Genomic DNA, 67,368 nt, shown 5'->3' on the forward strand with positions numbered 1-67,368 from the left:
TTAGCATACACACATGCGAGTTGCTCATAGCTGTCTGTAGAAACAAGCTGGGAGCCATACAGGATATGAAAGCTTTTCTAGTAGCCACATTCAAAAGTAGGAAGAAGCAGGTGAAATTAATTTTAAGAATAGATCTTTGGGTACCATATCCAAGCTATTATTTCAACATGGTGATAATCACTCTAAAATTATTAATGAGATATTTTTACTTTCTTTTCCCAAACTAAACCTCTGAAATCTAGGATGTGTTTTATACTCAGAGCACATCCCAAAGGGAACCACCCACAGTTTAAGTATTTAATAGCCACGTGTAGAGAGAAGCCATCTATTAATCAGCACAGTTCTCTACTTTTCTGTATCTGCCAATGTTTCAGTATAAACCCATGTTAAAACAATCTGTGGCTGTTTTTGACTAAGGAAAAAAAAATGCTTAAATAGCTTCCTCTTGAATGTTCCATATCTCTAAGAAAGCTCTGAACACTAATCAGATGGTGGAGAACCTGGAATTAACCAGATGGTGGTGAACTACTCTTTTGTAAAACACCACAATATTTTAAAACCTAAAATAACAGGATCACCTTTTCATCACATTTGGAATTTGGGGTCTTAGAGGGAGGGCTTTTGTCTGTGTGGCCAATATCTTGAAAACAGGGCCTGGCACACAGTAGGTGCCCAAGACATGTTTGTGGAATGAATGAAAGAACCCTTGGACTTCAGCCTGAAGGTTTGCTTAGGACAAATGAACAGCATGGGGCCAACTCCACCTTTGATTCTGTTCACTGCTCCTTGGAATAAATCTTCAAGGACCAGAAGGTGGTGTCTCAGACCAGACTGGTCTCACTTTGGAGGAAGATCGTGGTGGGTGGGAGCAGCAAGAACAGAGGGTGGGAAAAGAGGGATGAAAGGGGGGTCTCCCTCAGCCCCATCTCACTCTCATTACAACCACTCCCACCAGAAGCAAGGCCCAAAGCCCAGCCCAACGGGGTGCAGTGTCACTACTGTTCCAGGAATGAGTCGGCCCCGTGTGACTCCCTTTCGGTCATGAACTGCACTGGAAACCAGACCGTGTGTTTCACCCTCAATGGGACATGGCATGGAGGTAAGGGTTCCCTTCAGGAGGTCAGTTGCATGGCTGGCCTCCACACTATCTGCACAAATCAGGGTTGAGTTTCATTTGCATGTGTGTTCTGGTTATTTATGGCTACTTAAATGTGTCTCACCTGTAGCGCCTTAAAAACCACAACAATCATTTTACTAACTCTTACGGTTTCTGTAGGTTGGGAATTCAGGAAAAGCTCATCTGGAAAGTTCTGGTCTCTCATTCAGATGCAGTTAGAGGGTTCCTGGAGCTGACACTGAAGGGCAACTAGGGGCTTAATGAGCATCTCGTACGTGTAGAATCTGGGCCTTTCCATGTGTTCTCTCCACATTGGTTACATTGGCTTTCTTATAGCATGGCTGCCTTTATATAGTGGCTGGAGCTCCAATACATTGATTCATGCAGCAAACAAGGCAGCACTTGGGGGAGTTGGCCCACCTCTCTCTCCGTGTAATCTCAAAGCTTCTCTTCATTGGGCTTCCTCACATCATGGCTGCCCCATCTTTACACGGCAGCTGAAGAGCTCAAGAGCAAGTATTCTGGCAAACAGTGGGGCAGCTGCATGCCCTTTTATCACCTAGCCTTGGAATTCACACCCTGTCATGTCTTCTACGTTTTATTGATCGAAATCATCACAAAAGACCATCTGGTTTCATTGGAGGGGAGGTATAGACCCTCACCTATTGGTCTTAAAGAATTTGCACATGTAGTTTTATTTTATTTTTTAAGTTTTAAAAAAATAAGTTTATTATTATTAAGCCTTAGATATGCGTGCTGTCGCTTTAGTCGTGTTTGACTCTTTGCAACCCTATGGACTGTGTAGCCTGCCAAGCTCCTCTGTCCATGGGATTCTCCAAGCAAGAATACTGGAGTGGGTTGCCATTTCCTACCCCAGGGAAGATTTTTTTTTTTAAATATGGACCTTTTTTTTTTTTACGTCTTTATTGAATTTGTTACAATATTTCTTCTGTTTTATGTTTTGATCTTTTGGCCATGAGGCTTATGGAATCTTAGCTCCTTGATCGGAGATTGAAACGGCATCCTCTGAGTTGGAAGGTGGAGGCTTAACCAACGGACTGCCAGGGAAGTCCCTGCAGGTGTATTTTTAAATCATCACGTGTTTGCAAATGGTTGGAGCAGAGGCTTTTTTAACAAAAGGCTTGGAACACAACCACACTGATCAGAGACTAGATTACCTGTGAAGAGTCAAAGAGAGAAGTGGTCTGGGCTTCTGCTCCTAGCAGTCTGGTGGACTAGATTCTCTGCAGGGTCTTTCTGTTACAAGCAGTGGCATGCTCGGAGGGTGGGCATGAGAGGAACAAGAATGGTAGGAGTGGTCTACTCTGGTGGAGAGAGGTATTTATCACCACCACCATTTAGAAATGCTGGTGTATGATGATAATAAAAAGCAGACTGACTTTCAGTTGATTTTATTGTTTTTAACTGCTCCGCAGGCAATACACTCTAATTTTTTAGTCTACTTCCAGGATGGATTGCTCCCACCACCCATCCCCCTTGGTATGCCACTGTTTACAGATGAACTAGATGCTGTACAAAAGTTTCCCCATGATTCTGGGAGCTTGAAGGAAATTTCCAAGGGTCCCCAAAGGAAACTAAAATGTGAGCAGAAATCAGAAGGAGATCAGTGAGTGAACATGTAAGGCAAAGTGGCCCTGAGAGCAAATACTTATAACAGCCTGCTTTAAGGGACTTCCTTGGTGGTCCTATGTTTAAGACCTCACCTTCCAGCGCAGGAGGTGTGGGTTCGATCCCTGGTTGGGGAAACTAAGATCCCACATGCTTCTCAGTGTGGGCAAAAAAAAAAAAAAAGAAAAAAGCCTGCTTTAAGTGAGATCTTGGGTCCACAGCATGGTTGGAGAGCTGACTCTTTAACCCTTATGTAAGTCAGGGATCTTGGAAGGAAACTGAAATGATCCCAGGTTGGTAGACCCCCTGGCTCTCAATATTTTGTTGTTCAGTCGATAAGCCCTGTCTGACTCGTTGCGACCCCATGGACTGCAGCACACCAGGCTTCCCTGTCCTTCGCTATCTCCCATGTTTGCTCGAATTCATGTCCATTGAGTTGATGATGCCATCCAACCATCTCATCCCCTGTCTCCCTCTTCTCCTCCTGCCCTCAAACTTTCCCAGCATCAAGGTCTTTTCCAGTGAGTCAGCTGATCTGACTTATCTGACAAAGTATAGGCCACATGATCTCAGTATAAGCAAAGGCAAATCCTCTCCAGGGAAAAGCTCCCAGGACTCCCACAGATGGACATCAACCCCATGTGAGCTCCCAATCCAGAGCCCATGAAACGCGCAAGGAAAGAAGCCACCATGAGTGATAGCAGCGACAACAAGCAACAGATATAGGTCCACAAGGAACTCAGCTATTACAATTAGCAGCCACAGAACATAGTGTAGTTATACATGACATATATGAAGGAATAAAGTTAGAATCCTTCAAATGAGTGGGCATCAAGAGGTTATAAGAAATGACCAGAGAGATTTGAAAATGAATCATACAGAACAATCAAGAGAGCTGGAAACTTTCACACAGAGGAAGACAGACATCAAGTTGGGAAGGCTCAAGCTCTGAGTCTCCCCCGCCAGCTTCACCTTGTTTCTACAGGGACCCCCCAGATCCTGAAAGGCTGTGCTACACCAGAGATCTGCCACCTGCAAGCGAACACCACCCTGGGCCCGGAAGCATCTGGATTTCATCTCATCACCAAGCCCGAATGCAGTAGTGTGGCTCCCACCACCCAGCCAGGTGCTTTGAACCCTGACTTCCTGAGACTCTACCCTCTTTGCCCTCTCTAGGTTCCTAATGCCCTTCCTAATCTTACGTGTTCCCAAGTATCCCCTCTCCCTACCATCAAGCTCCCAGAGAATGCAATTACTCATATGTGCGCAGGAGCGCGCTCACACACACCACCACACAGATGCACACAGACACACTCACACCGCTTGACACCTGGATGCAGAAAATCTCATTGGCACACACAGACCATCTACACTTACATCCCAGCACCCAAAACACGCCTGCAAAGGAGCACGGACTTCAAAACGAGAACATCCTGTTGTGTAAATGAAATTCGAGATCTAAACTTTGTTTAGAAGAAATCTGGTGGTCTTTTCATTTTCTTCACTTCCTGGCTTGTGAAAGAAGACAGATTTGCCAACAGTCTTCTTTTGGCTTACCAAAGAACATCGACAATACTTTCTGTCTTCTAGAAAAGAGAGATGCTAATTTAAATAGTATTTACCAGGCCAACAGTTTGTGTTTTGTTTTTGTTTTTTTTGTAAAATATCTATTTAATTTATTTGGCTGTGCCAGGTCTTAGTTGCAGCATGCAGGATCTTTAGGTGCAGCATGTAGGGTCTACATGCTGACCAGGGATGAAATCCTGGGCCCCCGGGATTGGGGGAGTGGAGTCTAAAAGCCACTGGACCACCAGCGAAGTCCCAGCAACAGGTTTTTAAGTGACAACTGAACAGAATTATAGACGTTTCAGAGGAGCAAAAGTAATTTGCAAATCTGGATTCAGTGTCCCCTCAGCCCTGGCGGCATAGAAAATGCTCTTGTTAGAATCTGCACAGCAGATAGTCCTGTGATAAAGAAGATAGGTTTGCTGCATTTACAGGCAAAGCAGGAACAGTCTTACCTTTACTGTCTCCGATTACCAGCTGTTAGGCAGTTTACTTTTCAAACTAAGCAGAAGATTAAATGAATGATGACAATGAAGAAAAAAATGGTAGACTTGAGAGCTAAAATTTACAACGTGGAAAGGAGGAAGAGGGCAAACTAGGATTACTGACCACTGGAAGATGGGACATGGAATTTTTGTGGATACAGTCCTTGTGGGTATATGACACATCTGTGCAGGGACACGGTTGTCAGATCCAAACACATGGACTGGGAAAGAGACAGGTACAAACACAAATATTAATACACAAAAGTACAAAATGTACACACACACCTAAACACTAAGCCAACATACACATCTGTGCACCAACGTGTATATCCAAGCACCCTAAACCTTGGTGGAAACACAGACTCCCTAGACCAGCCTCCTACCCAGACACACGGGCTTCCCAGGAGGCTCAGTGGTAAAGAATCCGCCTGACAATGCAGGAGACACGGGTTCGATTCCTCGGTAGGGAAGATCCCCTGGAGAAGGAAATGGCAACCCACTCCTGTATCCTTGACTGGGAAATCCCATGGACAGAGGAGCCTGGTGGGCTACAGTCAGGCATGACTTAGCAACTAAACAAAAACAGCAACCTGGACACGTAAACACAGATATGCACATAGACACCCACACACAGAGGGGCTCACGAAAGCAGACACACGAACATTCCCACCCTTCTTCATACAATTTGAGAACACATTGAGTGCAACATATGCATGTATAGCCACATGACCACATGTACACAGAGAAACAGGCCTGGATGCTCATACACACAAACTGCATCCTCACAGAAGTGCATCCACACAGCACGGTCACAAGCATATAGCTATGTGCCCAGAAACTCACACACACACACACACATCCTCCAGCCAGCTCATCTTCTTCTCTCCCCAGGTCCCTACACGGCCCACACCAAGGCTAAGGTCACCATGTGTTTCACCTGCTCAGACCTCCACCATTGCAACCCTCTCCCTTGCACTGAACACAGGAACCACTGCCTTCAGACGGTGGGCGTCACAGGTGAGCGCTCCTGGGACGGGATGGGGGAGGACAGGCAGAAGTGGGACATAAGACATCCAAGACCTCTCCTCGCCCTCCTGTGTTTGCTGCTTCAACTCCAGCCATGGTAACCCTTTTCTGGCTATGAAGGATGGAGGTTGGTTGTAACAGAGGATGGGAGTTTAAAACCTGATGCTGCAGGTGTCATAGTTATTCTTGAATAGCAAAGCAGCTGAAAATATAGAAGCTTCACCAGGCACAAGAAGACAAATACTGTATAATTCCATTTACATGAGGTATCTAGAGTGGCCAAAATCATGGAAAAAGAAAGCAGAATGGTGATAGATTCAATTCTGCAAAATGAATAATTCTAGAGATGTATTACCCGACAATGTAATATAGTGAACTCTATTGAACTGCATGCTTAAAACTGGCCAAGAAGGTTAATTTTGTATTATGTATATATTTTTTACCACTATGATTAAAAAAAACAAACTTCATGACTTAACAGTGATTTGGGGAATTCCCTGGCGGTCCAGTGATCTGAACTCAGCACGTTCACAGCAGAGGGTGCCAGTGAAGGTGTAGGTTCAGTCCCTGGTGGGGGAATGACGATGGCTCATATCTGCTTCTCATGAACCTACCCTCCATATCCTTCCAGTCCTAGGGGCAACTAACTCTGTCGCTTGGAGAAACGGCTCCTGCGTGGCCTCCAAGGATTGCACGCCTGACAACTCCATCTCTGCCTTGACCTATAGCATCGGTTTTGGCTTCTGGGTCAACACCACCTGTTGCCAAGGCAACTGCCAAGAGCCCAGTCCTCTCGGTGCGCTGCCACCAGAACGTGGTCAGATGGGAGGCCAAGGAGGTGGTGGGGCGACTTTGCAGATTGAGGAGGGTGGGCACTCAATCCTCATTACCAGTCAGCTTGCCCTGAGCCACCTTGACTGCAGCTCCCTGGGAAAGCCCATTAAGGTCATCCCCCTGTAGTAGAGCCTATGAGCGCACGAAGGACCCTGGGAGGTCCTGAGACTCCTTGAGGCTGACCATCGCTCTCCCCTCTACAGCTGCCCTGCCAGCCTCAGGCACCCGGAGTAAGTTCCTGTGTCCTACATGTCCTGGGGGCCACTCGGGGCCCTGCAGCCCCGCCTTCTACATGCAGTGTCCCAGCAGGGAGACCGAGTGTATCCACATGACCTTGGTGTCCGAAGTAGGTAAGATGTGTGTATGTGTGTGTGCACGTGGGCACGAGTGAGTCTGAACACACTGGTTTTGGATACAGGCATGCCTGGGTTTGGGGGACCCAGTTCCATCATTGACCCTGTGTGGCCCAAGCCCCTTCACCTCTTTTAGCCTCATTTTTCTCTTCTGATAAATGGGGATGCTAGAAGCATACCTCACAGGGTTTGATGAGGATGAAATGAGTTCATGAGAGAGGTGATGGAGCAGAAGGCGGAAAGCAGGACTCTGGGGCCAGGCTGCTTGGGTTCAAATCCTAGCCCTTATGAGCTGGGTGACCCTGGGCAGGGGACTTTCTTTGTCTGTGCCTCAATTTCCCCATCTGAGAAAGAAGCTAATCGTAAACAATTCTTGTCTGTTATGAATATTAAATAAGATAATCCATAAAGCTTCTAGATGTGTGCGGTCCAAAAGAAATACTATATCCACATATGCAAATTAAAATTTTTTACTAGTCTTCTGAAAAAGGTAAAAGGTGAAGTTCATTGAATAATATCTTTTCCTCTGGCTTCTTTTTTTAACTTTAAATTGATTTATTTTTTAATTGAAGGGTAATTGCTTTACAGAATTGTGTTGGTTTCCACCAAATGAATAATATATTTTTAACCCAATTTACCCAACAGTTATCATTTCAACATGCAAATGACAAAAGAAGTGATGAATGAGATATCTTTTATTCATTTTTTTCCTACTAAGTCTTTGAAATCTCATGTGGGTTTTACATTCATAGCCCATCCCAGTTCAAACCAACCACATGTCAGGAGCTCAAGAGCCACGTACAGCTAGTGGCTACTCTACTGAATAGCATAATTCTAGAACACAGTAAGGGCTATGAATGGCATGTCAGCAAATCTAAGGTGATGGGAAGACAGGAAGACAGTTGTCTTCCAAAGTGTTAAAAACTATATGTATGTATGTGTATGTACTTAGAGGAAAAGAATCTGCCTGCTAAGGCAGGAGACTCGGGTTCCATCCCTGGGTTGGGAAGATTCCCTGGAGATGGAAATGGCAACCTGCTCGAGTGTTCTTGCCCGGGAAATCCTATGGACAGAGGAGCCTGGTGGGCTCCAGTCCATGGGGTCGAAAAGAGTAGAACACAACTGAGTGACTAAACAATGTGTGTGTGTGTGTGTGTGTGTGTTGGGAAATAGGGATTTGCATTTTGGAATTGATGACATTCAGTGTTAGTGGTTATCATTGTTATACGTGAATAAGGCTCAGGTGGACTAAATAGCTCTTTAATCAATCACTGTCCAGGGAAGAGATGAACTGGGGAAGTTGGTTTTTTGTGCACAATGGGGTAAGTGTGTGGGTGTTTCCGGAGGAGGGGTGATATGTCAGTGGGCAGGAAGCCTGGGTATGTTTGTGTGGATTGTGCTCTGGTCTCTTGGGCTTCATATGGGCTGTGATTGAAATGTGTGTGTGTGTGTGTACATGTGTGGGTGGGTGTGCATGATGGTGGGTGTGGGATCATGACTCACAAACATGGCTCATTGAGGAAGTGTACTCCAGCTCAGGGCAAGATGACATAAACTCAGACTGTGCTGTGAGGCTGACATTTCTCTTTAACTTCTGTATTATGGAGAAATTCAAAGGCAAATATAAGAGTAAACAGTTTAATAAGCCCCGTGGACCTTTCACCCAACTGTGATCATTATGCACTCATGGCCAATCCTGTTTCATCTCTACCCAGGCCCCATATTATTCTGAATACACGCAGATATCCTATTACTCAACCATAAGCATTTCCACATATGGCTAAAAGATAAGAACCTAAAAATAACACCAACAGTTGTTAGGTATTTTTCTGTTGGTGTGTACCTGCTGCTCAGTCAAGTCCAACTCTGTCCAACCCTATGGACTACAGTCTGCCAGGCTCCTCTGTCCATGGGATTCTCCAGGCAAGCATACTGGAGTGGGTTGCATTTCCTCCTCCAGGGGATCCTCCCCACCCAGGAATCCAATCCACCTCTCTTACCTCTACCTGCCTTGACACGGGGTTGGTTACCACTAGCGCTACCTGGGAAGCCAGACTATTTCACTTTCGAATTTCTCACCAAGTCCTTAATAAACTGGTTACTCTGATATATTTGCATTTTTATATAAATATATCACATTCTGTCATATTATATCATATAGGGCTGTGAGGAGCATAGGAAATAATTGGGAAACTGCTTGGAGGGATGTGTGAAGCCAAGTGGCCTCCAGGTGTCATAATATTTATTAATATTGAATACAAATGAAAGAACACCTGTAACATATGAGTAAGATACAAAGGATAAGAAAAGGAAAACCCCTGACCAGTTCCAAATCAAGGATCAGAACACTGCTGGTAAGTTTTCCAGGAGGACACGGATGGACTTGAGGGCGGGCCATTCCCTCCGAGGTTGGCGCGCTCTGGGTTCCCCTTTCCACGTGACAAAGTCTTTTAGGAAGGCGACCCCGCGGATTGGAGGAACTCCCGGGGAGGGGGAGACGGCGACGCGCCGCTGGTACCAGAGGTGACGTGCGTGCGCCAGGCGCGCGCTCGCGGGGCGCATCCTCACGTCCCGTCCCGTCCCCACCCTCGCCTCCGCAGGCGGCCGGAACCTGAGCGTGCGCGGCTGCGGCACCCGCGACCTGTGCCAGACAGAGCGTTTCCCGGCGCTCCCCGGCCACCGGCTGGCCGGCCCGCCCGTCTGCAACGTCCTCCAACGCGCCATCCTGGACCCCAAGTGCCACTCGGGCGCGGCGCTCGGCCTCCGCCTCGCCCTGCCGGTGCTGACCGTCGCGCTGGGCACCGCGACCCTCTCCTGAGCCACCCCACCTGCACCCCGGGCCCCCTCCCCGGAGCCTCCTTGCTTGTTCCGCCAGATGGTGCCCAGGCGCCCCTCTACTAGGGCATTTCTAGAGGGTTCGAAGCTTCCGGTGAGAAAGTAAAAAAAAGCAGGGGTGAGCCTCCTCCCTCAGACTAAGAGATCCCCCAAAGCTAGTCCTCTTTCTTCCCGCCGGGACCTCAAAGGCTGTGCTTCTTCCTTCGGACTAGGGCTTCCTCAAATCTGGTCCTCTTTCCTCACCAAGGGCCTCAAAGGCTATTCCTTCCGCAGACTAGGCTGTTTTCCTCCTCAGATGAGAGATGCTTCCATGGTTACACATTCTCCTTCGGATTGGGGGGGGGAGGTCCAAAGAGTAAATAAACATCCTTCCTCAAACTAGGAGGTTCCCAATACCAGGCTACTCCCTCAGACTGTATCTCTTCTCAAGAACATTAGGAAACAGCTCCTCCTTCTCTCTCCCTCTTCAGGGTCTAGCAAAGTCCTGGCAGCGGACCTCGGGCTTGAGGACAAAATACACGCCCTCCTCAGGCTTTCAGAGCAGCCCATTCCACCCCCACCATGGGCCCTCTTCAGTCTCGGCACAGTCTCTCCGCTGTGCTGTTTGTTGTTTAGTTGCTAAGTCGTGTCCAGTTCTTTGTGACCCCATGGACTTCAGCACACCAGGCTCCCCTGTCCTCCACCATCCCCCAGAGTTTGCTCAAATTCCTTCCAATAAACATTCAGAGTTGATTTCCTTTAGGATTGACTGCTTGATCCTAGCTGTCACCAAATCTGAATGAATCGCATTGCACAATGCCTAGTGGTTTGGATCTCCTTTTGCTGACATTAGCCTCAAGCGGGGCCCCTGATGTCTGTCTCTGCTGGGGATTCAGATGGCAAGGTCTGGGAGCCAGGGTGAGCCTGAGATCAAAGGCTCAATGTGGAGTGAGCATCATTTCAGAGCAAGCTTTGGATCCAAAGGATGTAGCAGAGAGGTATAATAAAATCGAGGAGCTCACCAGAGGCAGAATGCCAGGAACATTTGCTTGCAGCTGAAAGTAATAGAAGGTCCAACGAGAAGAACTGAAACGATTCACTTAACAAAAATGTATTGATCACAATACTATACATCAAGCACAGTTCTAGACACGGGGGACACTGAGTGAACAAAATCTCCTGCTCTCAGTAAGCTTATTTTTTTATGGGAGAGGAAGATAATAAAACTCTCATTTAGGTTTCCCTGGTGGCTCAGATGGTAAAGAATCCGCCTGCAATACAGGAGACCTGGGTTCGAAACCTGGGTTGGGAAGATCCCCTGGAGAAGAAAATCTCAACCCACTCCAGTATTCTTGCCTGAAAAATCCCATGGACACAGGATCCTGGTGGTCTACAGTCCACGGGGTTGCAAAGAGCTGGATATGACTGAGTGACTAACACTTCGATTCATGATATTCCAGATTGTAATGAGTACTCTGGAGAACACAGTTTGGGAAGAGAAGCGGGGATGCTGCCAAAGGGGTGCACTTTCTAAAAAATTGCATTTATATTTTATATTTATTATTTGTTTGACTGTGCAGGGTCTTAGTGGTGACATGCAGGATCTTCAGTCTTCTTTGGGACACACAGGTTCTTTTTGTTGTGGCATATGAACTCATAGTTGCAGTATGCGGAATCTAGTTCCCCGACTAGGGAACCCAGGCCCCCTGCATTGGGAGCTCGGAGTCTTAGCCACTGAACCACCAGGGAAGTTCTGGGGTGCACTTTTATGCAGGGAGGATTTAGAGTGTCATCTGAATAGACCTGAAAGGGGCTGACAGAGAGGGCCATGCAGATGTCTGGAGAGCAAGTGGGAGGCATTCCAGGTAGAAGGAATGGCAAACACAAAGGCGTTGGAGTAGGAACAGTTGTGGTTCAGTTGCCAAGTTGTGTCCGACTCTGCGACCCCATGGACTGCAGCACGCCAGGCCCCCCTGTCCCTCACCATCTCCCAGAGTTTGCCCAAGTTCATGTCCATCAAATCTGTGATGCCATCCAACCATCTCATCCTCTGTCACCCTCTTCTTCTCCTGCCCCCAGTCTTTCCCAGCATCAGGGTGTTTTTCCAGTGAGTCAGCTCTTTACATCAGGTAGCCAAAGTAATGGAGCTTCGGCTTCAGCATCAGTCCTTCCAATGAGTTCAGGGTTGATTTCCTTTAGGACTGACTGGTCTGATCTCCTTGATGTCCAGGGGATTCTCAAGAGCAGTAAGGAATACCTAATATAATACAGCATAACAGAAAGAATGGAGATGGAGATACCCAAGGGTCATTAATTCAGCAGTTCCTAGAAGTCACTGAGAACCTACCTTGCTGCCCTGCTGTCCTCAGCATGTTGGTGTTTGCACAGTGGTGGCCAGAGTTCCATCATCATGCCCTCTATAACCACATCCAAAGCTGGAAGAGGGGGCTTCCCATCTCTGTCTTGTCAGAAACCCCATCATCAAGCAGACTCTGTCATGTCCTATCGGCCGATTGTGGCAAGGTGATGGATTATCTCGACTGACTTTGCCTAATCAAGATTCAAGGGCTTCCCAGGTGGTTCAGTGATAAAGAATCCTCCTGCCAACACAGGAGACCTGGGTTCGATCCCTGGGTCAGGAAGATCCCCTGGAGAAGGAAATGGCAACCCACTCCAGTATTCTTGCCTGGGAAATGCCACGGACAGAGGAATCTGGAGGGCTATAGTCCATGGGGTCACAAAGAGTTGGACATGATTTAGTGCTTGAATGACAACAATCTCTAACTTGACAGAGGCAAATAAATGATTGAAAGAATATAAAAAGTCATCTGAAGGCTCTTCACCCCCTTCACCCCACTGCACTCATTTCCTCTTTCCCTCTGGCTCCTACCCCGTCTCCTTCATACCCTCCTCTTCCTTATTCTAACCCTCTCACTGAATTTCCCCTTTTCTCTGGCTCTCTAGCTGCCACTTCCTGTCTTGACACATAGTTTCTGCTAGAGTTGACAAGGCTCTGGGATTTCCTGGTAAATGCTACATTATACCCTTAAACAGCTAAGGGGAAACAAAAATTAAAAATTAATAAGAAAACTTTGCCAAATTTGGGTGAATATTGGAGCTACACTATCCACTTTAAGTCCCACATAGAACCTGTAGGCAGGATCCTTAAAAAATCTGGCAGGAGCCAACAAAAGGTGAAAATTCTTACCCAAATCAGCTCTCCCACATTTCCATCTGTAGTGGCCAGTTGAGAGAAGAATATAAAATTTCACATTGTCTCTTCCTTTCCAGATCCAGACCTCTTCCTCTCCCAGAGATAACCACTGTCTGTCTGTCTTTCTTTCTTTCTTTTTTTTTTTTTTTTTTTTTTTTGCCGTAGAACACGTGGGAATCTGCCTGCAATGGAGACCCTGGTTGGATTTCTGGAGAATCCCCTGGAGAAGGAAATGGCAACCCACTCCAGTATTCATGCCTGGAGAATTCCAAGGACAGAGGAGCCTGGTGGGCTACAGTCTGCGGGGTTGAGTCAGACACGACTTAGTGACTAAACCACCACCACCATGGGATTCAGGGCTTCCCAGGTGGCTCAGACGGTAAAGAATCTGCCTGCCATGCAGGAGACTTGGTTTCCATCCCTGGATCGGGAAGGTCCCCTGGAGGAGAAAACGGCAACCCACTCCGGTATTCATGCCTGGGAGAGCCCATGGCCAGAGGAGCCTGGTGGGCTACAGTCCATGGGGTCACAGAGAGTCAAACACGACTGAGCGACTGAACTGAACTGAACTGAACCAGGGATTGAACCCACACCCTCTGCGGTGAAAGCACAGATTCTTTTATTATTATTATTATTATTAATTGGTTTATTTTTGGCTGTGCGCAGTCTTTATTGCTGCTCATGGGCTTTCTCTAGTTGCGGTGCTCGGGCTTCATTGCGGTGGCTTCTCTTGTTGCAGAGCACAGACTCCAGGGCACCGGGGCTTCAGCAGTGGTGGTGCACAGGCTTACCTGCTCTGAGGCATGTGGAATCTTCCCGTACCAGGGATCGAACCTGGGTCCCCTGCTTTGGCAGGTGGATTCTTATCCACCGCACCACCTGGGAAGTCCCTGATATAAATTTTCTTTAAGGCCCTTTCTTTTAAGCTAAAATCTACCTGGGTGGTAGAGGAGAGCAATAGCCATTTGAGAAGATAAGCTGAACTTGTTCCAACTGTCCTTTTATAACTAGCGTGTTTTGTATTATTGTACCTGATTCATGGCAGAAATTTTAAAATGAAACTATTAAGGTCTCTGTATCTGTCTCTGCTTATGTGTGTCGCTAAATGTGTTATAGATGTGTGGTATTTTTTACCTTTGGATGGCATTACAAAAATCAATGTGTAAAAGAATTCTATCGAATTGGCTTAAAGAAAATAAAGTGCTTGCATAAATTAAGTAGTCATAAAACTTTAAGAAATACAGTAGAACATCACCAAAATCCTTTTCAGATTCATGTGATATGGGAAAATATTCAGTATTAAAACTACTTTGTTTGTTGGTTCGATTAAAACCGATATCTCTTAGAATTACAAACATGGAGTGTAATGCAAACATACAACTTTTATTCTACTTGGGTTTATTAGTCAAATAAGTTCAGGCTACAAAATTTGTAAGAAAAGTAAGCTGGTTTGAAGAAATTTTCACAAATAATCTAAATAGTTGTCGTTGCTTTTTAGTCGCTGAGTCGTGTCCAACTCTCTTGCCACCCCATGGACTGTAGCCTGCCAGGCTCCTCTGTCCATGGGATTTCCCAGGCAAGAATACTGGTGGGTTGCCATTCCCTCCTCCAAAATTAAATAGATGCAAGTAGAATAAAAAGTTTTAAGGGGAATTTTACAAATAGTTCCCCCATATCTTTTGGTAACCTGGAAACCTTAGTTTTGCTAAGTTCAGTTAAATAATGAGATAAGCTGAAATCATTGAATATCCAGATCATTTCCAAATAAGATAAAACACTGAAACACTAAATATTGAGCATAGGTTTATCATCTGGGGCTTCCTTTAGACATTTGGGCTTATTGGTAAATATGTTTGATGCCACATTGAGAAAATGTTCCATGAGAAAAGATGTTTCTGGAAGTTATAAAAAGTATATCTAAATTTGCCAAGCCACAATATGCTAATTAGAAAAGAAAGTTCATAATTCTTTACTCTTTTTATAGTCACTAAAAGTTGAGGTTTCTAAGGGTTTTTTGAAAGTCGCTCAGTTGTGTCCAACTCTTCGCAACCCCATGGACTATACAGTCCATGGAATTCTCCAGGCCAGAATACTGGAGTGGGTAGCCTTTCCCTTCTTCAGGGGATCTTCCCAACCCAGGGATCGAACCCAGGTCTCCCACATTGCAGGTGGATTCTTCATCAGCTGAGCCACAAAGGAAGTGCTGCTAAGGGTTAAGAATTCTAATTAATATATGCAATTAAAGCTATTGGAAATAATAAGGGAAATAACTCAGTATGCAAGAAAAGTAAGATATGGGTTTGTTGTTATTGCTAGAAAGGGTATGAGAGGACTTCCCTAGTGGCCCGGTGGTTAAGAATCCAGCTGCCAATGCAGGGGACACGGGTTCCATCCCTGGTCTGGGAAGAAAGATCCCACACGCTGAGGAGCAACCAGGCCTGTGAACCACAACCAGCACCCCAGAGCCTGTGTTCTGCAACAAGAGAAGCCGCTGCAAAAAGCCTGAGCACCGCAACTAGAGAGTAGCTCCCGTTCTCCACAGCTAGAGAAAGCCCATGTGCGGCAAGGAAGACTCAGTGCAGCCAAAGAAATAAATAAAAAAGTGTACGAGCTATGGAGATGCATTTTGTTGAGGGAAATGAAAGGGATTTTGTCTTAAAATAAAGCTGGTTATTTTGGAAAGGGAAAATGAAAATGAACACAGGAATCTGAAGATTTGTGGGAAAGGAATCTGGGAGAGAAATCTTATGGTGTGATCAAGCTGGATAAGATTGAAAAAAAAAATTGTTATAAAAGTTTTTTTAAAAAATAAGCATTAATATCAATAGTGTACTTATGTGTAAAATTGGAACTTAACTTTCTTTCATCTGCTAAAATGACAGCTTCTTGGAGTATGGGTCTGCTTCTGAGAGGGGCTTGTTAAAGGTCTCCCTTTTTAAAAAAATTTTTTAATTGGAGGATAATCACTTTACAATGTTGTGTTGGTTTCTGCTGTACAAAAATGTGAATCGATTTCCCTTACTTTTTAAGTAATATGCCTAGAAAGCAAAGATTCTGTGTTTTATTAAAATTATCTCCTGGGCTTCATGTCATCTTAATCAGATCTTTGATTACTTAGGAAAACAGAGACTCCTCAATAGTTAAAGAGCTAAGTTTTTCTCAGAACTATGAAACCGTCTACATTTACCTTAGAAATCTTTTTGTTACTTTGGTAAAGTAGATAATTATCATTTCATGATAGTCTGTGATCCAATTTAGTCACGTGTCCAAAATCTTTTGATATTTTTGCCAAACTTCCCCCAAGCCAAATTCTAAAGAAAATCTTTTTGATCTAAAGTAACTTTGGGGATTTCCAGAGGGCCTCTGGAACATTGCAAAAAATTTGTTCTCTTTATTAAAAACAGAATTTTAAACTAACTAGGCTTCTTTGGTATGTTAAATGACACAAGAAGCAATGTCAAGTAAGTGATAATAAATGTTCTTTAGTTATATTGCATTGGTGAATATTATTAATATGTGCTCTAGAAACTGTATAAAATCCTAACATTCTGATATGTTCTGGCATAATGTTTTCAGTTGTAATTCTAGTTACTGTCTTAAAATGTGTGTCATAGAAACAACGGCATTTTCTTGTCAATTGCATTGTACTAAATTTTCATCAGATATCTAGCCATTGCCATTTTTAAGCCTTTTGTCATTTATAGACAGTTATTCTTTTATTCTGATGCTTTCACAAAAGCATTCCTGTGGAAGTACTTCATATTCAAAGAGATTCAAGGAAAGGGCTTTTTACAAGTACAGGTTTCTGATAACTTGAAGATCATCAAACTGAACTAGGTAAGAATTTTAAGAATTTCCAGAACTAATGGAAAAACTGGATTCAAGAAGAACAAGTATTAATCACATAGGATCTAATGAACTGAGAGGATTATAATTTTTAAATCACTTTTCATTTGAAACCATACTATTTCTTAGTGTTTGTTTTTTCAAGTTTAAGGAAACCTTTTGTCTTCAGCTGGGCTTCCCAGGTGGTGCAAGTGGTGAAGAACCCACCTGCCAAGGCAGGAGAATCAGGAGATGTGGGTTTGATCCCTAGTTCAGGAAGATCCCCTGGAAAGGGCTTGGCAACCCATTCCAGTATTCTTGCCTGGCAAAAATCCCATGGAGAGGAGCCTGGCAGGCTATAGTCCATGGGGGTCACAAAGAGTCAGACACAACTGAGAGACTATTTTTTGTCTTAAGCTATCATGACTTATAGCAATTTGGCAAAGTATACCTTTGTAAACAAAAATGAAATATTTACTTTCTCTTTCTACTTGATCTCTCCAAAATTTGGAAATCCTTGCACATTATTCTCGTGGCAATATAGTTAGCTATTCACATAAGTTCAATAAAAATCAGTCCTCCTTGGCACTTCCTTGGTGGTCCAGCGGTTAAGACTCTGTGCTTCCACTGCAGAAGGCATGAGTTCGATCCCTTGTTGGGAAACTAAAATCCCACATACCATGCAGCAGCCCACTCCCCTCCCACCCAAAGAAGAATTATTTTCCTAGTAACAGGATAATTAGAAACACTGGCTGTAGTTCCAAGATGTTGATTGGAATATTGTAATCGAGAGAGATATGCACAGGCTTAAATGTGACCAGACAGCTTTAAGGAGTGACTTTAACTTTGGTATGACTTCCTGGCCTTGGGAGTTCTTTTTAAGCATTTAATCTGAGACTCCTTATAAAAATTTCCAACAAAGCAGTCTTAAAAAGAGCTTGTTAATATATGGTCATTCACTGCTCTTGCTATATTTATGTCAACAATCGGGCAATATTTCATACGAATAGATTTATTTTGACTGTGTGTGGGTTTTTGGGTCTTGTTTGTGTGTGTGTGTGTGTGTGTGTCTTGTGAGATCTTTTTTTGTGTGTGTGTGTGAGATCTTAGTTCCCCATCCAGGGATTGAACCTGGGGCCCCAGCAGTGAAAGCACTTAGTCCTAACCACTGGAACTCGAGGGAATTCCCTGTGTATCTTTGATAAAAATGAGGGCAACTGTAGAGAGAGAAATTATGTTTGCACCTTTGTATATATTCTAATCTTGTCAACAGTCTCTGAGGTTTTATTATATACCTATAAACTGACCTGGATCTTGGAAATTCTTCTGCGTGTGTACGTGTGTGTGGTCAGCATCTTTGCAAGTCCATGCACTGTGGCCCATCAGGCTCCTCTGTCCATGGGATCCTCCAGGCAAGAATACTGGAGTGGGTTGACATGCCCTCCTCCAGGGGATCTTCAAAACCCAGGGATCAAACCCTTATCTCTTGCATCTCCTGCACTGACAGGCGGGTTCTTTACCACTGTGCTACCTGGGAAGCCCCTGAATTCTGCTAGTTTCCACAGATATCTGGCTATTAATCCCCAAACTAAAGTTTCAATCAGTAGTAACAATGGATCCACTGCCCTTGGATCTCCTTGGAAGGGACTACGCCAGGTCTTCCTCATTACGTGGACGGCAGCCAAACTTCAGGCACTGGAAACTTGGACACACATTTCGAAGCTGAAATGGCCCTGCCTGGCATCCGATCCTGTGAAAATGCTAGAGACCTCCGAGTCAAATTGACTGGGAAGAGATGGAGCTGACACTGCGGTGGACTGCTTCCTCCTTCAAGATGCCAGATAAAGACTTTGTCCTTAAGCTAAACATAAAACACTTTCTTTCTTCTTGCCTTTCTTTCCTTTATTCTGCCACGGGTCTGGAAAGATAATCCATCATCCATTTCTCCCAGGCCATCGCTAAGGGGGCTATAACCTTTCAGTCTGTGCCGGATTTGTCATCCAAAACTCTGATCTGGTGAAGCAAGTCAGAAAGAGGAAAACAAATATCCTATATTCATGCATATATGTGGAATCTAGAAAAATGGGAGAGACGAACTTACTTGCAGGGCAGGAATAGAGATGCAGATGGAGAGATGAACCTAGAAGGAAAGGGGGAGGGTGGATGAATTGGGGGAGGAGGACTGACGTATACATACTATCACATGAAAAACAGATAGTGAGTGGGAAGCTGTGGCATAGCCCAGGGAGCCCAGCCTGGGGCTCTGTGATGACCTAGAGGGGTGGGAAGGAGGCTCAAGGGGAAGGGAAAGTATGTTTACATATAGCTGAATGACTGTTGTGCAGCAGAAACCAACATAACATTGTGAAGCATAGGTGATGGAAGGCAAAGTCCTAACCACTGGACTGCCAGGAAGTCCCTTTGGGTTGCTCATCCTTTCTAGGAGGGAGGATTAACTAAAATAAAGCCCGAGGAGAGCCAAGCATGACCTGCCCCCATCCCTGCCCATTAGCAGAAGGTTCCAGAATGTCCTTCACCTTCAGATATCTATCTCACTTCACCCCTGGGGTAGTGACATTCTTCTAAAGTCTTCATAGAAAAACCATGTCAAAAGTTCAATTTGCAGTCAGGAGACACAATCAAAGAGAGAGTCCAGCGCAGTGGTTGAGAGTATGGACTCTGATACCAGTCTGTCTAGGCTGGAAGTCCAGCTTAGCCAGTTACTAGCTTTGTCACACTGGGCGAGCACTTAGACCTCAGCTTTTCCATTGGTGAAATGGGGTGATCGTGCTTCCTACTCAAGAGTTGAGGTGAGGGTTGAAAGAGTTGATATGTGTACAGAAATCAGAAAAGCACATGTGGAGTTTCTTGTAAGTAACCAAGAGCATTTACTATTATTACTTGGGAGGGAGAACGCCCTTTGGGACACACAGCCAAGTTACATGTTTGGCTCTGAAAATCTCTTTCTTGGGCTTCCCTGGCGATATAGTGGTTAAGAATCCACTCACCAGTGCAGCAGACACAGGTTCCATCCCTGGTCTGGGAAGATCGCATATGCCACAGAGCAAGTAAGCTCGTGCCCCATAGCCACTGAAGCCACGGCAATGACAAGCCCACACACCACAACGAGGAGTGTGGTGTGCACACCACACCGCTTGCTGCAACTAGAGAAAGCGGGCCCGAAGCAGCAAAGACCCAGCATAGCCAAAAAATTAAATAAAATAGATAAAACTTTAAAAAAGAATACACACTGTTTATTGGTGGTTGGATAGCATCACCGATTCAATGGACATAAACTTGGGCAAAACTCCAGGAGGTAGTGAGGAACAGGGAGGCCTGGCGTGCTGCAGCCCGTGGGGTCGCAAAGAGTCGGACATGACTTAGCAACTAAACAACAACAACAATAACATACACTATTTAAAAAAATAAACTAAAGTCCCTTTCTTTCTGCTCCCCAACATGGCCTGTCTGGAGGACGCCTGCCCTGATGTGTGGGTGCAGAGTGACCTGGGGTGACAGGGAGAGGATGAGGAAGGAAGGAAGTGTTTCTGTGAGATCAGAGGCCCCCAGGGATGAGGTCAGGATATGATCCACCTGGGCTGAGCTGGAGTTCATGGCAGGTGGTCAGGAATTGGTCATAGAAGGAAAACAGTCACTGAATGACTCTAACCCTGGAGTCTGCAGGAAGAGAAAGGGACTTTGGGGGCGGGGTGGGACTGACCTAGGCAGAAGCTTGAATTTTATTGTTCAGGTCTTTTTATTGTCAAGTCTTTTAATTTTCCACTTTTCTGTAAGGGCATATATGTGGGTCCATGATTCAAGGTAAAATTTTTACTATTAATTGGTTAAAGCTTACATAAGCAAACAAAATTTTTTAAATAATTAAAAAATAAACACAAAACAAAATCAACCTACAAAAACAAATAAAGAAATGGGTAGGGTTTCTCATGGCTCAGCTAAAAGGCAGAAAGCATTAACAAAGCAGTTGAAAGCTCCTGTGGCCCTTTCCCTGGCCGCTTGCCTTTCCTCTCTCCTCGCCTGCGATAAATTCTGCCCCAAACAAGATAGTGGCAATTTTGCTACCTATGTCCCTGCTTTGAATTTTCTGAACTAAGCCTTTTCCCTTTGCATTTTCTCTTTCCTCTCCAGAGACTCTCCCCAGGGAAGCTCATCCCAGGAATCTCATGTTAACAATCTCAGATATCTCTTCCTGTTCTCATTTCCCAAACTCAGACAATCCTATACAGACATTCTGTTGGTCGAAGCAATTTACAAGGTCAGCTCAGATTCCGGAGAGGACAAAGACTCCCCTTTTGTGGGGAAGAGTGGCGTGTGTCTAAGGAGATGGAGAGATGGTCAGCAGTCACACTTGCAGGCGATCCACCAACCCCTCAACCCACCCCTCACACTTGCTGCCTTGTTCTTCTCTTTTCTTATTGCTATTGGACACTATCTTGCTTTTGTTTATTATCTATATCTTTCCAAAAATATAAGTTCCATGAGCACAAAGGTCATCTGTGGCTTATTCACCTGTGTGTCAGTACCCAGAACTCTGTCTAGATCCAGAAGACAGACAATACCTAACTGAATGAATGAATGAATCCTTGGGGGCTAGCTTCAGGTTTCCCCAGGATGACGGCAAATGGAGAGAAGGCAGGGGCTTCCCTGGTAGCTCAGTGGTAAAGAATCCACCTGCCAGTGCAGGACACACGGGTTCGATCCCTGATTCGAGAAGATCCCACATGACCTCGGAGCAACTGAGGCCGTGTGCCGCAGTTACTGAACCTGTGCTCATGAGCCGGGGAGCCGCAACTACTGACGCCGCGTGCTGCAACCACTGAAGCCCGAGCAGCCTAGAGCTTGTGCTCCGCAACAGAGAAGCCACCCCAGTGAGACCCATCAACCAACAGCATCCTTGGCCCACAGTCAGCGTCTATTGCACAAACTTCCTCCCTGCAGGAAGTACCGTCTGCGTCATCGCTGTGTTCCTGGGCTAGCAGACGCAGAGCAACACTCAGGAAGCACCTTGATCGATTCTAAGCTGCACCCCTCATCCCCCGCCCCCACCCTGCCTTGTAGTAATTCTGAGATCAGGAAGAGTCATAGCATATGACACAACCAGGCAGTCATTGTGACGCAGCTGTCATTGTCAGGGTGTGAACATGGAGATTCCCCCCCTCGCCATGGTTATCATTATTTTATCGGTAGAGCATTTTTAAAAATTTATTTTCTTCCTGAAGTATAGTTGCTTTACAATGCTGTGTTAATTTCTGCTATATAGCAAAGTGAGTCAGTTTACACATATGCATGCTTTTTTGTGGCTCAGTGATAGAGAATCTGCCTGCAATACAGGAGACCCGGGTTTGATCCCTGGGTTGGGAAGATTCCCTGGGGAAGGAATGGCAACCCCACTCCAGTATTCTTGCCTGGAGAATTCATGGACAGAGGAGCCTGGCGGGCTACAGTCTGTGGGGTTGAAAAGAGTTGGACACGACTGAGTGACTCACACACACACACACACACACACACGCATTTTTTTTTCTAAAATATTCCTTTCTAGTATGAGGTATCACAGGATATTGAATATAGTTTCCTGTGCTACCCAGCAGGACTTTGCTGTTTATCCATTGTACATATAATAACTTACATCTGCTGATTCCAGACTGCCACTCCAACCCTCTCCCATCTGCCCCCCTGGGCAACCATAAGTCTTCTCTATGTCCATGAGTAGGTTTCTGTTTCATAAATAAGCTCATTTGTGTCATATTTTACTACTTTTAAAATTTTTACTTATTTTTTTATGGCTGTGCTGAGTCTTCACTGGACTTCCCTGGTGGCTCAGATGGTAAAGAATCCGCCTGCAATGCGGGAGACCTGGTTTCGATCCCTGGGTCAGGAAGATCCGCTGGAGAAAGGAACGGCAACCCACTCCAGCATTCTTGCCTGGAGAATTCCACGGATGGAGGAGACTGGAGGGCTACAGTTCACGGGGTCACAAAGAATCGGACACAACTGCGTGACTAACACTTTCACTGCATCTTCACTGTTGCACGAGGGCTTTCTCTAGTTGTGGCGAGTGGGGGCTACTCTCTAGTTGCAGTGAGCAGGCTTCTCATTGAGGTGGCTTCTCTTATTGCAGAGTACAGGTTCTAGGGTACATGGGCTAGGTTTAGTTGTGGCTGTGTCATATTTTAGATTCCACATATAACTGATAACATATGTCTTTCTCTTTTTTACTTACTTCACTTAGTATGATAATCATTAGTTGCATCCATGTTGCTGCCAATGGCACCATTTCATTCTTTTTTATGGCTGAGTAGTATTCCATTGTATATATGTACCACATCTTGTTTATCCATAATTGAGCTGCTTTTAATAGCCTCATGTCTGTGCCTGTTGGCATGGAGGACAGAAGATGTGAGAAAGTTTGGACATCCACTGCTTGGAGCAGAAGTGACTCCACAGAGTCAGAGTCTGTGACTCAACTTAGCTGAGTCAGGCTCAGCTTAGCTAACTTATTTCTCTTGTATTTTCCTAGTTAGATGCACACACAGATGGTATAAGATACAAACCTATATTTTCTGAGTAAGTCTACCAAAAGCTCTTGCAGTAAGCGTAAAATAAACATTTAATTTTATTTTCTGTTTTTTGGCCACCTGACGTGATATTCGGGATCTAAGTTCCCCAACAGGGATCAAACCCATGCCCCCTAAAGTGGAAGTGCCATGTCTTAACCACCGGATCACCAGGGAATTTCCTGAACATTTTAAGTAATAGGGAAATACATCATAATTTTACTGACAGGACTTTTTAAATTTTGTTAATGGGATAGAAAATGGTGCATCTGACAACCATGGCACCTTAGATTGCATGAGCTGGGAACCCACAGGAGAGGATGAATGGGTGTGTTTGTCTCTATCTTTCTCTCTATTCCAGTCTCAGCTCCTGGGTGTTGTATCTATCTTGTGATGACAGGTGGGAGAACAGAATTTTAGCCTGGGCTAAATGAGTTATTCCACCTGACAGGCTTCACACACACCTTGTTGTTTAGTTGCTAAGTCGTGTCTGACTCTGCAACCCCATAGACTGTAGCCCACCAGGCTTCTCTGTCCATGGGATTTCCCAGCAAGAATCCTGGAGTGGTTGCCATTTCCTTCTCCAGGGGATCTTCCTGACCCTAGGATTGAACCTGCATCTCCTGCATTGGCAGCCAGATTTTTTTTTTTTTTTTTTACCACTGAGCCACCAGGGAAGTCCATGCATGCCTGGTATATCATAAACGTCCCGTAAGTGAACATTTGGCTTCAGCATGTGAGCACAATAGCTCCCCCACCAACCGGGGAGGTCTGTAGGAGCAGGGATGTGTGAGTCACATCTTGGGACCAGCACAGGAACTGGTGAGATCTACACAGATGTTTGTGGGTTGACCACACAACTGAGTCAGTTACAAGACACACGAGCGGTCTCTCTCAACTCAGGGTCTTTGCCTAGGTTACTTAGGGCTGGGATGCAACCTCCTAGCAGACCATCTGGCTCACTCGCATTCATCCTTCAGATCTCAGCTCAGGAGCCTGTTCCTCCAGGAAGCCCTTCTTGACTGCTGAGCTAGTTCAGGTGGTCCCTTAGTGCTCCCACAGTCCTCTGGGCTCCCCTCCCCATCCCAGCCTGGCCCACTACGAGTCATCACCGCCTGGGGATGCATCTGACTCCCCCACTGCACTGGCTTCCGTGGTGGCTCAGACGGTACAGAATCCACCGGCAATATAGGAGACCTGGGTACAATCCCTGGATTGGGGAGGTCCCCTGGAGGAAGAAATGGCAACCCACTCCAGTATGCTTGCATGGAGAATTCCATGGACAGAAGCGCCCGACTGGCTACAGTCCATGGGATCGCAAAGAGTCGGACACAGCTGAGCAACTAGCACTCTAACTGCACTATGAATCAGTCCTGCGGGAACAGAGCCAGGGGCAGGGGGCGGGGGTGCGCGGTGCTGGTCTTTGCTGTGTTCCCAGCATCTAGCCCAGGACAGGGCCTTGGAGAGGTGCTGAGTGTTTGATGAATGAAGACAGAAGAGGAGGTTTGGCGGACAGGCACGGGCACAGCCTCCCACGGGCTAGCACTCTCAGGAGTGGGAGAAGCGCCCCTGGCAGTGTGCCAGCCTGCATTAGATGCATTTTCGCAGGCGTCTTGTGTCCTGGTCTTGGTCCAGAGTTACCCTTGGCCGTGACCACTCGCCTCCTTTCCTCCAAACCGGAGCTCCCAAGGGCAGAGCCTGATGTGTCTACTTCGGGGACCCCGGCTCGTGGCTGCTCACACAGCTTAGGAGCTGGAGCAGAATGAATGGACGTGGAGGGTTTCGGGGGCTGCCGTCTGAATATGCTGTCTGCGAGTGTGACTGCGCCTCCTCTGGTCTGCTAGTCTGTGTGCGCCTGCATATGTGTGGCTTGGGAGGCTGTTGTAAGTCTGCCTGCTTTGGACTTGTCTATAATGACTCTGTCCTTGAGGCACTGTGTCTTTCCTTTCCCTCTTGGGCCGGGCTTTGGGTCTGGATTTGCAGGGAGAAACCTTAGTTCATGTGTTCACTGTCTGGGAACGTCTGAGAATCTTTTTCCACCTCTTGGTTTTTCTGTTTCTGTCTGTCAGTGAGGATGTGGATGGGTTTGTGTGCTGACCTGCATTTCTCTCTCGCCTGTGGTTTAAGAACTGAGCGTAGTCAGCAGATTACCCTTTTCCCATTCTCGATGTGGTCTTGAATTAGTCTCTTCCCTTTTTTTTTTTTTGGAAGTCCCTCTCTTTCCTTTGTGGGCCTCCACATCTTCCTCAGCTGTTCTTTGGGAGGGTTCTCTCCAGAATTGAGCTTCAGATTGTCAGCAAAACCCTTTGAGTAGCCTGGGCTTCTGGCTGTGTGTGTGCTAAGTTGCTCAGTCATGTCCGACTCTTTGCAACCCCATGGACTGTAGTCTGCCAGGCTCCTTTGTCCATGGGATTTCCCGGGCAGGAATACTGGAGTGGGTTGCCATGCCCTCCTCCAGGGAATCTTCCTGACCCAGGGATCGAACCTGCATCTCTTATGTCTCCTGCATTGGCAGGCGGGTTCTTTACCCCTAGAGCCACCTTGGAAGCAGGAGCCTCTGGGTGGTGGTGGGCCTCTGGCTAGATCCCAGGAAATGGGAGTGAGGGTGGGACACATGGCTTGGGCAGAGAGGAGGTTGGGAGGAGAGCCAGGGTGGAGAGCGTCATAAACGATTCCCTGACCATAGACTGGAGGGGAGGCTTGGAAGGGGCAGAGATGGGGGCTGGAATTGAGGGGAGCCAGAGTTATCGCCCAGGAGGCTGGGGTTCTTGTGTCCTGGTCTCTAGAACTTCAGCTTCTTCCCTGTGTGCATCTGGGCCCACGCCTTGCTTCCCATCTCTGTGGCTCTGCATTTTTTTGTTCTGTCTGTAACTTGTGCCTCTGAGAGTGTCTTTGGTGGTTTTCTGACTCAGCCTCTCATTCCTGTCTTCCCACCTGACTCCCCCTCTGTTTCCTCCTTAGGGAGTCTCTTTTCCATCCCAACTCTTTCTCTTTTTTTAAAATTTATTTTAAATTGGAAGGTAATCGCTTTACAATGTTGTACATTGTACAGTGTTGTACATGTCTGCTATACAACGTGACTCAGCTACAATTGAACATATATCCTTCCCTTCTTGAGCCTCCCTCCCACCACACCCCTCAACTTTCTTTTCTCATTCACATCTCTCCCTGCTTCCATCTCCCTCTTTGTCATACTAAAAGATGCCATTTTATTTTTTAAAACTTATTTTTAGTTTTCGGCCATGCCATGCAGCATGCAGGATCTTACTTCTCCGACCGGGACTCGAACCCATGACCTCTGTGTGGGGACTTTGGAGTCTTAACCACTGGACAACCAGGGAAGCCCCCTCAATGCCATTTTAAATGGTTGCAAAGAAGCAGGAGAGGGAGACAGGAGAATGGGGGAAAGTGTTACAGAAGAGTCAGCACCTGAGCTGGGATTTGAAGGACGGGCTGAGGGTACACTGTTGTTCATGTTGTTCAGCCGCTCAGTCCTGTCTGATTCTTTGAGACCGCATGGACTGCAGCACTGCAGGCTTCCCTGTCCTTCACTATCTCCCGGAGTTTGCTCAAGTTCATGTCCATTGAATTAGTGATGCTATCTAGCCATCTCATCCTCTGCCACCCTCTTCTCTTTTTGCCTTTACTCTTTCCCAGCATCAGAGGATGTTGAAATGTTAGGGAAGGAGGAAGACCTGTCAGGGAGCCTGGAAACCAGATACTGAATTGGGGTGTGGGCGCTGCCCACTGCCCCACGGACCACCAGTCCCAGCCAGGACCAGGCCAAATCGCATGGGGCTCTCCCCAGCACGTCCTTCCAACTCAGCCAGCGCTGGCTGAGCTTAATCACCACTCACAGAGCCTACACCACCCTTGGTGAGGTGGGAGAACGGGTAGATGGTGCAAAGAAGGAAGAGCGAATGACTTGTTTGGGAAACTGAGTCCCGGGATGGAGGAGAAATAGAGGGGTGGGATGGTGAGCAGAGCCAGATTCTCAGATGCCAGAGCTGGGATTTTGTGCTGGGAGTGATGGAGACCACGGGCGGGTTGTGAACAAGTCTTGGTGTCAGAAAGCTCTCTCTGGGTCCCTGTGGGGGGTGAGGGGGGCCAAGGGCCCCACAGCGACCAGTGGTGGCCCCATGAGCAGCTGGGGGTGGGAGGCCGGGACCCCGCCCCCTGACATCACCCTCACATTATTGCACCAGGGCTGACTGACCAATAAGCTGTGGTTTGCTACTATAATGGGTCCTAGCAACAGGCCCTGATCCTGTGCTAACAGGAGAGGAGGCCCCACCAGCGGGGAAAGTGAAGGGGAGAGGCAGAGCCTGCAGGGCAGGTGAGTCCCCCGGAAGGCAGCTCCCCCTGTCCAAACCCAGGCCCCTTGGTCCACCCCAGTGGCCCCTGGCCCGTCTGCCCCTTGCACTGAGACCTGTCCAAGGATTCCCCTTCTCCTCTCCCCAGGCCATGCTCTGAGATGGGTTAGGGGTCGGGACGCAGGAGGGACTGGGTAGAGCCCCAGGGTGAAATGCCCCCACCTGGGATGGGTGATCAGACCTGGTTGGAACAATGGAACAAGGACCATCTTCCTGCAGAAGGTTGGGTGAGGATGGGGCCAGGCGCAGCTGAGGAGAGATAGGGGAGGTAAAGACATGTGATTGAAGGGAGAGCAGCTCTTCAGAAGGACCTGGGTTTGAGCCCTGACTGTGCCTCTGAGTGGGGACATCTCTAGTCTGAACCTCAGTCCCTCTCCATCTGATGGGGACACTGATCCCTGACCTGAGCATCTCTCCCAGGGTTCTCCGAAGAGTCTTAAGTCAATGAGGAAGTGTATTTTAGAGGCGATGGACAAGGAGAGTGTGTGACCCCAGGAAGAGGGAGGGCCAGGGAAGCTCCCAGGTGAGGGGGACGGATCTCAGGAGAGACCACCATGACGGGCTCCTGGAGGTGGGAGGGGACTTGGGCTAGCCAGCCCTGCCAATCAGGGCTGGGTGTTTAAGGAGACGCCTAGGGTGGGGGCGTGGCTGAACCCAAGAATATCTTCAAAGGTGACCTAGAGACAGACAGGTGAGGGGGCTCATGATGGTCACAGAAGCCCTGCGACGTGGGCAAGGTTATCTTCCAGCGTGCAGGCGCCACAGCAGAGGCGCAGAGAGCCCAGGGATGTCACACAGCCAGGAATATTACTGATGATGATAACGATGATGCTGACAGCACAGACGACCTGCTCTGGGTCAGGCACTATTTTTTTTTTCCCCAGAGAAGTTTATATTTGGGCCTTAAGCTTTTGAAAATAAAGTTTAAAGACATAGCATATGAATACCCCTGTAATACACATGAAATATTCTATCAAACCCTAAAAATTAACATAAACTTTCTCATAGTCAACAAAATAGTGGCTGGGTGCTGATTTCATTAGATAAGTGGGCTACAGCATTTTAATTATCATTTTACGTCTATCTAGGTGTAGCTGAAATTCAAAATGCACATCAAAGTAAAATTATATCACAGCTCAAGGCCATACTAAAGGTACTTGGCCTCTGAGGTGAAATTCACAATGGGTTCTGCTGGACAGATACTGGGTCGGGCACTATTTTAAGTGCTTTTCCTGGATGAACTCATTTCATTCTCAAAAGCTCTAGGAGGTGGTCTGCTATAAGGATTGCAGATGGCTTTGATCTGTAAGATGAGGAAAGTGAGGCAGCAACTTGCCCCCAGTCTCTCAGCTGGTATGTGGTAGGGCCCGCCCAGATGGAATCCCAGGCAGTGCGGCTCCAGGGTCTGGGTCCCCTTGGCCATCACTTCTTGCTGCTTCTAATCACCCAAGAGGCAGCAGCGGGAGATCCACCGCCCCCTTTGCCTGGGCCCAGGAGCTGAGCTAAAGCCCTTTCCACTGCAGGCCTGGCTACATACACAAATTGCAGGACCCAGTCCAAAATGAAAACGCAGCACCCTTGCTTCGAATGTTTAGAATTTTAGTCAATGTCAGAAGAGCGTTAAGGCAAGAGCTGGGCTTTTTTTGTTTTCATTTTAAAAATTTATTTATCTAGCTGTGTGTTGGGTCAGTTGGGCTCTCTAGTGGTGGCATGCAGCCTTAGTTGCCCAGCAGCATGTGGGATCTTAGTTTCCCAACCAGGGATCGAACCCCATTCCCTGCATTGCAAGGTGGATTCTTAACCACTGGACCACCAGGGAAGTCCCAGAAGAGTTGGGCCTTTTAACGTGGGGCCCCATGTGACAGCATGGGTCTGAAGCTGCCCATAAAATGGTGGGAGTTCCTAGGGTTATCCCGAAGACTCCTCGGTGCCTCGGGAGGCAGGTCAGTCATTACACTCGTTATGCAAAGAATCAAACAGGCTCAGAGAGGTGCTTCGTTCTGCCCCAGGTCACACAGGTTAGTGGCAGAAATGGGATGGGAACCTGGGGCCACCAGACTCCAAAGTCCCCTCCCTACTTCCTGTCTAAAAGGTATTCCGGTTTCTTTTTTTTTTTAAAGGAGAGGGCTGTGGGGCTCCAGAGAGACTTCCTTCATAGCCCTGGGGTGTCTCTCCCCGCCCCACGCCAAGTTCCAGGAGGCCTGAGCGGCTCCCTTCTGCTCTCTCCCCTGCAGACACTGAGGACCACGCATCCGTCCGTGACTCTCCCCCACGCCCCCGCACCCTCTGACCCGCCAGTCACCATGGCTACTTCGAAGTTGCCAGCGGTGTCCGGGGAGGAGACCACCATCCTCATGGCCAAGGAAGAGCTGGAGGCCCTGCGCACCGCCTTCGAGTCGGGCGACATCTCCCAGGCCGCTTCCCGCCTCCGGGAGCTGCTGGCCTCCTCGGACTGCACCCGGCTGGAGGTGGGCGTCACAGGCGAATCGGGGGCCGGCAAGTCGTCCCTCATCAACGCCCTTCGCGGCCTGGGCGCCGAGGACCCCGACGCGGCCCTCACCGGCGTGGTGGAGACCACAATAGAGCCTTCGCCCTACCCGCACCCGCAGTTTCCAGACGTGACCCTGTGGGACCTGCCAGGGGCCGGCTCTCCCGGCTGCTCGGCCGACAAGTACCTGAAGCAGGTGGAGTTCGGCCGCTACGATTTCTTCCTGCTTGTCTCGCCCCGCCGCTGCGGCGCGGTGGAGAGCCGCCTGGCCTCCGAGATCCTGCGCCAGGGCAAGAAGTTCTATTTTGTGCGCACCAAGGTGGACGAGGACCTGGCGGCCACGCGCATGCAGCGGCCCTCGGGCTTCAGCGAGGGGGCGGTCCTGCACGAGATCCGCGAGCACTGCGCAGAGCGGCTGCGCGGGGCCGGCGTCCACGACCCGCGCGTCTTCCTCGTGTCCAACCTCTCACCCGCGCGCTACGACTTCCCGCTGCTCATGTCCACCTGGGAGCACGATCTGCCCGCGCACCGGCGCCACGCCGGCCTGCTGTCGCTGCCGGACATCTCTCTGGAGGCCCTGCAGAAGAAGAAGGACATGCTCCAAGAGCAGGTGCTCAAGACGGCCCTGGTGTCCGGCGTCATCCAGGCCCTGCCCGTGCCCGGGCTGGCGGCCGCCTACGACGACGCGCTGCTCATCCGCTCGCTGCGCGGCTACCACCGCAGCTTCGGCCTGGACGACGACTCGCTGGCCAAGCTGGCCGAGCAGGTGGGCAAACAGGCAGGGGACCTGCGCTCCGTCATCCGCTCCCCGCTGGCCAACGAGGTCTCCCCCGAGACGGTCCTGCGGCTCTACTCCCAGTCGTCCGATGGTGCCATGAGGGTGGCCCGGGCCTTTGAGAAGGGTATCCCCGTGTTCGGGACGCTGGTGGCCGGCGGCATCAGCTTCGGAACTGTCTACACCATGCTTCAGGGCTGCCTCAACGAGATGGCCGAGGATGCCCAGCGCGTCCGCATCAAGGCCCTGGAAGAGAAGGAGGAGGAGGACCCTCAGCCCGATGTCAGCCTGGAGGCGGCTGGTGACAACGGTGTTGAGAAGCGGGGATCCGGGGAGGGGAGCATGGAGGAAGCCCCGCTCTCGACCCGCCGGAAGCTTGGCCTCCTCCTTAAGTACATTCTGGACAGCTGGAAGAAGCGAGACTTGTCTGAAGACAAATGAAAGTGCAGCCCTTACCCACTGCCTCACCCACAAACCAAGCCTTTTGAAAACCCACCGAACACTCAAAAAAGGTCTAATGTGGTGAAAATGAGATGCAGTTGCTGAGTGGGGACGGGGTGGGGCAGGCGGAGGGAGGCAGGCGGAGGGAGGCCCGCGGCCAAGTCCCTAACCGGGGATAGGAATTGATCTTGGGAGGCAGAGGTTCAACGTGTGGATGGGGGTGGGGCAGGACTCTTTAAAAAAAAAAAGCCTCTCTCCCCCTGATCCCCAAGTGGAGGGGGGCGTTGGGGCAACAGGATAGCCTGGCTGGGACCCAAGCCAGGAGCCCACTGTCAACATAGGTGGGTGGCTGAATGGGCCCTGGGGCCTGCAGTCTCTGTCCCTTTCTGAGAACTCCAAAGGCCTGCTCTGGTGGGGGAGGGGCAGCCAATGGGTACCCGGGCTGGGCACAATAGTGCCTAGCAACCAACTGGGTGAAACAGATGCCAGGGAGAGGGGACATCCTGAGCCAGCCCTGCTGCCTGTGAGTGATGGGGGGTGGGGAGCAGGGAGGGGGCGGCCAGGTGGCCACCGGACTGGCCTCTGTGCAGGGCTGGGGAAACAGAATGGAGTGGAGGTGGTGAGAGGGTGGGCGGGCGCTTCTATGAGCATCCACGGAGAAAGGCTGGGACGGCACCAGCCCCCTGGAACAGGTCTCATTTCAGAAAGATGGCCGGTGTGTCTGCATGTGGATGCATGCGGGAATGAGCTTGCTGGTGTGTCTGATTGGGAGGGATCTTGGTAAGCCTTGGTGATTTGGATGCTGTGGGTGGGTCTAAGATTGTGAGTGATTGGCTGAGACTGGGGTTCCAGGTCTGTGTGTGCCTAGCTGCGTGGCTGGGCATGAATTTTGGGGATGGTGCTATAAGGCCATAGGTCTGACAGGGTGCCTGTTGGGATTTCTGGAGCTGCACGAGGCTTTGGGTGCAGAAGACACAGGGTGTATAACACAATGAGGTGACCCTGGGACCTCAACTGCTTGGCACAGCCCCTCGCTCTGTGCTGGGCTCTCCAGCTGGATGCAGAAGTGAATCTGACACCCTTATCTGCTCAAACCCAAACTCACATGCTGAGCTGAGGGTCACACATGTTTAAAAAGGAATCACCAGACTGGGGCACTTGGGCAGGACAGGGGTTGCCCCAAGAGCATCCATGGACTGAGACAAGGGTCCAGGGAAGGGTGGGATTTGAGGAATTCACAGGGTGGTTCTGGTGCAGTAGAGATGGCCTCACTAACACTCCCTGAGTTGTTCCAGGACCTGATGATAGTTCTAGCCTCGTTGTACATATGTGTGTGTGCATGTGCGTGCTCAGTCATATATGATGCTTTGAGACCCCATGGACTGCAGCCCGCCAGGCTCCTCTGTTCATGAAGTTTTCCAGACAAGAATGCTGGAGCGGGTTGCCATTTCCTACTCCAGGGGCTCTTCCTGACAGGGATCAAACCCACATCTCCTGCGTCTCCTGCATTAGCAGGCAGATTCTTTACCACTGTGCCACCTGGGAAGCTCCTCTAGCCCCATCTAGGGGCCTCAAATTACCCCTGACACTGGGAAATGGACTAAGAGGATCCACTTTTACCTGGGGTGTTAAAATTTCTTTGCTGAAAAACTCTGTGCTTTGCAAAAAGATTCCTGTCTTCCCAGGCCTCCCATTGGCTCTGCGAGGACTATTTGGGGTTCACATGGACCTTTCTGCACCAAAGAGGGTACAAAGGATCATGGTAGGGATATTCCAGACCCCCAGGGGGAAATTCCCATGGTAGGGATTTCTCAGATGCATGAGAAAGGTGGTCTCTCCCAAATCCATTCTCGAAAGGCATAGCCCACATCCCTATATCTGTGGACCCTCGGATTCACTGGCCCCAAGTGGCTGAGATGGAAAGGTTGGGCATGCTCTCAGTATAATGGGCCTCAGGTTAAAAGAGACAGCCTGGGTGACCACTCTCCCCTGTTTCCAGCTGGTGGCCTCATTCTGTCCTGTCCCTCTGCCTCTATCTCTCCCTTCACATCTCCACCCCCGGCCCCTGTTCCAGCTCTTGGCCCCGCCCACCCAGGTCCTGCCCCCGCCCCCGCCTTGTCTCCCAGGCCCCAGTCTCCTGCACTGTAAGGTCATGGAGGGCTCTTTGGAAAAAATTACTGGCTTCACCACGAGACTTGTGGGATCTTAGTTCCCCGGCCAGGGATCGAACCTGGGCCCTTGGCAGTGGAAGCGTGGTGTCCTAACCACTGGACCGCCAAGGAATTCCCAGGAGGGCTCTTGCTAACGTCCCCAGTGGGCCTCTTCCTTCCCTGCTCAGAACCCTCCCACGGCTACCTACAGATAACGATCAAGTGCAGCCGGATGCTCCCTGCCCTTCCCAAGATGGCCTCTGCCTGAACCTCGTCAGCAGTAAGACCCCGAGTCTTCCTAAAACAGTAGGACTTGGACGGTTCTGAGGAGTCATCTTTCCATTCCACAGGTGAGGAAACTGGCACCCCCCACCCTTCACAGAGGGAAAAATAAAAGCCCCAGTGGGGCTGTGACTTGGCTGGTGTCACCCCTGCAGATCCCTGGCACAGCTGGGACCAGACACAGTCACACAATCCCAGGATGTGAGCTGGCTGCCCCGTCCATCATACGGACTTGACAAAATCGTGAACGTGGTTAGAACAGTGGCTGGCCCGGGTAAACCTCAAATAAACCCTAGTTATGACTACCAGTGATGGAGGTTCCAGCTCTTAATCCTGGTGCCGGGCGCATGGTAAAACCCCTGCCCCCTTCCTCAAAGTTAAGACTTTGAATTCTAGGGCCAGAAGACCTTAGCCCCATTCTCAGTTTTCCCACGCATTAGCTGGAGGACCTTGGGCCTCATTTATTTTCTCAGTGCCAAATGTGGATAACAAGGGAGGGAAACTTCTTCTCCGGCTTGTTTGAGGATTTGTGGGTACTTCAGGAGAAGTTGGCGGTGATGAGTAAATGTGAACTAAAATAAAGCGCTTAGCACCAGACCTGGCATCTTGTAATACCCTCAGCGCTATTACTGGTGATGCCACAAATACTCTGGGCAAGCTGAGGGATGTAGAGAAGATAGGGCAACTCAGAGTGGAAACACTCCCTTCCCTTCCCTGTCCAAGGTCATCAAGTCCTGAAGACAGAGAACTAGGGGTCAGGCAGCCCATGGCCAGAGAGGTCTTCCAATCATGCCTCAGCCAGTGCAAGATCCTGGAGCTCTCAAAGGGCACCAGGGCCCTGAAGGAGGCCTTTGAGGTGGGGGACCTGCCAGCAGTCGCCGCCAAGTTACAATCTACGCTTCATTCTCTGGAGAACATCCGGCTGGACATCGGTGTCACCGGGGGGATGGGCTCAGGCAAGTCCACCTTCGTCAACGCCATCCGGGGGCTGGGGGACGAGGACCCCAACTCAGCCTGCACGGGCGTGGTGGAAATGACTGTGGACCCCACACCGTACCCACATCCCAAGTACCCCAATGTCGTCTTCTGGGACCTGCCGGGTGTCGGCACCCCCGCCTTCCAGGCTGACAAATACTTCCAGCGGGTGCAGCTCTTCCGGTATGACTTCTTCCTCATCATTACCTCGGAGAGCTTCACCACCGACCTCACCGAGCTGGCTCGCGAGATCCTGCGATGGGGCAAGCGCTTCTACTACATTCGCTCCAAGGTGGACGTGGACATCGCAGCCTCCCGCAGCCGCCGCCCCAGCTCCTTCTCGGAGGAGAGGGTGCTCAACCAGATCCGGGACGACTGTGTGCAGCGGCTGGAGGGTGAGGGGCAGGCTCTGGGGGGCTGGGTTATTTATTTATTTTGGACGCATTATGCGGCTTGCAGGATCTTAGTTCCCTGACCAGAGATTGAACCCAGGCCCTTGCAGTGAAAGCACTGAGTCCTAACCACTAGGCTGCCTGGAAATTCCTATCTATCTTATTTTTAATTATTTTATTTATTCATTGATTGGGGGGGCTGGATTCTTGAGGGATGACCCCGCTTCCCCTGCATCTTCCCCCTGAGGCCCAAGGTGGGTAAGGCCACCCAAGTTATGCAGCCCCTGTTGGTGAAATGCCACTTACAGCTCCCATTTCAATCACAGATGACAGAGACCAGTCACTTGCATTAAAGAAAAGAAAGGGTATGTGTATGCTAAGTCGCTCAGTCGTGTCCGACTCTTTGCAACCCCATGGACTGTAGCTTGCCAGGCTCTTCTGTCCATGGGGCTTCTCCAGGCAAGAGTCCTGGCGTGGGTTGCCATGCCCTCCTCCAGGAGATCTTCCCAACCCAGGGATCGAACCCTCAGTCTCTTACATCTCCCACAGTGGCAGGCAGGTTCTTTACCACTAGCGCCACCTGGGAAGTCCCACTGGGCAGTGCAAATGCAATGCACCCATGCCCATGCTGACACATCTCTGGGGCGGGGGGCCAGAGGGCTCCCCAGAGGCCAGGCACCATGCTCACAGCTCGTTAAACATCCCTAGGAGGAAGGTACACTCATGTTCTTGTTTTACAGATAAGTACATGGAAGCCCAGAGAGGTGTGGTAACTAGCCTGAGGCCACACAGGGAGTAGGGAGGGAGGCTGGGATCTGAACTCAAGCAGCCTGGCTTCAGGGCTGATGCTCTTAAGCCACGAGCTGTGTAGACGCAGCTTGCCACCCCCCCTCCCTCTCACCCCCAGCCCCCCCCATCCACTCACGGGCAGCTGTCAGGACACCTGGGTCTGCTCAGTGGGGAAACTCACCCAAGGTGCCCTTGTCCCCTGCAGCACAGGGACTCAGGGACCCCGAGGTCTTCCTGCTGTCCATGTTCGACCTGGGCAAGTATGACTTCTGCCTGCTGGAGGAGTCGATGGTGAGGGACCTTGAGAGTCAAAAGCGGCATGCGTTCCTGGTGGCCCTGCCCAACGTCTCCAAGCCCACACTGGAGCGGAAGGCGGCCTCGCTGAGGCAGCACATCTGGCTGGTGGCCACGGTGGCCTGCGGGGCCAACCCAAGGCCCGTGCCAGGCCTGCCGGAGGTGGCGTGTGACCTATACATGCTCACCCGGGCCCTGGAGGGTTACCGCCACAGCTTCGGCCTGGACGGGGGATCCCTGGTCAGGCTGGGGGAGCAGACGGGCCAGCCCTTGCACAAGATCCTGCAGGCGCTACAGGGCCCGAAGACCAAGGTCACCGAGGCGCTGGTGGCAGAGCTGCTGGGTCAGGCCTCGGGGGATGCCTTGGCCTTCAGCCAGAAGCTCCTCGACGTGCCCATCCTGGGCTCCCTGGCCTCCTGCAGCCTGTCCTTCGCCACTGTGTACTGGATGCTCCGCACCTCCCTGGGCGTGGCTGTCAGTGATGCCCAGAGCGTGCTGGCTCAGGCCTCCCTCGACAGCCCCAGCCGCAGGCTCCCAGATGGATCGGATCAGTGGTCCCGGCCTGGCGCCTAGGCCAGCCAGAGGTGGCAGCGAGGGGCTGGGAGCCTGCAGGCTCTGCCTGTGCCCAGGCTGGGGGGTGTTGGGGGAGGGGAAGGAAGAAACTCCAGCTCCAACTGTCCTGGACTGAGCTGTGTGCTGTCTCATGCTTTTGTGCCCTGGGTCTTGTGCCCTGTCTGACCACAGCCCCCACTTTCCCTCTTCCAGTGAACCCCGCATCAACCAGCAGTCCCCTGGGAATCGCGGGGAGGGGACAGACACGGGCATGCCAAGTTGTGGCAAGGCAGGGAAAAAGCCAGTTGCCTGGCAGGGGAGGGCAGTTAGGAGGGTGTCCTCCACGTAGGTCGGGAGGGCGGGATGAGACAAAAGATTCAGAAGCATTTCTGTAAGATGGCAGTGAACAGTTCTCAGTAATCTTGGGGGTCACAAAGGGAGGTCCCGCCTAAGGGACAGTGTGTGGCAAGGCCAGAGCCTGCCCTGGGCCTCGTACCCCTTAGACTTCCGGCCAGACCTGCTGTGAGTCTGCGTCTTCCAGTCAGACTTGCTGAGTCTGCAGACTCCCCACTTTCGGCCAGACCTGCTCTGAGGCCAGAGGTTTGCTTTCTTCCCTGTCCCCTCACCTTCTTCAGGCTTCCCAGGTGGCTCAGACGGTAAAGAATCCGCCTGCAATGCAGGAGATCTGGGTTTGATCCCTGGGTCGGCGGGGGGTGGGGAAGATTCCCTGAAGAAGGAAGGGCATGGCAACCCACTCCAGTATTCTTGCCTGGAGAATTCCATGGACAGAGGAGCCTGGCAGGCTACAGCCCATGGGGCTGCAGAGAGTCGGACAAGACTGTACGACTATCACTTCAATTCACCCTCTTCAGTTGTACCTTTTTCTCCAAAGACCAGTCCCCCTGGGGTTGCCATGACCTGCACACCAGGACTGTATACAGGATATGCCCAAGGGCAAGAAGCCAGGGAAACCAAAGTGCGATGGTGGGTGGATTGGGCAGACCAGCTCAAGCTGCTTAGACTGGAACCAAGTGCTCTACTGAAATGTGGAGCGGCATTGCTGGAGGGTCAGGACTAGTGTGGGATTAGGGTGTGGTGACCAGACCAATTCCAAGTATTTTGGGAAACACTGAACTAGGATGGTGTACTGTATTTAACTGAGTCCGGGAGGGCAGGTACTATAATGAACTGATTGGTGTATTTAATTGAGGGTTAGGTTCTGGATTTGAAGGGGGGGCCATTTTTCAAAGAGTAGATATATATATACATATATATATATATATATACACACATACATACATATATATATAGGGGAAGCCATCATGTCTAAAGGTTAATAACGTATAAGTATTTGACAAGGGCAGCACCTGTTTTGACTAAGGGGAAGGGCAGTTGGCCCTCTGTACTGGAGGGTTCCACATGTTCGGATTCAACCACCCTTGAATTGAAAATAGTGGGGGGGGGGGAACCTGGAAAGTTCAAAAAGCAAAACTTGACTTTACCAAGTGCTGGCAACTATTTACATACACTTTACCTTGTATTTACATTTATTAGCATTGGTACTGGATGAGCTGCTTTAAGCGCCTAGAAGATGACTTAGGTAGGTGGGAGGACAGAAGCGCATGCTGTGCTGTCTAACCTAAGCGACTTGAGCAGCCACGATCTGGGGATCTTCGGGGTCCTGGAACCAATCCCTTGAGGACACTGAGTGACTGTCCTACTTTTTAACGTACTGAATGAGGCACTGCGTTTAGCTAGGCCGTATCACCAAAGGCAGGCACCATCGTCAGGAGAACAGGTGAAACGCGAGGGCCCTGCATGTCGTCCTCCATGGCGCACGGGCGGGAGGCAGCACTTGCTGACAACTCTGACCTACAGTGGACGTGTCCCCACAGGAAGTTCAATGGAAGGCCATGGCTCCCCTGCCCCCAAGGGGTGGAACCAGAAATTTCAGGGCTTCCCAGGACCGCACGCTGGGGAGGAAGAGGAGCACGAGAACAGACTTGTGTGACTGTGTTTATTCCAACCACCAGACGCTCCGATGAAGAGCTCCCCAGATGCCGCCTCACCTTCCAGGCAGGAGCCTGGAGTCAGGGCAGAGGGACCTGCTGCTCTGGTCCCTGCAGAGGGAGGCTGGCTCGGAGCGGGGCTTGCTGGTGACCACGCAGGCTCCTCCCACTGCCTGGCCCTGGGGGCTGAGGATGGACTGCTCCGCCCAGCTACAGGGCTGGATCTCAGTCGCCCCCTGAACAACGCTCCCTGGAGGGTAGGGGCCTGGCCCTGGACCCCTCGTGTCTCCGGACGAGGAAGTCGCGGTCCCTCGTCCGTCAGGCCTGCTGCCCTTCTCCACCCTGTGGGGGGAGAATGTGGGAGCCCGTCACCACCCACCGGGGGCCCGGAAGGGGGTTTTCTGTGTGACATTCCTCCCCTTGGCCTCAGGCCAGCAGGCGGCTGTACTCGGCCAGGGCGGAGGACTTCTTCACCCCGTCCCAGATCCGGGCGGCATAGTGGAACCTGTGAGGGGAGGTCGAGAGTCAGTGCTGCCCTGGCTGCAGGCCCTGCACGACCAACCCCATCGCCTGGGATGTGGGGAATGTGAGGTGGCCCAAGCCCCTCACCTCCCTGGGGGAAAGAGACGCTGAAGTCCACAAGCCCCCAGCTGTGAGCCCAAACTGCTTCCCACTCCCCTCAGTGCTGGCCTTCGTGGGTATGGGTCTATCTCTTCAGCCCCCCAGAGTCTTGTGATGATCAGAAACATCTTTTGTTGTCATTAGTCTCTAAGTTGTGTCCGACTCTTGTGACCCCATGGACTAGACTGGCAGGCTCCTCTGTCCATGGGATTTCCCAGGCAAGAATACTGGAGTGGGTTGCTATTTCCTTCTCCAGCGGATCTTCCTGGCCCAGGGACTGAGCCTGAGTCTCCTGCATTGGCAGGTGTGTTCTTTCCCACTGAGCCACCAGGGAAGCCCCTCAGGAACGTCCAGCAGCAGCATAACCCTACCACCGCCCCAGTTCTCTCCTCCCTGCTTGGTCCTGCTTCATATCAACAAGAGGGGCAGACCTCCGATCCCCCAGGCCCTGCACCCTGAGTGGCGTCCTGCTGTGTCCGCACTCCCTGCCCCTTCTGCCCACAGCTGACTGGACAGAACCGGGGAAGCCAAGCTAAAGCTACTTCTCAAGTTCTTGTTTCTCTTGGAAACGAGGCAGTCCTAGATCTGTGGGCTCTGGACATAGAAAGTCACACAGGGTCAAGGCTGGGGAGGTGGTGCAGGGCTCTATGAGGGCAGATGGAGAAAGCCTGAGGGCAGAGGTGGGAAAGTGGGGGGGATGATAGGACCCGAGAGCCACGGGAGCTGGACAACGCAGCTCCCGTGGTTCCTGACGGCTTTCTGCTTTCCTCTCCGGTGCTGCTATGCTTTCTGCACTGAGGGTCTTAGAATCAATCCTTGAACCTGACCAGGCGCACTGGTCCTACTCCTTGCAGTCAAGTGACACCTAATTACAGATATGTGACCTCACTACACAACACTTCCTTTCTTTGAGCCTAACCCTCCCCACTAGTAAAACGGGTAACAAGACCTACATACTACCGGCTCATAAGGATTCAAAATCACAGGGAATAGCAACAAGATGGTGGCGATCAACGTTCCAGGACAGGTGCTGAGGTGTGGAGAGATCCCCGAGACCCTCGACATGGAGCCCCTCACACTGACCCCCTCCCTCTGCCGAGCACTCTTACCAGTTCTTCTCGGTGAGGATCGTGTGTGACAGCTGCGGCCGGGCCATGGACATCACCTGGCTCCGAAGCTTGCTCACCAAGGACTGGAAGCTGGGGTGGCCTCGGTACCCAGGGAGCAGGGAGAAGAGGGGGCTGGAACCAGGTCCTGGAAAATTAGAGGTTAGGAGGGGAGGAGCGAGCCTGCCAAGAGAGGGCCGGCCTCCCCATGAACAGCGTCCTGGCCTCCCAGGAGCGCCTGAGTTCAGCCTCAGTGCAGGTCCCCCCATTCTTCCACGACTTGGAAACACACTCCCAAGAAAGGGTCTGAGCAACTCATGGACAGGCCTATGTCTCTGCTCAGACCAGGAAGAGTCTCTCTCACCCTCAAACCAGGACAGCCTGTGTCACCCCATGGCCCGATCCCCTCGAGGGGGAACCCTACCTGCGCGAGGTGGGGTTTCACTCTCTGTCTCGCTGTCCATGAAGGGCATCAGAAACAGATTGACCTCAGAGTCCAGGAAGTCAGGTGGGAGTCCAGGGAAGACATTGCACTGCAACATGGACAGAGTACCTGGCGGAGAGAACCATGAGAGGCTGCAGGCACCAGGGCCAGGGGGCGGGGAGGGAGGTCTGTGCTGGGTGGTCAAGTTGGGGTCAGGGGATCATGTCTGACCTTCCTCCCAAGTCTGGGGGCAGGGCCATGGGACTGGATTGGGAGCCAGGGGGCCACAGGCCAGCTTGGGAGCAGCCGAGGGACCCTCACCCTTGTACCGCAGGTGGGAGTGGGCCATGAGCTGGTCAATCATCAGGTGCATCTGCCGTAGCTTGCGGGGACAGAAGTCCTCCCGGCGAGCTTTGTTCTGTAGGAAGACTTGGGGGGGGTTGTTGGGGGGGGAGGTGGAGCCTGTGAGGCAGCTGGTGCTGCTCCACGCAGACTCCCCTTCTCACTCCAAAGACCTGCCCTGACCCAGAGTTCAGATCACGGGTAAGTATCAACCAGGCCCCTATGCTGGTTGATGCTGGGGATCCGGAAAAATGAGTTAGATCTGGCTTCTGCACTCAGGAAGGTCCCAGTCTGATGGAATAGATGAAGAGTAGGTGGGCACGTGATCAGGACTGAGCCAGAAAGACCAGGGGCCAGGCCAGGCGGAAGAATGGGGAAGAGCCTGTCTGGGGCGTCATAAATGAGCCAGATCTTTGCAGGAGAGCAGGTCAGGGACAGAGTGGGCCAAGGACATGTGTGCAGGGGCCCCAGGCAGGACAGCCAGGGTGCAGGGCGCCACTTGGGCCAACTTGACACTTACTCCCTGAGCCCCAGGCCAGGGATCCAGATATGGGAAGACTAAGGTCCTGCCCCCATGAGGTTTCCATTCTGATTGAGGAGCCGAAGTTGGCCTTGGGGGCCGTGCCCTTGATGCCTGAGGGGGCCTACAGAGGCAGTGGCAGACAATCCTGACGCCTCCTCACGGCTCTCGTGGGCGCTCCTCCCAGCGCCCCCTTCCCCAGTGCACACCGGGTTTCCGCCCCTCACCCCCTCTCCGCTCACCCAGGTGGGGGTAGTACTCGGCGCCTTCGTCGGAGCCTGACGAGCTGCTGGACTCGTGACTGGGAGATGGGGTGGAGGGTTTCACCATCTCTGCTGTCTGGAGGAACCTGGGGATTTGGGTGAGAGGTTGGTGCTCCAGCACCAGCCCCCTGTATCCCACTGTCTGGGGAAGGAGGGGGCTCCCTTTGCGGATCTGATTAAAGCGAGAGCCACGGTGGGAAAAAGCACCACACAGACATCATGTTCCTCACACAATTTTAGGGAATCCAGAGACAACCCTTAGACACCAATTCATGGACCCACATCAACATGCTATGTATTTTTTAACGAATTCATGCCATCCAGAAGAAGACTTTATTTTTAGAGTTTTGGACTCACAGCAAAATTGAGTGGAAAGTACAGAGATTTCCCATAGATTGCCTGCCCCACCCCCTGATGACCCTCCACTGTCACCCAAAGCCCATGATTTACATGTGGGTTCACTCCTGCTGTCTGTCTGTTTTGTGGGTTTTGACAAAAAAATAATAAAATAAAATCATGTGAGCACACCACAGAGTATCACACTGAGTAGTTTCTCAGGCCCTAAATTGTCTCTGCTCCCCTCTCCCCTCCCAATCCTGGCAGCCACTGATGTTTTCACTGGTCTCCATAGTTTGCCTTTTCCAGAATGTCACAGAGTTGGAATCGTACAGTATGAAGCCTTTTCAAACTGGCTTCTTTCACTTAATTATATGCATCTGAAGCTTCTGCATGTCTTTCATGGCATGACAGCGCATCTCTTTTCAACACTAAATAATGTGGTTAGACAGCATCACCGACTCAAGGGACACGAATCTGAGCAAACTCCAGGAGACAGTGGAGGACAGAGGAGCTTGGTACGGAGCAGTCTGTGGGGTCGCAGAGAGTCAGACACGACTGAGCGGCTGAACAACATGTGGATGTGCTACAACTTACGGATCCATTTATCTACTGAACGGCATCCTGGCTGCCCCGTTTTGGCAATTAGGAATAAAGCCGTGCAGGTTTTTGCATCAATATAAGTTCTCAGTTTATGCAATTTTAAAGTAAATTTTCCCAAACATATGTCAATAAAAGTAAATAAAATAAACCCATTACCTGAGATAAGAGATAATAGGGTCTGATTAACTCTGGCTAGTATCCTCATGCAGACATACGCAAACATGTTGCTCACAATTTCCAGTGATTCACCCACTCTGGGAAGCCCACCTTGAAGACACTGACTTAAAACTGAGGCTCTGTGTGGGCCAGGTCAGCCCACAACGCACCCCCTACCCCACCAAGAATGTGAACTTCCCAGGGCAGCCCCTGTTATCTGTTCGAGGACATCTGTATCCCCAGAGCAAAGGACAGCGACTGGCCTAAACAAGGTCCAATACACTTGTTCCCTGAACGAACCAACATACAATGGTGGGAGGAGGGGATGTTTCCAAATGAAGCCACTTAGATCTGGTCATGTCAGCTAGCTCTCCCAACAAGTTGTTTTTTTACTGTTAGCCAGACCCTCAGCCTATCTCCAGCCCCAGAGTTGTTAGCACATACATTAAGCTCCTACTTGTCAACATCTTACTATGTACCAGGTACTGTGCTGAATGCTTTACATTCTTTAACCTACTTCATCGCCGGACACCGTTTGTTTACAAGGAACTGTGGAAAAAGCGACCACTGCCTAACAAGGACGAGGATTCAAACCCAGGGCTGCCTGACTCTGGGGACATCTGCTGCCTTCAGCTTGGTTCTCACTCCCTGTGAGCTCCCGTTCCTTCCATCTGTCTGTCTGGGCCTTGAGCCCAGGGCTGCTGGCCAACCCACAGCTACCTCCTGGGACCTACGGATGGGAGCCAGTCCCATCCGGAGGCATTTCTGGAACCTCCAGCTGCTTTAGGCAGCACTCCTGCCAGATCCTGGCTCCTTCCCTTCCCAGTCCAGCAGGGTACTTCGGGGACAGCACCCGTGCCTGGAGGAGATGAACCATGAGGCTCGAAGAACCAGACGTGCCAGCTCCTCAGCACGCTGTTCATTCAACAAACTAGGGTTAAATGTCCACCTTGTGCCAGGCGGTGTGCGAGGCACTGGGACTTACATTCTAATGAGGGAGAAGGACCATAAAGAAGGCTTTGTCATCGATGCAAAGAAGTACACGGCAGGGTCACAGGAGACTCAGTAGGTCAGGGGAGGCCTCGGGTTGACCTCAAGGACAAGGGCAGGGGGGCTGGCACCCGAGGAGAGTGTTTCTGGCCAAGGGATGAGGAGTGCAGAGGTTCAAAGTAGCAGGAGGAACAGCTATGGGGCCACTATACCCTTGATGGAAGAAGTGAGGGACGTGGAGGGAAAGGTCAACATGGTGACCGGGACCACATCACACTGGACCTTGTAAACCACGCAGGGGAAGGACTTCAGATTTTACTGGGAGTGACAAGAGCAGTCTACGTGCATGCGCTGAAAGAGGAGTCAGTGGCAGTGATGCTCTCTGGCTTATATTTTCAAAGGGCCCCCTTGGCTGCCGTGTGGGAGTGGTTAGAGCTGGGCAGATCGCTGAGTCTGGGGGCCCGTCCTTCAGCTGGCTCACCCCCCACAGTTCCTCACCTGTACAGACTGAGGTCCGTGAACCAGTCCTGAACGACTATCACCACGTGGCAGACTGTGAAGAGGAAGGCGGCGATCTGGAGTGACTGAGGGGGGCAGGAAGGGACAACAGAGTTGAAGGTCCCCAGGGACCAGAATGGGGTCCCTGATCTCAGGACTCAGCTGAGGGGGCCACAGGAAAAGGGCCTCTGAGCCTATAAGCACCTACTGTGCGCCCAGAAGCACCTACTTTGTGTCCAGACTGCACTGGTACTTCCCTTCCAGGCTGTCCCTAGGTCGAGCCAGATGGCAATGATCAGCCCCTGGTCATATAGGCGGACGTGGAGGCTCAAGGTGGGGGTTTCTTTTCCGAGGGGCAGAGTCAGACCTGGCTCTTGGTGCCATCCTCTCCCACCAGCTCTCAGGGTACCCAGGGCTCTTTGCAAATAGAACTGGCCAACCCACACCCATGAGCCCTCTGCCCCGGGTCTCCAGGCCTGGCTCGGTCCCCTCACCTGCATCTCAACGTAGGTGTGGGGCAGGTTGTACTCTGGAGGCAGCTTGCGGTCATTGTTGATGAGGTGGTCCAAGATGGAGGGGCTCAGGATGGGCTGGGGTAGGAAGAGAGAGGATTGTCAGGGTGGGTGTAGGGATCCCAGGAGACACAGTCACCCAAGTTCCACTTGGTGATGGCAAGTACACCATCTCTCAGGACAAAGTAAGTTTGGAAACACAGGCAGCTTCCTTCTAATTAGTACAGAGCTAATCAGTGAGAGGAGGTGAAAGAAAAAAGTCTCAAAGCAGTTTCACTTTCCCCAGCTCTTGCAAATCCCCACCGCTCTCAAGTGTCGCCTGCCCTAGAAGAATGCTTCCAGGGCTAATAAATCTAACATCTACATGAATGAGTCATGTCCCTACAACACCCTTGTTTTGTTGTTTCAAATGCCTTCAAAATTTCACTAAGATAATTACTTAGGTCAAATAACCATGATTAATGTGAAGACTGGTGAGGATTTTAAAAACGGCATCAGTGGGTGTGCAAAAATTAGCGGTGAGCTCATCACCTCTTCTTAAAGGAACATTCCATTTAGAAAAACAAGAGCCTAAATTAGCGGCTGGGCTATCTATTTCTTATTGCACTTGGTGGAATCCTTTAAGAAAGAGGTTTTCCCAAGGGCTCATTTTCTAAAACTTAACTCAAACACCAGTGTCTGGATCTTAACTCCTGTTCTGCTCCATGGAGGTCCTGGCCCCACCCACAGCCATTTCACTGTGTCTCTGAGTGCTGGTGGTCCTGGCACACAGGTCTCACCCCGTATTTGCGCAAGGTTTCCCACTCGCCCGTCATCCATGTGTACGGCGGCCAGAACTCTGTTCCACTAACATCCCTTGAGCACCAGCGGTGGGCCGGGCCTCTCCCTGAGGAGCAGCAGGCAGTGGGGGAGCGAGTATAGCACACGAGAACCAGACTGTGGTCAGTCACGAGCGGGGCTGGGACGGCCACACGGGCGCCGTGAGTGGGGGCTCAGAGGCGGCAGCTCCTGGGAGGAGGCACTTGCCCCCGAGGAGTCTTCAGGGAGAAGGCAGTGGCCAGGGAACAGAGCAGGGGGAGAGAGGGTGTTCTCGTGGTGCCAGTCCTGACGGCCAACAGGACTGAGAACCCACTTCCTGCCAGGCCTGCCAGGACTTCCCTTGCGTTCACTCACTGATGCCTCACAGAAACGTAACGCTGAAGGAAGTAACGCTGTTTATGCTGCTTCAGAAAACTAAGGAATGGCAAAGTTAAGCAACTTGGCTGACGTCGCGCAGCTCGGGAGAGAGCCTGTGGTGCGTCGGAGGGAGACCAGCCATACGGGCCCTGGATGCCAGGCTGAGGAACAGGGAACCCGGAGGAGCTGAGGAAAGCTGCCGGGCATCACAGGACAGGCCAGCTCCCGTGACACTCAGGTGCCTGTAGTTTTCCCACGTGCTGGCTCCTGGGCCCAGCACGCTGCCTGGACTGGTCCACTGACTCCCAGAAACCCTCCTATGAAGCTGAAAGCAACTATCAACTCCATTCACAGATGAACAAACTGAGGTGTCTGGGGAAGGTTAAAACTTAAAGTCACCCAACTGGTAAGAATTAAAGGTCAGATCTGGCTTCAGACTGACTCCAGGGCCCCCCTTTAAACCAATAGGCTACAGCAGAGGTCTCCAACCCCCGAGGGAACCAGGCCACAGAGTCGGAGGTGAGCAGTAGGCAACTGAATGAAGCTTCATCTGTATTTACAGCCGCTCCCCGCTATGCGCATTACCCCCTGAGCTCCACCTTCTGTCAGATCAGCAGCGGCATTAAACTCTCATAGGAGCACGAATCCTACTGTGAACCTCACATGCGAGGGTCTAGGTCGTGAGCTCCTTATGAGAAATCATCCCCAAACCATTCCCCCAACCACCCAGTCTGTGGAAAAATTGTCTTCCACGAAACTGATCCCCAATGCCAAAAAGGTTGGGGAGCACTGAGTTACAAGATTCTGTAGGTGCCTCTGCACACAACGGATGGGAGGGGAGAGGGATGAAATCTGACAAGAAGGGACTAAGGGCCAAGAAGAGACATAACTTGCCCAAAGGCACAAGCATGTACACGGCTTGGCTGGAGCCACGGGGAACCCAAGCAAAGTGTGGCTTAGATGTTTTCAGGGAAGGAGCTTAACATGGCATGCGGCGGGGTGGGGTGGGGTGGGGGGGGCCGGCACCTGTGTGTCCAGGAAAACAATCCGCTCTTGGGTAATAAAGAAGTCGATGCCACTGGTCTGGTTGCCCCCTCGCTCCTTCATTTCGGCACTCTGGGCCCGGAAAACATACGCCCTGCGGAGGAGCAGGTGGGGTCATGAAGAGGTCAGGTTCTCGGCCTCTGCCGCCTCCAGAGTGAGGCCGTGAGCGCCTGTGGGACTTGATTCGCCACCCGCCTGCAAAGCATTCCATCCGTGGCCCTGCTGTCTGGATGCTACGCTTTATATCATGTGACTTCACCCCAACCCATAAGTTGGGGTGAATTCTCAACAAAATTACTAGACTGAGGTGTTTAAGAGCAGGGACTCTCCCAGGCTGCCTGGATTCAAACCCGAGCTCTGCCTCTTGCTGGCTGTGGCTTTGGGCAAGTTCCTTAATCTTTCTTCTCTGTTTCCTCGTCTATAAAACGGGGACAGTAGTCTCAACCTCTCAGGGTGACTGTGAGGTTAACATACTTAAAGCCCTTAGAAGAGTGGCTGACACACGGTGATATAAAATTGCCAGCTCTTCATTACCAAGTGTGCCCTCCAGGCACAGGACACACAGACCTGAAAACTCTCCACCCCACAGGGAGAGGATGCGGATGTCCCGGAGCCTAGTTCCTGCCCTGACTGGAACGCTCTCCCTGCTCCCCTCCTCCAAGTCTGCTTGCTCTCAAATGTCTCCTGGACCACCTGATTTAAAACGGTAACCTGGCTCCAACGCCACCGCCCTATAACCCTTCCCCGTTCAGTTACCATCTAACGTGCTTGCTTACCATCCCCTCCATTAAAATGCAAGCTCCAAAAATAATAACAATAATAATAAAATAAAATGCAAGCTCCACAAGGACAGGGATTTCCGCCAGTTTTTGTTTATTGCTGTAGTCCCAATGGGGAGAACAGGGCCTGGCCTATGGAAAGTGCCTAGTAAATACTAATTGAATTGAAGTGAAGCAGGGAGACCAGTTAGGAGGCTCCCAGCCTCCTCCAGGGAAGGTGGCAGTGGCCTGGGCCAGGAGATGGGTGTGGAGGAGGAGAGGAGCAGATGAATTCTCAAGGTTCTGACTCTGTGAGACCCCAAGGACTATAGCCTGTCAGCCTCCTCTGTCCATGGGATTCTCCAGGCAAGAATACTGAAGTGGGTTGCCATTTCCTTCTCCAGGGGATTGTCCCGACCCAGGGACCAAACCTGGGTCTCCTGCATTGCAGGCAGATTCTTTACAGGCTAAGCCACCTGGGAAGCCTATTCTCAAGATAATTAGGGGTAAAACTTATGAGATCTGGACTTCTTTTCTGGTCCAGAGGTGAGACTCTGCCCTTCCAATGCAGGGGGCACAATCACTGGTTGGGGAATGAAGATTCCACATGTGTGGTGTGACAAAAAAAAAATCCGAAACAAAAAAAATGTAAGTATCTCCAAAAGATACACAACACCCTAATACTCACTGCCGCGTTGTTTACAATAGCATGAGACCTCAAAAAGATACACATACCCCAATATTCATTGCAGCACTGTTCACAAAAGTCTAAGACACAGAAACAACCTAAATGACCGCCAACAGAGAGATAGATAAAGACGACACTGTACATATATACAATGGAATATCACTCAGCCACAAGAGAGTGAAATGACGCCATTTGCAGCAACATGGACAGGCCTAGAGAGTGTCACACTGACTGAAGGCAGTCAGACAGAGAAGCAGAAATACTGCGTGGCATTCTTTAAATGTAGCATCTAAAAGCAAATGATACACATGAACTCACAAACAGAAATAGACTCACAGACTTAGAAAATGAACTAATGCTTGCAGGGGGAAGGGACAGTTAGAGCGTTTGGAGTTAGCGTGTACACACTGCTATACTTATAACAGACAATCAACAAGGACCTACTGTACAGCACACGGAACCCTGCTCGATGTTGTGCGGCAGCCTACACTGCATGGGAGGGGGGTTTGGGGAGAATGAATACATGTGTATGCACGGCTGAGTCTCTTTGCTGTTCACCTAAAACTAACAACATTGTTAATTTACCATACCCCAATACAAAATAAAAAATTTTAAAAAACCTTATGAGACCTGATGACCAAAGTTGGTAGCAATGTCTACCACACCACAGGCTGAGCTGCCTCAGAAAGACATGTCAGGTTGATAGGAGTCTAGCTGAGGACTCTGAGCCAAGAGTTGGGGGTGGAAGCTGAGATGGAAAGAATGCCAGCCAAGAGAGCTGCAGCTGTGCCAGATCGGAGCTGACGTCGTGAGCGAGAAGAGCAGGATGGAGCCCGCCGGGAGGCAGAGCACCCGCAGCTCTGGGTCTGGGGATGTATGTTCTCACCACAGGGAAACTTAACCCATTCTGGGGTTCCCTCGGGCCCCTCTGAGATCTGCTGGGAACTATGGAGCCTTCCCCTAGAAGAAAAGCCTGGCTGTAGATGTATGTAAAATCCTACATACACCAGTGGAGTGTTCATGGACCCCTGAGGCCCATCCATGGAGTCCACAGCAAAATCATTGGTTTCATAAAAAACCAGACCCCCATTTTTTCAAAGAAATCCTCAATGGCCACTACTTCTGCTCACCCCCATCTTGATTCTTCCTGAATTTAGACTGTCTGTATCCCCTACTCTGTTCCTTATGATCCCTGCCTTTCTTTCTTCCTTGCCCTCAGTTTGGAGCCTTATTTCCTAAACTCCCCCCTCACCTACATCCTCTCCCACAACTCCATCCTCTACCTTCACAACGATACCCCATCCTCCCTAACAAGGCAGGAAAGAGGTTAGTTTAGAAGCCACACCCTTCTTCCAGGTCTCTTCCCTCACTCTTGATTTTCAGGCCAAAATAGCCACATCCTGGGAGCATTTGCCTTGTGCCAGGTTCATGTTAAAGTTTGCCTTCCCAATCTTGTCTCACTCTTCAAAAATTTACTTGACAGATGAGGAAGTGAGACACCAAGAGGTGAAGGTGCTTGCCCGAGGTCAGCCAGCCAGCCAGCACAGGGCTCAGACCAAGGTGGACCTAAATCCAGACTTAATGAATCGGCCATCCCATTTCCTGGAGTAAGGCAGGGAGGGAGGGAGGGAGGAACAGGACTGGTTTCCTTGAAGCTGCATGAGAGTGTGGTCCAGCCCGTCATCATCCTCCTCTGACACAGACACTGAGGTTAAGGGAGGGGAAGTAACTTCCCAAAGTCCTTTAGTGATGCCACTTGCAACACCCCGGCTGATAAAGGCGGGTGTCCACCTCCCCCACAGCTTTCCACACCCCTACCCAATGCCCCCCTCACCTCTGGTCCTCCTCCGGAGTATTGGCTGACAACAACGACATGACCATGGACTTGCCCGTCCCCTGCAGGCCCAGGACACCAACCACCAGGACATCGGTCTGATCCAACAGGTACTGTGGGAAGATGCCGGGATGCAACCCTCATAAATCTGCCCATTGCTTACGTGGGAGATGGGGGCCCTACAGACTTCCGTGACTCCCCCCTGCCTTGTCAGATATAAAAGTAAAGTGTTTATGGCCCCATATCCCCTCATTGGGCACAGAAACTCTATGTGTGGTGGTGGTGGAGGGACACATGGAATGTTCCTGCTGCAAAGAAGAGCATTTGTGAGAGCTCCAAAGTAGACAAGAGCCTGTCTGGTCGAGAAGCTAACAGGAAGTCAGTGTGGCTGGAGCACAGTGGGAAAGGGGCACCTGACTTTGGGGATGGGAAGGGAGAGGCTCAGGAACAAAAGGACAGGTGGAAGACAGAACTGGGTAACTGCAGGCCGCTGGAGTGACACGTGGGAGACCCTGGGCTTCAGGAAAGCTGGGGAAACTGGCAAAGCGTGAGAAAGGGAGCAGCAAGCAGGAAGGGGAGCCGGGCGGATCCTGGCTCCTGTCTGTGGGATTTAAGAGTCCTGTGGAGACACTGAAGCAACCTAGATGCCCATCAGCAGACGAATGGATAAAGAAGCTGTGGTACATATACACCATGGAATATTACTCAGCCATTAAAAAGAATTCATTTGAATCAGTTCTAATGAGATGGATGAAACTGAAGCCCATTATACAGAGTAAAGTAAGCCAGAAAGATAAAGACCAATACAGCATACTAACGCATATATATGGAATTTTAAAAGATGGTAACGATAACCCTATATGCAAAACAGAAAAAGAGACACAGATGTACAGAACAGACTTTTAGACTCTGTGGGAGAAGGCAAGGGTGGGATGTTCTGAGAGAATAGCATTGAAACAAGTATACTACCAAGGGTGAAATAGATCACCAGCCCAGGTTGGATGCATGAGATAAGTGCTCAGGGCTGGTGCACTGGGAAGACCCAGAGGGATGGGATGGAGAGGGAGGCGGGAACGGGGATCGGGATGGGGAACACATGTAAATCCATGGCTGACTCATGTCAATATATGGCAAAAACCACTACAATATTGTAAAGTAATTAGCCTCCAACTAATAGAAATAAATGGAAAAAAAAAAAAGATTAACAAGTTAAAAAAAAAAAAAGAGTCCTGTGGAGTCTGGAGACCTTCGACTCTGGGCTGCCAGCAATGCTGACTTTCAACACCAGGGGGTGTGAGAGACACTCAAGAAAGACAGTCATGCCCTCCATGTGGCTATTGCACCGCAGAATCACCTGGAGCGCTAAAAAAAAAAAAAAAAAAAAAAAAAGAAAAGAATATAATTTTGGGCCAAACCCTGGACCCATCAAAGAAGAATGTCAAAGGCTAGCACTATTCAATATGGTAGATGCTGACCACATGTGACCACTTAAGTTTAATTAAAATGAAACAAAACTACAAATTTAGTTCTTCAGTTATATGAGCCATATTTGGGGATTTGTGGGTAAGCGCTCAATAGCAGGGCCTGGACAGTAATCTTTTTTTTTCCCCCATGCCGCAGTTGATATCAACATGAGAGTAGACCCAAAAAGGCAGCAGGGGCCAGGAAACAGATGGCCTGGCACGCTGTTCTACTCAGGCCAAGCTGGGAAGGAGACGGGGCTCACCTGGGAGAATCTGAGCAGAGAAGTGATGTGTCAGGTCACGGGGGAAACACATCAGAAGAAGGGAAATAAAGACTGGGACACTGAAGTAGGTATGACGACCAGGAGTGTGAGGTGTGAACTAGGATGGGGGCTCCTGGGATGGAGCCTGGAACCTTGGAGGGTTGACGTTCAACCCAGTTTGCACTGGTCCAGCACGGGGCTCGACCAATCAGCAGAAGGACTGACGCAGGCCCTGGAGGCTGCCCTGCTGTGGGATTGGGGAGGAGGGACCAGGGACTCTGGTGCTAGCGGAGCCCTCTTGGCCAACCAGTATCAAAGTATTTCAGTAACTGAACCACCAGCACAGCTGAGCCATTGAGATTCAGCCCAGTTAGGTGAAAACTCTCTCATCCCTTCCCTCTCACTGCTGCGTGGACGTGTTCAGTTGTTTCTGACTCTTTATGACCCCAACAAAGGTCCGTCTAGTCAAGGCTGTCGTTTTTCCAGTGGTCATGTATGGATGTGAGAGTTGGACTGTGAAGAAAGCTGAGCGCCGAAGAACTGATGCTTTTGAACCGTGATGTTGGAGAAGACTCTTAAGAGTCCCTTGGACTGCAAGGAGATCCAACCAGTCCATCCTAAAGGAGATCAGTCCTGGGTGTTCATTGGAAGGACTGATGTTGAAGCTGAAACTCCAGTAATTTGGCCACCTGATGTGAAGAGCTGACTCACTGGAAAAGACCCTGACGCTGGAAAAGATTGAGGGCAGGAGGAGAAGGGGACGACAGAGGATGAGATGGTTGGATGGCATCACTGACTCGATGGACATGGGTTTGGGTGGACTCTGGGAGTTGGTGACAGACAGGGAGGCCTGGCGTGCTGCGATTCATGGTGTTGCAAAGCATCAGACACGACTGAGCGACTGACCTGAACTGAATGACCCCATGGAGTGTAGCCTGCCAGACTCCTCTTTCCCTGGAATTTTCCAGGCAAGAATACTGGAGTGGGTTGCCATTTCCTTCTCCAGGGGATCTTCCTGACCCAGGGATGGAACCTGAGTCTTCTGTCTCCTGCATTGGCTGGCAGGTTCTTCACCAGCTGAGCCACCAGGGAACTCCTCTCACTGCAGCCACTGCCCAAAAGCCGTTGAGGCTGGTGTTGCCTGCCAAGAGGGTGAAAGTGGAGGGCACCGGGGAGGGGAGGGGAGAACCCAGAGAAGCTAGAGCAGGGAGAGTTGCCCAGCCCTCCAGTACCTCAATGGCACTGTCGCACCAATTCATCTGGTCATCCACCAACTTGATGCTGTGCTTCATGCGCTCTGGGGGCAGCAGTTTGGCCTGGCCCACGACAGCTGCAGGCGAGAGAAAGCAAGAGACAGAGGATGTGCTGAGGTTCTGTGCAAGGGGGTGTCGGCTCCCAACCAGATCCCACCCGGCCCCCAACTCACGGTCCATGGTTGCTGGGGCGGCAGTGCCCATGCCCCGGTTCTGGATCTGGTACACGGGCTGTGTGGGCCTCTGCCCCTCCTTCTCCCCCTTGGGTGGCACGGGGGCCGCCGGAGGTGGTGGGGCAGTGCCCTCGGGGGTTGAGGCACTCGTTGTGGCCGCCGGCCCTTTCCCCTCCTCCCGGGGCTTCATGAGCACAATGGGCTTCTCCAGAGGGGCCGGGGCAGGCGGGGCAGCAGGGGCTGCTGGAGGCAGGGGCTGCTTTGACTGCGGGAGCGAGAAGGTGCTGGTCAGTGGGAGAGATCCTTGCCCTGGCTACTCCCAGCCTCCCCTTCCAAAGAAAGAGTCTGCCCTGCTCACCCGCTCTGCTGGAGGTTTTGAGAGGATGATGGGGGTTTTCTGCATGACTGCTGTGCTGGTCTCTTCGCTGCCATCCTGTGGTGAGGGAGGGCAGTTACTCAGGAATGACGCCCTGGACACTCTGTGAAGTGCCAAGTGCCACTCTAAATGCCTTCAGACATGAACCACTCCTATCCTCGATAGCGCTGTCAAAGAGGTACCTTGAGCCCCAAGTATCGAATGAAGTAACTGAGATCCAGAGAGGTTAACTGGCTTGCCCAAGGTCACACAGCCATTAAGTGGCGGAGCCAAGTCCCAGTCTGGATCCGGCTCCAGAACCACGCTGCCAGCTGCTCTGCTGGACAAGCCTGGGTGGGAGGAGCTGGGGCTCAGGAGAGGGAACTACGTTCAACTTGGCCCTGGCTCTTGTTGGTTGTATGGACTTGGACCAGGAACCACCCTCACTTAGGCCTGTATGCTCATCTGGCAAATGGGGACAGGAATTCCTTCCTCACAGGACTGTTAAGAGGTTGAGAGTAGACAGGACTCCCCACCCATCCACGTGGCATCAGGCATGCGGCAGGAGCAAGCTACCTAGAGCTGCTATCTGACAGCTGTGCAGTCCCCTTCTCCTCCCCAGACCTGCGAGCTGACTCCCACGCCTTGCCCTCTTCCGGCCTCTGACTCACCCCTAATCCGTCTAAGAAAGGGGAGAGACCTGGGTTAGAGTCCTGTTACTTCTTGGTTGCCCTGAGTAACCTTGGGAGGGTCTAGACCTCTCATTGGGTCTGTTTCTTCACCCACATACTGAGGAAACGTTTAAAGCCTGCTTACTCACTGGCCTACGACGGACAAACCAAAGGATATCAAAGTGCTTTGGAAAGAACAGGTGAGGGGGATGTCCCTGGGGGACCAGTGGTGAAGAATCTGTCTTCCAATGCAGGGAACGTAGGTTTGATCCCTGGTCGGCAACTAAACCCAAATGCTGCAACTATGGAGCCCTTGGGCCTTCAAGACTGCACGCCACAAGGAAAGATCCCGTATGTTGCAACTAAGACCTGAGGCAGCCAAGTAATTAAATAAACAAACAAACAAATAAATGAATATTAAAATAAAAAAGAGGCGAGGGTGGAGAGATGATGATGGATTGGAGATATAGTCAGGAGGCACCTTGTCCAGCAACTGGTGCAGGGAGGGTGGGGGTGGGGAGTGTCCAGGATGAGGCCTGATGGGCTGTCAGTGATCCTGAGAGGAAGAGAAATGGCAGGAAGACACTGGGGTCAGCGGGAGATGTGGAGGCTGTGAGGAGTCCACTGGCCAGTTAGCAGGCTGCCAGGGCTAAGCAGCGAAGTCAGAGTCACAGACCAGAGATCTGGGAGCTGCCTGTTCAGGGACTGAAGCTGCAAGTGCAGGAAGATGGTAATGCTCCCCAGAAGGATGCATGTGGAAGGGAGACTGTTGTTCCCACTTACGCTGAGACCCAAGGGAAGGAGCAAGAGCCAAGCTCCCTGTGAAGAAATTTCTTTCGTATCTACCATTTTATGGCTCAAAAACTGGCCCAACTGTTACCTTCTTCCACCTCCCCACAAACAGCCCTCAGAGGTGGACAGGGCGCTGGAGAAAGAACCCGGGGGTGTGGGTTCTGGCAGTGAGAGGAGCAGGGTGGGACGGGGCCCAGGCTGAGGTTCCCAAGTCCTGATTCCCAGGACAGGACAGTCTCTAGAGTGGGCACGAGGGTGCTATGCCCTAGGCTCCCTTGGATTTGGGTTCGAGTCCTGGCCCCAAAGGTTATTGACCTGTGACTTTGGGGGTGTCCCTTCCCCTCTGAGACTCATTTCCTCCTTGGTGACAATCAGGTCGAATGTAGGCTCCACTTCACAGGGCAGCTGCAGAAGTTCAGGAAGAACCACGGACGGAAAGCACTCTGCACAGCGCCAGCACACTGCTCAGCAAACACAAACGGCCCCTGTGATTACACAGCTCTGGAAGACGGGAGCTCTGGCACCTCTCAGCTCCAACTCCAACGCCAATCTCCCTCAGTGAGCTCCAAAGTGCTTCCCAAGGCCAAGCTGGTCCCACAGGGCCTGGCACCAGTGACCTCTGACCTCATCTCCTATGGTTTTCCCTTTTTCATCCGTGCAGCCACTGGTGCCCCCAGGCTCCTCTTTGAACACACCAGATAAAGGCCTCGGGGCGTTCGCACTGGTTGTTTTCCTGTTTTCAAGGCTCTTCACTCAGACTCTGTCAGGGCTTGTCCTCTCACCTCAGGTCTCTGCTCACGAGTCAGCTCTTCAAAGAAGCTTCCTCTGACCACTTCATCTAAGACAGTCCCTTTATCATTCTCTGAGGACCGTTCGTCTTGTCCACAGATACCTCCCTGGCACACAGCAGGCGCTCAATAAACCTTTGTGGAATGAATGGACGCATGAATGCCGCCCTTGGACCCAGACACTCACCCGTCTCTCTCTTTCCCAGGGTGCAATGTAGTCCCTCTCCCGACCTCCAGGCCCGGAGAGATTCTGGGGGCCGCCAGGGCCTGGCTCCTTCCAGCGCCGCCGCCTCTCTATCCCATAGAGCCCCGGTTGACTGTGCCCAGACTCAGACATGGTCACCTGTGGGGAGAATGAGGTTGACTCCAGGGTGAAGAGAGCCTCTCCTCACTCTATCTGGCTTACCCTGAACTATCAGAAAGCACATCCTTTCAAGAGAGCTCTGTGGCTGTGGCAGGGACCGTCAGTGGGCTCCAATATCCATTCTTCACTTCTTTCAAAGAAATAAAACCCACAGTTCTGAGTTGGGTACATGGTTATCCAGGATACACTTCTCAGGCTGGTCTACAGTTAGGTGTGGCCATGTGACTAAGTTCTTTCTGGTCAACGGTATGATACTAGAAGTGTGTTTTGGCAGCATTGGGAAACATTTCTTCACAGATGCTGGCACATGCCTTTTATCTCCTTCTCCTCCTAGCTGAAAGGAATGTGGGTGTGGAGGCTGGAGCTCAAGCAGCTACTTTGTCCTGTGAGGCAACTGAATGGAAAGAAGGCACGACAGAACAAAACACGAGATTTGGAGATTCCCTATTAACCATAAATTGGCTATCTCTGGATGAAGAGACAAACAATATCCCCTGCTTTCTCTTGTAGCCAAAACTATTCCCAACTATGAATCACTTTGTTCAGCATAAATAATAACACATAGCAGCAGGGTCACATAAAAATAGGATATTGTTGTTGTTTAGTTGCTCGGTCGTGTTGGACTCTTCTGTGATTCCATGGACTGTAGCCCACCAGGCTCCTCCATCCTTTGGATTTCCCAGGCAGGAATAATGGAGTGGATTGCCATTTAATTCTCCAGGGGATCTTCCTGACCCAGAGATTGAACCCTCATCTCCTGCATTGCAGGCAGATTCTTTACCACTGTGGCACCAGGGAAGCCCCCAAAATGGGACATACTCTTTCCGAAAGTGTAGCAAATCCTATCCAAACATATTTGTAACATGACTTCCAGTTTGACAACTACTCTTCTGATAAGCCAATCTTTGGGGGGTGTGGGGGCTCCAATATTCAAGGACCCATTTTCATCTGGTGTCCCTCTGCTTTCAGTGTGTTTACCTTCCATTTCTGATGGTCTGCCATCCTTCAAACTCCAAGCTCTCCCCAGGGTTTAATCTAAGACATTATAAAATATATGGTTACCTCCATGACCCACTCTCTAGCCCTGGTGGCTCAGATGGTAAAGCGTCTGCCTGCAATGCAGGAGACCTGTGCCCGATCCCTGGGTTGGGAAGGTCCCCTCGAGAAGGAGATGGCAACCCACTCCAGTACTCTTGCCTGGAAAATCCCATGGACGGAGAAGCTTGGTAGGCTACAGTCCATGGGGTCGCAAAGAGCCAGACACGACTGAGTGACTTCACTTTCTTTCTCTCATCGCTCACTAGGGAGTTTATCCAGCTGTTTACACCTCATTCCAGGGAAATCTCTGAGTATGTCTCTTGGCAGGACTATGAGGCAAACTGCTATAGCTCACAGGGCCACAGGTGGTATGCCTTATGCTTTGGGGAATAGTTTTATTGAAATACAGCCACATCTATCAATTTATAAACTGTCTACAGCTGGCCTCTTGATACAATGGCAGAGCAATCGAGACAGACTGCTGAGTCTAAAATAACTACCCTCTGGACCTTTACAGAAAAAGTATGCTGACCTTTGCTTAGCTCTTAGGGGCCTTCAAATCATTCTATGAATCGCTCCACCTCCTACCCCATTACACAGTGACATTAAGAGGTTCCTGCATAAGACACTTTCGCTAGAACGGAAATAACTGTTTACTGGATGCAGGAGTAATTTTGCTAGCTAGTAATTTTGTCTAGCTCCTCTCCCACTGCTTTACATGACCTCTTCCCCAGCCACAAACTAGGTGGAAGACTGCATTCTGAGACAAAGGAGGGCAAGGCCAGTTTAAAGATGCTTATGGAAACTGATTCAGCACTTAAATGACTGTTTACAGTCATGGAGAGTCCCCTCAGAAATTGGGACTCCTCCCTCTTGTGCAACTAAGGGCCTGTTTACACTTTATCCGGGAGACCTTCCCAGCACTTAAGTGTCTGTTTTCTTGTCTCAACGGGGATTCTGCCTGAGCAGCAAGGTGTCTGTTTACAAACCCATAAGGACCCTCTTCCCATGCATGTTCTTCTGGGAACTTACACAGTATCTGAGTGGATTCTACAGCCCTGATGGGGAGTTCCCCAGAATTTAAGAGTTCACCCACAAGCATTTTGGGGACTCGCAACATTGTCTCTAAGCTCCTCTGGGGACTCTGCTGCTAAGTCGCTTCAGTCGTGTCTGACTCTGTGCGACCCCATAGACAGCAGCCCACCAGGCTCCCCCGTCCCTGGGATTCTCCAGGCAAGAACACTGGAGTGGGTTGCCATTTCCTTCTTCAATGCATGAAAGTGAAAAGTGAAAGTGAAGTCGCTCAGTCATGTCTGACTCTTAGAGACCCCATGGACTGCAGCCTACCAGGCTCCTCTGTCCATGGGATTTTCCAGGCAAGAGTATGGGAGTGGGGTGCCATTGCCTTCTCCGCTGGGGACTCTACCTCCCCCCCCCCCCAGAAAAGTATAAAGCCAGTCTAGTTGTGCTTATTTACAGGACTCTTAAGGCGACCTCCCAGAAATTAAGAGCTTAATTAAATTAAGGCTCTTTGGGGGAGCTTCCTCAGTAATTAGGCATCTCTTAACACGCCCCTTTTGGGGGATCTCCCAGAATCAAAGTGTCTATCTGCAAGTTGTCTGGGGAGTCTCTCAATTCCTAACCCCGCATTTATGGTATAAAGCACCACCCCCATCCCAGTTCTTGAGTCTATTCACACTTTTTCTAAAAGACTCTCTAACAATTACATATGTATGTACAGTCTTTTATATGGGGTCTCCCCTGGAACTTGAGTATAGAATGTTTCACTCAGGGGACGTCCTCATAATTATGAATCTGTTTAGAAGCCTCCCACGCGAGAACCCCAGAAATTAAATTTCTATTTACACAGTGTCTGTTGTCATTTGGAAGACAAAAGTCGAGGATCCGTTTGTAGGCCCTCTACGAGTGTCCCCAGGACTTAAGTTTCTCTTTGCACGTTATTAAAGGGATTTCGCAGTATTCTGCCGCTAGTTTACAGGCCCTCACTATGAATGGCCCCCCAGAACTGAAACTGCTATATACATATCATCTGTCTCCTCTCCACCGAACTCCCGCCAACCCAGCATTTCATGGGTCGCTTTACTTAGTACTTAGTTTCACACAGCCGTCCGGCGTCGGAGCAACCAGTTAGCGGTCGAGGAAGGGGCGGGCCCCGAAACACGCCCCCACGCCCCGCCCCCATAGGGGCGCTCGCCTCGAGCGGACACGCGGGCCTCTTACCTAAGGCGGCGGCTGATTGGTTCCTGGGGCGCAGCGGGCTCTCCGAGATGGGGTAGGGTAGGGGTGAGCAGGGTCCACCAGAAGCCACCGGCCTGTAAATGGAGTCTGGGGGCCCAGGAGCGTCGCAGGAGAGAATTAAGAGAACCGGTACCGGTCAAGCCAGGACAGGTCAGGGCATCCCGGAAGCAGCACCTAAGGCAGGCCAGCCGGACGGAGGAACAGCTGGATGAAATATCGCGAGGCCAAACTGAAATCAGGTCTCGCGGGCTGCCGACCCTACGCATGCGCCCCGGGCGCGCGCGAGAATCGAGCGTGAGCGCCAGACTGAGCATGCGTCGATGGAGGTGGTTGGCCTCAGCTGGCTCGCGGATTCTGCTTTAGTGCGCGTGCGCGTCGCAGGGAGCATGCGTAGGCTTGCGGAGACGTTGGGGCTGCGTGGGGGTGGTGCCAGAGACTTTAGGTTCGAGTCGTTCTCCAGCAGTGTTGGCGAGACGCTGTGAGCTGAGACAGCAAGGGAGAATTTAAGTGTCCTGGACTGACTAAGTGTTGAGAACATAGGAGTGAATCAGGCCTGGCGCATACGCTGGAAGGGATCCCGGCCTGTGGAAAGAGACAGTTGGGAAATCAAATCACTTAGGAAAGGGCGCGGTTCTTGAAGGGCGGGCAAGGATATTCCAGGCGAGGGAACCTGGGGAGAAAGGTCCAGCCAGGCTGGCTTGGACTCCTGGAGTTCCACTGGGGATGAGGCAGCAGACATGGGCAGGTCAGATCCTGAGGGATTCGAAACGCGGACTGGTGAGAAAAAGACCACCGTATTAAACCCTTCGCGAGCCACGGTGGAGGAGGAATAGTGCTAAAGGTCGAAAATTCAAACGCCTGACTGCGGAGCCCAGTGCGCGCCAAAAACAAATGCCAGGCAGAGAGCGGTCTGCAGAGGGCGCGTGCGCAGTCAGTCCAAAGGGCTCCGCGACTTAGCTGGAGCAGATGGTTATCCTTGAGAACGATAGATGCTTCAAGAGAAGAAAGAAGTGTATGTGTATTCATAGCTACGTAGATGAGTGGGGGATTTACCCCTTTTCATGCAAAAATTCTATTTGGACAGGGAATACATGTACTTTTTTACAAAATTCGAGCAGCCCATGGTGTACACGAGAAAAGTCTTTATCCACGCTGGTTCCCATGTTCCATTCCTAGAGCTCCGCTTCCCAGTGTCCTTCTGAAGCTACTGTTACACCAAAGCATTGGAGCTGAGAACTTGAGCCTGGCCAAGTTCTTTAACCCTTTCTGCCTTTTCGTCCATTTCTTCAGTGGAGGACTTCCCTGGCGGTTAAGACTCCATGCTTCCAGTGCAGGGGTCACGGGGTGGATCCCTACTTGGGAAACAAAGGCCCTGCCTCCCGCTTTGCAAGGCCAAAGAAGGAAAAAGGAAGTGATGGATCACCACTTCCCTGGTGGTCCAGTGGCAAGTCTCTGCACTCCTAATGCAAGGGGCTTGGATTCCATCCCTGGTCAGGGAACTAGAACCCACATGCCTCAACGAAGAGTTCATGTGCCCCAACTAAAATTTCCAAATGGCCCAATAAAGAGCAAAGATCCAGAGTGCCACAACTAAGACCCGGTACAGCCAAATAACTAAAAGGTGCAATGGAGATGGACTTTCCTGGTGGCACAGTAAATAAGAATCCACCTACCAATGCAGGAGACACAGGTTTGATCCTTGGGTTGGGAAGATCCCAATGGAGTAGGAAATGGCAACACACTCTAGTAAGCTTATCTGGGGAAAATCCTATGAACGGAAGAGCCTGGCAGGCTACATTGCATGGTGTTCCAAAAAGTGAGACACACCTGAGGGGCTGAGCACTCATGTAGAGTGGCACTGTGTTATTATTTTGTGGTTTACAATGACAGTGATAGTGACTGAGTCTGAACTGCTCCCCTCCCCTCCAGGCCTCATCCCTGCTGCCATATTCTCAGCACAGGTGGCAGGTGGAATTATTTCTCCAGGCTGTTACAGTCTGGGTGAAAACAACCATCACACAGACTGAGTTGAGAGTCCTGTTGTTTATGGATTTTCCAGAAGACTGGGTGTTTGGCAGAGATACACCTGACAGGACACCTTTGTGTTATGTCTGTCAGTATCCCTTTTTAGCATCTTCATCTGTTAGGTTGGATCTGGTTTTTTTTTTTTGCATCTGTTTTTATTACCTGAATTTTTCAACCCCAGAGGAGCCTTCATGCCAGTTTCACCTCTGGGAAACCCTTAGAGTTGGAAATTTGAGTTAAAGGAAAAGGAGAGGCTTGGCGTTGTACCGTGGGCCCACTGTATACTACATTCTGGTTTATATTCATCACTGTAACCACCTCCCCTCCTCGTTTAACAGATGCAGAATATGAGTCTGAAAAGAAGGGCCTTACTGAAGCTCCCGTAGCCAGGAGGCATCAAGGCCTGGATTCAAACCGCAGCCTGTCTCATTCTAGGGTGAGCCCACATTTTTTTGCAGGCAATGGGCAGCCTGCCTAATTATGAGTCACAATTGAGCACCCAGAGAGCTGCCTTTGGTATTAGTAGGATGGTATGCAGTTGTGTGCATGTGCAGGATTTAACCATTTGCCTATTGATAAGCATTCAGGTTCTTTCTGAACTTTTGCAATTACCAACATTCATCACAATGAATATTGTTGTACATCAGATTGCATGTAGGTGATAGTATTATCAGTAGAGTACCTCATTTGAAGTAGAATTGCTGGGTCAAAGAGTACATGCACTGGGAATTTTAAGAGCCCTTTGCCAAATGATCTGTTCATTTCTCAAGGCACTTCTCTGTTGGTTTCATTCATTTGTTTATATCTATTGAATGAATTATAGAACTCTAGTCATCTGCCAGACATGGTGTAGAGTGGAAATCCTGTAGTGCAGGGGTCCCCAACCTCTGGGATCTAATACCTGATGATCTGAGCTGGAGCTCATGTAATAATAATATAAATCAAATGCGCAATGAATGTTAACAGGCTTGAATCATTCCCAAACCACCCCACCTTGTCTGTGAAAAAACTGTCTTCCACGAAACTGGTCTCTGGTGCCAAAAAGGTTGGGGACCACTGCTTTAGTGATAGGACAGAGCACCTGCCCTCCTGGAACAGATCTTTTGGTGGGGTGGATGATGTCAGGTAAAAGATGCTTAGAAGGAAAAATCAAGATAAGGGAATTGAGAGTGACAGAGGTCACAGAGAGTGACAGGTGGTCAAGGAAGGCTCCTCTGAGAAGGTGACATTTGAGCAGAGGCCTGAAAGATGGTAAGGGGATGAACCATAGGAAGATGCTGAAAAACAGATTAAAGATCCCAAAGTGAGAACGGACCTGGTTGTTCAAGGATTATCAAGTTGACCAGAGTGGTTGAAGCATAGTGAAATAGGGATAGGATTATTTAGGGATACAGCTGTAGAGAGGGCCAAGTTACATGAGGCCTTGTAGGCCATAGGTAGAGGCTCTTGAATTTACTTCTAAGTGAAACAGGAAGCCTTTGAAGGGCTGTAAGCAAGGACCAGCATGTTGTGATGTATGTTTTCTTAAGACTTTTACATTTCTGAACTATGAGACTGTTATGTACATGCAAAAAAGTTAAAGCAGTGCTGGTTGCCGTGAGGAGAGTGGGCTGCAGCTGGGCAGCAGTGGTAGCAGGAGATGAGGAAGCCACTGTCCCTTCCCTGGGCGAGAGAGGATGATGACTCAGGAGGAGGGTTGTGTGAGAGGAAGCATGAATCAGGGATGACTTAAAAGTCATCCTGAAGGTTTGGGCCTGACCCACTGGGTGAAGAGTGATGCTTTTTGAAGATGGGAACGAGCAGACTTGATGAGAAATTGAAAAGCTTTGAGCTGCTTACCTTTGAGGTGCATGTTGGTCCCAGTAAGTGGTCACAGTAGAGAGAAGCCAGCGTTTGTAGATACAGCATTTTTTACTGACTTTTCATTGTGGAGTTTTAAAAACACACACAAAAGTTTTTCTGGTATGAAGAACTCCTCTAAACCCACCACTCAGTATGGCCAGTCATCCCATTTTACTTATTTTTATTTCTTCTGTTTTCTTCTCTCTAATTTTATAAGTACACTTTCTCCTGGAGTTTCTGTTTTATTTTTTAAGCTTTTAAGCAGACTTTCAGATGTCCTGTCATTTTATCAATAACTATACAAGTATGCTGAATTTTGGAGCTGTTAATATATAGATGGCATTTAAAGCCTGGGGATTTGTTGAAACCATCCAGACTGAGGGAGTAGATTGAGCAGACACTGGGCCCTGGGCCTCCCACACTAGGAATCAGAGAAAGGACCACTGTCCTAGAGAAGGAGCAGGAACATCAGGAGAGGTGATAACCTAGGGCCAAGGGAAAGAGGAGTTCCTAAAAGCTGGTGATCCACTGGGGAGCAGAGATGACAGAGCAGTAGCTGGAGGTAGACGTGGGTCCACCGGGAAGAAAACATGGCTGTCTTATCCCCCAGTCTTGTTGCAGGAGAATTGTCTGGAAGAGAATGGCCATGTCACAGGCCTCAGATGAGTCCCTGGGAGGGGCCACCAAGTGAAGGTCCTTGGCTTCACACCGAAAAGAATTCAAGAGTGAGCCATAGTATAAAGTGAAAGTAAGTTTATTTAGAGGGAGACACATTCGGTAGGCAGAAAGGTGACCATCTCAGAAAGCAAGAGTGGCCAGTGGTTGTGGGGGTGGTTAGTTTTTATGGGCTGGATAGTTTCATAAGCTAACAACTGGGAGTATTATTCCAACTATTTTGGGGTAGCAGCGAGAATTTCCAGGAATTGGGCCACCACCCACTTTTTGGCCTTCTATGGTCAGCTTCAGAACTGTCATGGCATGTGTGGTGTATCACTTAGCATATGCTGGTATATTACAATGAGTGTATAATGAGGCTTAGAGTCTAGGGAAGTTGTATCTTCTGTCATCTTGGGCCTGGTGGGCCTAGTTTCAGTCGTATCATCAAGATCTGCGTCATTCTTTCAAAGCTTGGGTCCTGTTCCCTTCCCTTCTGTCTTAGTCTCTGTGGTGGAAACTTCTCAATACTGTAATAGAGAATCTATAAGAAAAAGTTGATATTGTCTCAGTGTAACTTAAATGTGGCCAAGTGCCAAAAAGGGTCAGTGAATTTTTGCAAATATATATATGCCCATGTAACCACTAACCAGGTCAAGATAGAGAACATTTCCGAAACCCCAGAGATTTCTATTGGATTGTTTTCCTGTCAGCTCCCCCACTCCAGAAATGGCCTCTGATCTGATTCTAGTCATTACAGATGAGTTGTGGCTGCTCTTGAACTTGACAGAAATGAAACTTGATAGAAATCTGACAGCTAGTCTTCTGTGTTGCCTGCCTTCTTTAGCTGTTTGGTCTGTGAGAGTTTTCCCTGCTGTTGAATGTATCAGGAGCTTGTTCTGTAAGAACTAGAACTTTGAAAGGATTTCTACATACAGGTTGTTTTATAATATGGAAAATAAAGACTCAAGTTGAATTCCAGTTGTTTTGCAGTGTGCTGAATACATGGTGGGCTTTAAGGATAGTGGAGGATGTAAAGTGCTTAAAGTTCTGGGGGGCCGGTTTTAAGATGGGTGGAAAGACAGCATGTTTGTGTGCTGCTGGGAGGGGCAGTGAAACCATGCCACTCAAATTGGAACTTGAACCCACGGGCCAGGACTCACACCTGGCCAAACCCAGACTGGAACTCGAACCCATAGTCTTTTAACTGAGATCACACACCTGGCCTCAGCACTTAGTGAGGCTCAGGTTCTTGATGTCCCCTTGCAGGAAGAATTCAGTGAGAGACAAAGTGACAGGTAAGAAATGGATTTATCTAGAGAGAAACACACCCCACAGACAGACTGTGGGCTGTCTCAGAAGGCAACAGGCCCTGGAAATTCGGGGTTGTGAGTTTTTTGTGGACTGGGTAATTTCATAGGCTAAGTGAGTGGGAGGATTAGTCCAACTATTTCTAGGAAGGAGCAAGGATTGCCAGGAATTGCACCACAGCCCACTTTTTGACCTTTTATCATTGGCCCTGAAACTGTCATGGAGCGGGTGGGTGTGTCATTTAGCTAATGTATTACAATGAGTGCATAACGAGACCCCGGTCTACTGGAAGTCAAATCTTCAGCCATCTTGGATCTGGTTGGTTCTAGTTTGTCATGTCCTCTGGCAGTGTCATTCTTTTAAAGGTTGCCCCCTGCCCCTTCCCTTCTATTTCAATAGCAGGGAAAATGGATGAGGGAAGTAACTTAGAACTCTGGTCCTTGAGGAAGTGAGAAAGGGTGCAACCAGGGTACACCCTTGGCTGGACTTGAAGAAGGGCCAGTTCATTCTGGGAGAAGAGAGAAAAGACATTGCTTCCAAGTTGTAAAAACACTCTCCTGGTTTTCACATGTTAGCAGCTGTCTCACACAGCAGAAAAGCTATGAACAAGTCTTTAGTCTGCAGTCTGGCCTTGATGTAGATGATATGGCTTCCTTCATGGGCCCTCATAAAGAACTGGAAAAATACTGGTGATATTTGTTCTACGTGGATGGGGAAAAGGGGACAGGAGAGTCCAGGAGAGATGACCAGTTTCGACAGTCCTTGGGAAGGAAGAGGAGCCCTGTGGCTGGAGCAGCTGTGATACTGGGTTTATAATAAATATGAATTTGGTCTTTATCCTGGAGTCTGGCACAGAGCTCCTAAAACCTTTGGACCTTCCAGTGAAGACAGTAATAAGGGTGTCTTTTGTAATGAGGTGGCTTTGGAAAGCACCTCGGTAAGGATAGGGGCTGAGTGCCAGGGGCCCTAATGGGGTGATTAGAGGTTTAGAACTTCCAGATCTACAGGAAGGGGAGAGGGGTTGGAGTTGGATTAGTCACCAAAGTTCAATGATTTAATCAGTCGTGGCTATGTAATGAAGCCTCCGTAATAACCCCCAAAGGACAGGGTTGGAGAGCTTCCAGGTTGGTGAACACTTGGAGATTTGGGGAGAGCAGTGTCCAGAGAGGGCATGGAAACTCCCTGCCCCTTCCCCATCCCTTGCCCTGTGCCTCTCTTCCATCTGGCTGTTCCCCAACAACATCTTTTTATAATAAACCTATAATCTAGTAAATAAAATGTGTCTCTG

General features: G+C 50.1%; 3 protein-coding genes across 4 annotated transcripts; 2 read left to right on the top strand and 1 right to left on the bottom strand.

The window, feature by feature from the left end:
* The first annotated feature begins 29,759 nt into the window (after nucleotides 1-29,759).
* Nucleotides 29,760-31,560, top strand: LOC136158809 (interferon-inducible GTPase 5). Its single transcript, XM_065920626.1, has one exon. The coding sequence runs from the start codon at nucleotides 29,848-29,850 to the stop codon at nucleotides 31,513-31,515; it is 1,668 nt and encodes a 555-aa protein (XP_065776698.1). The 5' UTR covers nucleotides 29,760-29,847; the 3' UTR covers nucleotides 31,516-31,560.
* A 485-nt stretch (nucleotides 31,561-32,045) lies between these two features.
* LOC136159229 (interferon-inducible GTPase 5-like) lies at nucleotides 32,046-36,970 on the top strand. Its single transcript, XM_065921188.1, has 3 exons — nucleotides 32,046-32,134; nucleotides 34,671-35,317; nucleotides 36,309-36,970. Exons 1-3 carry the CDS (start codon nucleotides 32,046-32,048, stop codon nucleotides 36,968-36,970), a joined length of 1,398 nt encoding a protein of 465 aa, XP_065777260.1.
* A 1,964-nt stretch (nucleotides 36,971-38,934) lies between these two features.
* SMG9 (SMG9 nonsense mediated mRNA decay factor) lies at nucleotides 38,935-60,563 on the bottom strand. Of its 2 annotated transcripts, XM_065920627.1 has the most exons (14): nucleotides 60,231-60,563; nucleotides 56,775-56,930; nucleotides 54,340-54,414; nucleotides 53,982-54,246; nucleotides 53,788-53,885; nucleotides 50,830-50,942; nucleotides 47,532-47,643; nucleotides 45,312-45,407; nucleotides 44,818-44,903; nucleotides 42,214-42,320; nucleotides 41,431-41,538; nucleotides 41,110-41,238; nucleotides 40,689-40,833; nucleotides 38,935-39,463 (listed from the first exon to the last, which is right to left on the bottom strand). In XM_065920627.1, the coding sequence occupies exons 2-14, from the start codon at nucleotides 56,922-56,924 to the stop codon at nucleotides 39,385-39,387; spliced, it is 1,563 nt and encodes a 520-aa protein (XP_065776699.1). In that variant the 5' UTR covers nucleotides 56,925-56,930; nucleotides 60,231-60,563; the 3' UTR covers nucleotides 38,935-39,384. The 2 variants fall into 2 exon arrangements, with proteins under 2 accessions (XP_065776699.1, XP_065776700.1); XM_065920628.1 differs by lacking the exon at nucleotides 56,775-56,930.
* Between the last annotated feature and the right edge of the window lie 6,805 nt (nucleotides 60,564-67,368).

This window comes from Muntiacus reevesi, chromosome 2 (genome assembly GCF_963930625.1).
Source record: "Muntiacus reevesi chromosome 2, mMunRee1.1, whole genome shotgun sequence".
NCBI lineage: Eukaryota > Metazoa > Chordata > Mammalia > Artiodactyla > Cervidae > Muntiacus > Muntiacus reevesi.

What these genes read in the sequence shown, in the direction of transcription:
- LOC136158809 (XM_065920626.1), top strand. Translation starts at nt 29,848, where the DNA reads ATGGGAACCTGGGGCCACCAGACTCCAAAGTCCCCTCCCTACTTCCTG.
- LOC136159229 (XM_065921188.1), top strand. Translation starts at nt 32,046, where the DNA reads ATGGGGGGTGGGGAGCAGGGAGGGGGCGGCCAGGTGGCCACCGGACTG. An exon ending in AACAGAATGGAGTGGAGGTG is followed by an intron (nt 32,135 to 34,670) that starts GTGAGAGGGTGG and finishes TCCCTGTCCAAG; the next exon opens with GTCATCAAGTCCTGAAGACA. An exon ending in CTGTGTGCAGCGGCTGGAGG is followed by an intron (nt 35,318 to 36,308) that starts GTGAGGGGCAGG and finishes TGTCCCCTGCAG; the next exon opens with CACAGGGACTCAGGGACCCC.
- SMG9 (XM_065920627.1), bottom strand. Translation starts at nt 56,924, where the DNA reads ATGTCTGAGTCTGGGCACAGTCAACCGGGGCTCTATGGGATAGAGAGG. An exon ending in GGTGCGACAGTGCCATTGAG is followed by an intron (nt 50,943 to 53,787) that starts GTACTGGAGGGC and finishes ATCTTCCCACAG; the next exon opens with TACCTGTTGGATCAGACCGA. An exon ending in CGAGTACTACCCCCACCTGG is followed by an intron (nt 41,539 to 42,213) that starts GTGAGCGGAGAG and finishes ACCCCCCCCAAG; the next exon opens with TCTTCCTACAGAACAAAGCT.